Genomic DNA, 72,089 nt, shown 5'->3' with positions numbered 1-72,089 from the left:
ATCTGGGGCGGAGGGGTTAACACAGCAGTAGTGATAGGGACAGGCAATTCAGGAAGCACAAAGTACGATTTCTTTTCAGAGACCGTATTACAAGTAATAGGCCACATGGGATCCTTCTTTTTAGCAGGTTGGGCAAAAATGATAGAATGTTTCCCAACTTTGAAGGTCAAAGTTCCAGAGCCTACGTCAATAATCGCACCAGCAGTGTGCGTAAAAACGCCCACCTAGGATGATCGGTATATGGGCATCCTCGGCATGTCCAGACAACAAAGTCAACAGGGAAGAAAAACTTCCCTATTTGGACGGGTATGTCCTCTAGGACTCCTATAGGCTCGACCGCAGATCGGTCAGCCATCTGAACTGTCATGTCTGTGATAGCAAACCGGGTCAACTTAAGCCTCCTAGCTAAACTCAAGGGCATGACGCTTATGCTAGCCCCTAGGTCACACAATGCCTTCTCAATTGAGAAGGTACCTATTTTGCAAGGAAATGAAAAGCTACCCGGTCCCGTAACTTATGGGCGCGATGTGAGACAGATAGGAGCAAGACTCCTTGGTGAGTGCGACAGTGTGCACTGTTTCAAGTGACCGCTTTTTGGACAACAGTTGTTTCATAAATTTAGTATAAGCGGGCACTTGGTTAACTAACTCAAGGAAGGGGACTTGTACATTCAGACTACGGATAACTTTCTCAAACTTACTAAAAGATACCTGTTCCTTCGTCGGCACGAGTCTCTCCGGATATGGGGTCAGAGGAGTACCTTAGCCCTCTCCTCCAATTCACGCGCGCTGGCGTCCTTGGACTTAGGCTGAAAGTCCGTCACCTTCTCTTTGTTGAAGCTAGACCCCTCCTCGGACCGTCTCAAATGAGAACCATTAACCGTCATTGGGTCGAACTGGACCGGGATCGACCCATCAAAGACTCGGGTCTTGTCCTAAAATCTTCGGGACCGTGGTACCCCGAAACAAGTGGTCTCGTAGGTTATTTGGCATTAAAGGACGAAATTCTTTAGCATCAGCCCGATCTCGCCGATCGACCACTCTCCTCGATCGATCGACCGAGATGTCTGATTCTAGAAGCTCCTGTAACCCGTGCTTGATCGATCGACTAGGTATATCGATCGATCGATAAAATACCCGTGACGTCTTTTCCTTTGATTTGTTCGTTGAAGCTTTCTCTTGACTTGTTTCCGGGTCATCTTTTTCAACAGCGTCCTCGACCAGGGCAGGACCATCAAGGGTGGACCCGCTCCTCAAAGTGATGGCATTTAGGGTCTCCTTTTGTTCCGGTTGAGTAGGTAAGTGTCCGGGAGCTCGAGTGTTACTTTTGCTAGCCAGTTGAGCAATTTGGCTCTCTAGTAACTTCATCCCGGCCTCTCTTGCTTGGGACTCCTTTAGCAACAGATTCTTGAGCTCGGAAAATTCAGAATTCTGTGATTGTTGCTGCTGCGGCACATAAGGAAGTTTCTGATATTGTTGTTGCTTTTGATGAGGGGGTATATAGGGTTGTTGCTGCGGCGGAGCTTGAGTTGGATTTAGGACATTTTGGCTTCTCCAACTCAAGTTTGGGTGGGTTGGCTCGTAGTAGGTGTTGGTCTGCCTATAGTGTTGAAAGGCAGCACAAGATTCGAAGGGACTAGGGCAGTTTTTCGAGACATGGCCCTCACCTCCACACCTTTCATAGACGGAGGGACCGTCTGACACAGCATTGACTTGGTACATCCCACCCTTGGAAGCTCCTCCTAGCTCATACTTGTCAAATCTCGCGGTAAGAGCCTCAAGCGCAGCGACAGAGGAAGATTCAGCAGCTCTCCTCTGGTTTCCTCTAGAATTCCCATACTCGGCCTTGTGGGTAGCTAGATCGTCAATGATCTTCCACCCCTTGGTTGCTCCCAAATTTTCAGCAAATCTCCCGTTGGTGCAAGATCCAAAATGGCCCTCTGATCGTCGTACAACCCATTGTAGAAATGATTGCACAAACTCCATTTTTCGAACCCATGGTGCGGTATGGTTCGCACCAACTTCTTAAATCGGACCCATGCTTCGTGGAAATTCTCATCTGGCCCTTGTTTAAAGCCCGTGATTTGAGCTCTAATAGCGATCGTCCTTGAAGCAGAGAAGTACTTCTTGTAGAACGCCAATGCCAATGTATTCCAATCAGTGATCCCTTGAACGGCTCGGTCCAGATCTCTATAACACTCCCTTGCAACATCGCGAAGGAGAAGATGAACATAGTCTCCTTGATCGGTCTTGGGTCACGCCCGGTGGTGGGGGTATGGAACAATGATGAGTCAATAAATATCTCCATATGCTTAGCCGCATCTTCATTTGCAGCTCCCAAACAGTTTCTCTCAACCATAGTGATGTAGGCAGGCTTTGGTTCGAACTTCCTAGCATCACCTGGTAGCTCGAACCCCTTATATAAGTTATCGGTCACGTCGGCTCAGAATAACTAGCTATACTTGCTTCCTCGACCATGACCGGAATTTCCTGAGAAGTAATGGCGTGTCTCGGTGAAGAAGTAGAAACGGGCGAAGATGGTGGATTATCTTCGAACGATTCGTTCTAGTGATAGCTTGACAGAGTACTCACTCTTCCTCTCGTCGGTAGTATCCTTTGTGTTCGTCTCAACTCGCGCAAGGATCTTTCAAGCTCGGGTTCAACGGTACTAATTCTCCACCCCGTGACTGCGCATAAGAAGAAACTACAAAAAGAATATAAGAAAAGTTTAAGGAACGGATGTCCCTTAAACTAAGAAAGACTAAAAATAAAAACAACTAAAATTAGGACTATTGCCTCCCCAAAACGGCGCCAAAATTTGATAACCGTCGTTGTGAGTACCAAAGATAAAATTTATAATTCCTATTAAGACTAACCTAGGCTAGTGGTAACAGGGTCGAACCACAAGGAGGCAGATGTAAATTTTAGTTGATTTAAGTTCAGTCTGAGGTAACTATTGTGGGGGTTGAATTGAATTGGTCTACAGCTAAAAGTGAACAAAGATAATAAACTAAATAAACGATTTAAACAGATAAAAGAAGGGTACTAGGATGGTCGGTTCATTATAGCTTCTACGGCAAAGAAACTAAGTCGGTCTGAATCAAACACAGGTAAGGCGGGAGATAAAGAGGTCCTCTCGGTCCACTCTTAGCAAATAGCATCTTTCGATCTCGCTATAGGTCCCTAATATCACTAATACTAACTTTCGTCCTGAAAAGTGACTAACGGTCTAAACTATACCTACCTTTCGATCTTAGCACAGTTTAGTCGATTTAATTGATGGTCAAATAACTTTCCCTATCTTTCGATCTAATGGGTCGGTCACAAAATAGGTATCTAACTGGTCGCATGCATTCGATTCATTAAACACAAGATTAAATTCAATTAAAACGAAAATAAAACCCTACGAGGTCAGTCGATCGACTGACAATGTCAGTCGATCGACCAACACGCGAGACAGTCCGTGTAAAATCTATTGCCGCCTATGACATAAATCGCCTACATCCTAGCACTAAAGAATTAGCTACTCATGATGAAAGTGATAACAACAATAAAACTAATAACGATTACTGAATTCATGCTTAAAGTAAATAACAAACGGCGATAATACGATAATTGGCTTTCGGGATACTAACTAGCAAATCTATACTAATGATGAAAGTAAAACAATAAACTGGAATTAGGGCAGAAGGAATACCGAGATTTCAGAGGAAAGATTAAGAACAAGAACAAAATTCCAATGCTAAAACGATGATCCAAACCCTAATTACTCGAATGAATAAAACTGAAAGTTACTGTGTGAAATTGTGATAAAAACTTCGATCCTCAACTGAATGTTTTATGTTACGTTATATAGCAAAAAACGTAACATCTTATTTCCTAAACCTAGCATCATGGGCTTGCGCTTTCTCGGTCTTCTAATTCTCGTCTGGAATAGCAATCTGTCGATCGATCGATAAGGTGGTCGATCGATCGCTCCTCGGCAAACAAGTAGCTTCCGAACCCGAACATTGGTCGATCGACTGAGGGTGATGGTCGATCGACTAATGGAGCTGCTACTTGACTTCTTGGAACTCGTGGACTTGTCTTTTGGGCCTTGGATTGCGCACCAAGCTCGTTCCTTAAGTGATTCCTTTACGTCATTTGCAATGCAGTTTACTCGGGGACGGATTTAGCTTGATTTCCCGTTGAATTCTTCACATTTCTGCAATAATGTACGAAATACGGAAGTAGACAGAAATAGGGAGAAATGTAGCATAAACTACAAGAATGAGCTCTGAAATGCGTGTAAAATGGGATGTAAAACATCATATAAATAACACGCATCACATTTCTTGCCAAGATTTGATCAAAAGCTTGCATTTGCTATGACTAATCGAGGTATGTGTATTATTTTTGCATTAATCTTCCGTATTTGATCAAATTGGAGCGACAAATTAGGGTTTCCAACCCTAAAAATGTCAAAAATTTGGGGATTTTTCCCCAAATGATTTTGCCTTGCAAAATCGACTTGGTAAATGGCTAATTGGTAGTATAAGGATCATAACCATGTATTTGCTTCGAATTTTCGTTGAGTTTTGAGCATTTGAGCAAAATTTGACGGTCCTACAGCTGAACCGTATATTGCTTCGAAAATAGCCTTAGGATTGCCCATTTGTGATGAAACTTGGTATTTGGAATCCTTGTATGATGGGTAAACTTCCTACCATTTCGGAATTTGATTTGTGACGGCTTTTTCGGGACACCTTTCTAGGGCATAATCGCCGTAATAACGAAATGCTGTTAAAATTTCGACTCGAACCCATGACTACGCTTCAACTTTGGCTTGACTTGACCCAAATTACCACATGAGCGGACGCGTTTGTGGGAAAAAGGCCAAAGATGGCGAAAAAAGAGCGATTTCGGAGCTTTGAAAACTCGAAAATCCCCTAACTAAAGCTTGTCGTCACTTGACGCGGCCTAAATTCACTTTAATTTTGCAGGTGACGAGGCTTCTTCGTCAGGGAGTTATCCCATAGACGTGGATACTGCGCTTGACTCTTCTCGTTCGCTTGAGGAGGCGTTAGAGCCGGCTTTTACTGCTGCGGTAGCAGCTGCCGAGGACGAGGTCGTCGAGGAGGAGGCTGTTGAGGAGGAGGCCCCGAGGCGGGCCAATGTCGGACGAGGTGGTCGTCAGCTGAGGGGAGAACTGGAGTGGGCCGAGAGCTGGGACAGTAGACACCTCATCTGGGCTGCAGAGGGTCACTTGTCCTATAGGACGGTGAAGAGCTTGGTAGTTTGAACTCAACGCTCTTTCATTTATCTTCTTTCATTTCTATTTGCTATTCCTTTTCTCTTTCATTCGAGCTTAAGATAGCTCTTGCTTCGAATCAAAATAGGAGGCCGGGAACAACAGATCTTTCTCGGGCTATACGGAGATGATGGGGTCCTACGAGAGGTCATCAGCGGAGGAGCGGACCATCATCGAGCGGGGAGCGTTCGGTGCTTTGGTATAGGCTTGGAGGCACATCACGAGGAGGAAGATTCGGGTTAACCTTAGCCTGGTTCGAGCCTTCCTTGACCGGTTTTGGGACACGACCTCTACCTTTCACATGCCTTTTTGGTGAGGTTGGAGTCACGTTGGAGGACTACGGCATGATTTCTGGCTTGCCGTACGAGACTGAGGTGGTGGAGTGTCCAGAGACAGCCATGAGGGTGGACTCGGCTGAGGCCAGGAGATTGATCGGCTGGAACCTGATGCCGAAGGCTGCTGCGGTACCCGGGTTGGCGCCTAGTACCTATGTTCGGGATTATTTTTCTGGGAAGACACCGACGTCGTTGGTGATCGATGGGAGGGAGATGGCTCCTCCTCCCTGTACTGCAGAGCAGAGAGTCCGTTTGTGGCTCTAGTGGTTCTTGTCTTCGATCTACCTCGGAGACAAGGGAGAGAGGCTGTCGACGAAGCTTCTTCCCTTCCTTTCTGACTTGGGTGACATAAGCCGTTGGGACAGGGTCACTGCAGGCTTTGCGGTCCTCATTCGCTATATGAGGGCCATGGTTCGTCCGGAGCTGATGGAGAAGGGGACTACTTCTACCACCGGTGGTCCTGGACTGTTGCTGGAGGTATGAACCTCCGTTTCATGTCATGAAAGATCATTTTCCTTTTTATCGAATCACGAAAGATCGTTATTGGTTATCTTGCTTTACAGGCGTGGGTGTACTCCAATTTTCCGAGCCTCGCGCCCAAGAGGACGGAGCCAGTGGAGAGAGCTTATCCCGCCATGAGGGACAGGGTGATGTGTTGTGGGATTTTTATCTGTATACATCCCTTTAACTTTAAGGATTATAACGAATTTATCGTGATGATAACTAGTCATAAAATAAATTATATAAACAAAATCATAGATGAATAAGAAATAACCTTCGGTCCTAGCAAAATTGGCCTAAGAACAATATCGCAATGATATTCGCCTATCAGTTGCACCCAAGACGATATGAGATATGCCTTTGTGTTCTTGCTAGAATCGATCCCCAATTTCTGTAAATTCTTTTAGGGTTTTTATTTTGTGTTTTTGATGAGAGAATATTAGGTTAAGCAAAACAAGTAGTCAAACAATCAATCCACCCTTTGGCATCTTAAACCGTGTAGGTTTTCGAAAAATAGGGAAAGATTTTTTTTCTTTTATTTGCTCCCTCTTACTCGGTTTAAACCAAGTCATCACAACAACCGAAATAAGGATAAAATCTCCTTATTTACGGTTATTCCAAAAATATATAAAATGTGTATAAGTATAAATTGTCATTAATTCATTCCGTATTAATCAGTCCACACACAACAACTTATGAAATCAACTTATTAATCTTTGTTCGTAGTAATTTATAATGATAATATCGTATAATATATACCTTAATTATAAATATCGCATATTTATAATTAGCTAATTAAATATAACCGATTACATTTAATTACGAATTAACATATTAATTCGTCCAAGCTTAACATTATATACATTAATTAAATATAACATATTATATTCAATTTACGAATTGACAGTTAATTCGTCTCAGCTAATATTATTTAATCGGCATTAAATTATAGTCTCATCAACACGTTGACTAACTGTTTAGTCATATAAGGCATCAATGTGATTACATTTCCATAACCACATCTCTCAAACACATCCTTTAGGTGTGACTTTTAGGGACCAGTTGATCACCGCCATCTGTATGATAATAACGTCAAACTTTCTAGCAAGCCAACCGTTATTAGATAATCGTTAATCAACTGATAAAATACGAAGTATACCCTTGTGAACCTGTAAGAGATTTACAAATGTTATCACACTAATTTGTGGAGGACACAAGCTCCAACAAACTCCCACTTGTCCTCACAAGTGTATGTGCGATAACCGATTCTCATATCCTAAAATTTTTCCCACTTAATGTAAAACAATTTGCAAAATCTGTATTCACAAAGGTTGTATTTTACAAGTGATCTGTATCAAGAGTGGTTTCCCCGACTAGAGAGTAACTTAACTGATAAACGAATCATCATTCGAGCATGGCCATGCATTTCAGTTACAACTCCTCGAGTGGCCCTGAGAAATAACTATACCTGATAAAGGTTGGATATTTTCCTCAACTCGAATCCTGCAGATGTAAGCACAGTATGAAATGACCCGAAAAAATCTACTTAGCCTCCAGATTCACGGACGGCCGTGTGAGAAAGAAACCAAAGTCACCCAAAAACTGCCTAAATCTCAAGAGACAGTCGATAGTCAAAAGAATCGACTCTAGGAACACAATGGATGTCCTATCCACGACCTGGCACCGAATGTTTTTAAACATTTAGGAATCCATTACGTTGTCACAAAAATTTGTCCTACGAGGTATCGTTATAATCTCGCATTTGTGATCGATCAGTCAACCGTTTGACTTATGGCTCGTTGAACCCACCATCAATCGACTGCACAATATAATAGCCAGAGTTATCAGCTCATATGGGCGATTACGGACCAAACAAAATATAATGTAATTCAGTTCACTTTGTGGCGTTCAATGTTGTCAGTACAATCCACATGAAAAACGAAATATTATATTAAAACGATGAAGTTATAAATAGTATATGAAAAAGATAATGTATCAAATCCATAATCAACTACTACAACTCAGGAACATGTTTAATTCCCATGGAAATAACGTGCCCTTCATGCTTATCAAAATTCAATGGTTTAGTGAGAGGGTCCGCGATGTTATCATCCAAAGCTATCTTGTCAATCACTATCTCTTCTTGCTCCACGTAATCACGGATCAGGTGAGCTTTCCGATGTACATGTCTAGATTTGTTGCTAGACTTTGGCTCCTTAGCCTGGAAGATGGCACCTCTATTGTCACAATAGATGGTGATCGGGTCATTCGAACTAGGAACTATCGTAAGTCCTTGTAAGAATTAACGCATCCATATAGCTTCCTTAGCTGCTTCCGAAGCGGCATAGTACTCGGATTCAGTGGTAGAATCTCTTACAACACTCTGTTTGGAACTCTTCCAGCTGACCGCAGCACCATTAAGAGTGAAGACGAACCCGGACTGAGATTTTGAATCATCTCGATCCGTTTGGAAGCTAGCATCTGCATAACCGATTGCGCATGCTTAGTATCGCCTCCATAAGTCAATACCCTATCCTTAGTCCTCCGTAGGTACTTGAGGATATTTTTAACAGCTATCCAGTGTGTTTCACCTGGATTCTTTTGGTACCGACTCGTCATACTCAATGCATATGCCACGTCTGGACGTGTGCATATCATGGCATACATGATTGATCCTATTGCAGATGCATAAGGAACACGACTCATGCGCTCAATCCCTTCAGGCGTCGTGGGTGACTGAGACTTGCTCAACTGCATCCCAGGCGTCATTGGAAGGTTCCCCTTCTTGGAGTTGGTCAGGCTGAACTTCTCAAGAATCTTATCCAAATAAGACTCCTGACTAAGTGATAACGTCCGTCGTGATCTATCTCGGTAGATACGGATTCCCAATATGCGTTGTGCCTCACCCAGATCTTTCATCTGGAAATGGTTTTTCAACTATTCTTTAACCGAAGATAGGAGAGGAATGTCATTCCCAATCAAGAGTATGTCATCGACATACAATATCAAGAATACAATCTTGCTCCCACTCGACTTGATATATAAGCATGGTTCCTCGACCGATCTAGTGAAACCATACTCTTTTATCACCTGGTCGAAACGATGATTCCAACTCCGAGAAGCTTGCTTAAGTCCATAAATGGAACGCTTAAGCTTGCATACTTTCTTAGGATGTTCAGGATCTATGAAACCTTCGGGTTGCACCATGTACAACTCTTCCTCCAAATAACCTTTTAAGAAGGCGGTTTTCACATCCATTTGCCAAATTTCATAGTCATGAAATGCGGCAATCACTGAGATTATCCGAAAGGAACGTAGCATGACTACAGGTTCAAAAATCTCATCATAATGCTATCCGTGCACTTGAGTGAAACCTTTTGCCACTAGTCGTGCCTTATAGGTATCTGGTTGCGCGTTTACAGAACGCTTTATTTTGTAAAGCCATTTGCACTGTAGAGGTTTTACCTCATTAGGTAAATCAACTAGATCTCATACGTCATTCTCATAAATAGAGTCCATCTCGTATTGCATGGCTTCAAGCCATAACTTTGAGTCGGAACAGGTTATAGCACCTTTATAGGTAGCAGGTTCATTACTCTCTAGGAGTAAAACGTCATTCTCCTCGACCATACCAATGTATCTGTCCGGAGGATGAGAGACTCTACCCGACCTCCTAGGTTCCTCAGGAATATTAACCATATCATCAGTTGGAGGAACAACTTCCTCCATCCTTCCTCGATTGTTGGTTCGGAATCTCCGACACTCGAAGGTTCTATTACTTGTCTTGTTCTCGAGAAATTCTTTCTCTAAGAACGTCACACTAGCCGCAACAAAAACTCGATGTTCGGTAGGCGAATAGAAGTAATGACCAAATGTTCCTTTTGGATAACCTATAAAGTATGTCTTGACCGATCGCGGGCCAAGCTTATCCTCGTGTCTCCACTTGACATAAGCCTCGCAGCCCCAAACCCGAATAAAGGACAAGTTAGGGACCGTTCCCTTCCACATTTCATATGGAGTCTTGTCGATAACTTTAGTCGGACTTCGGTTAAGTATAAGAGCAGCTGACAAAAGAGCAAAACCCCATAATGAATCAGGCACTACCGTGTGACTCATCATGGATCAAACCATATCAAGTAAGGTTTAATTTCTCCATTCGGACACACCATTTAATTGAGGTGTTCCAGGTGGAGTTAACTGTAAAACGATTCCACAGTCTTTAAGGTGTTGATCAAACTCATTTGAAAGATATTCGCCTCCCCGATCTGAACGGAGTGCTTTAACCTTTCTACCCAGTTGGTTCTCAACCCTGTTCTGGTATTCCTTGAATTTTTCAAAGGACTCACTTTTATGCTTCATTAAGTAGACATATCTGTATCTACTCAAATCGTCCGTGAAAGTGATAAAATATCTATAGCCATCTCTAGCGGTAATTGACCACAAACATCAGTATGTATGAGTCCTAATAGGTCACTAGCGCGCATTCCAACACCTTTGAAGGAAATTCGAGTCATTTTGCCAATGAGACATGATTCACACGTGCCATATGTAGAAAATTCGAATGCGGGAATAGTCCCATTATTGACGAGTTTCTTCACGCGTTTCTCATTTATGTGTCCCATTCGACAATGCCATAGATAGGTTTGATCTTTGTCACCAACCTTTAATTTCTTATTATTCATGTGTAATACTTCCGTGGTTTGATCTAAGATGTAAATTCCATTCATGGAAACTGCTTTGCCATTAATCATTTCATTTAAAGAGAAAATACAACTATTATCTTTTATTAAAAATGAAAAACCGTCCTTATCAAGTACGGAAACTGAAATAATGTTCTTAGACAAACTGGGTACATAGTAACAGTTATTTAAAAATAACTCAAAACCACTAGGGAGTTGGATTACATATGTTCCCTTCGAGACAGCAGCAACTCTAGCTCCATTCCCGACTCGCGGGTCCACATCACCCTTTCCGAGAGGTATGATGTTTCTTAGGCCCTGCAAATGATTACACAGATGAGAACCACAACCAGTATCAAGTACCCAAGTTCCGAAACTTGCATGGTTAATCTCAATCATATTAATATAAGATGACATACCAACAGGAACAACGCGGCCTGATTTAATGTCCTCACGGTACACGGAACAGTTCCTCCTCTAATGTCCAGTCTTGTGACAATGGTGGCACTCAATGTCACCGCCCTTGCTCTTTGCCTTGCCATGTGAGCCACTACTCTCACCAGGCCCACTCTTACCGTTTCCTGGCTTCTTGAATTTTGGCTTACCTACAGTTAGGTCGCCTGGAGCTTTGCCCTTACCTTTACCCTTGTTGGAAATCGTGAGAACATCCTGCTTCATGCTCCCACTCAATTTCATATCCTTCTCGGTCTGTACGAGAAGGGAGTGTAGCTCATGAGGACTCTTTTTCAACTCATTCATGTAGTAGTTCGCCCTGAAAAGGGCAAAACCATCATGAAGAGAATGAAGCATTCGGTCAATGACAATGCTCTCACTGATTTTGCAATCAAGTGCCTCCAATTTCTCGACATTCTCTATCATGTTGAGAATGTATGGGCTAACCGGTTGGCCCTTTTGGAGTTTCGCATCAAAGAAGCGACAGGTATGCTCACAAGTAACGATCCTCGGTGCTTTTGAGAATTCGTTAGTGAGCGTGGTTAAAATCTTGTTTGCACCCTGGGCAATGAAGTGTCTCTGCAAATTGGTTTCCATTGCAAAGATGAGTACGTTCTTTATCGTACCCGCTTCCATAACGAAATCACTATAAGCAAGTGACTCGTTAACTCCCGCATTGGGGGCTGGTTTGACCGGTATTGGCTCAGTTAAGTCCTTGAGCTTACCGTCAGCAATAGCGATTCCGTAGTCTTTGCCTCCCGTCCGCAAAGTTGGACCCATCATTCTTGATCGCGTGTCTTGATTCATGTTGTCCATAAAAACTTTCAGCCAGGACTCGCGTCCAAGTGTGGCACTTGGCATTGGGATTTCGTTATTTCCAGCCATTTGTTGTAACAGTATTATCAAAAATAATCGTGTTCTACACTGCGAAAAGAAGATTAAAAATAATAAGCATGTGCATCATTTTGATTTTAAGTCTAATGATCTAATGTCATAACGTGAAGACTCAAGCATTTATACAATTGACCTTCCTCAAGAATTATATAAATGATCCCAAAACTCAATTATCTGTAAATTGATAAGCCAACCTTTTGGCTAATTCTACTGTTAGAATTCTTGGTCGATAAATTTCTGTAAATTCTCTTTAGTCCATCATAATCACGAGAAACTCTTCGGACTATAATGTTGAGATAAACTAAGTCAACACAAACTATTTACCCAACGTAGAAGGGGTCATATTATACCTACCGACGAAGAAGGGATTCATAGTTGTTTGCCCTTATAAAGACTAATCTCAATTTCCGTTTTAGAGGAAGATCCCATCAACTTTATTTTAATTCATTTTAAGTGAACAATTGTCTAGCATGCGTGAATGAATAAACTAAGGTGATGGCTTAATAAACATGTGACATCTGTATGTCTATGAAAACTAACATACAACCTATATGTGTCAATTTTCATGCATTTTAGTAGGTGGTTTAGTTTTAGGCGGAATATGATGCATTAACTAGCATATGAATGAAAAGTAATAAGAACGGTAAAACGTAAAACAAAATAAAGTCCTAGTGTGGCCTATCCTATCAAAATGAACATAAATACAACTTTGGAATCCATCCATGGACCCGAAAAGCTTGTCTTGATGTTCCATCTTGATCCATGTAGCGGGAGTGAGCTCCAATCTCCATCTTTAGTCTTCTCAAAAATTACAATTTAAAAATTACATAATAAACCTATTTACATTCTAATTTCAAAACCGTAATAAATAAAGAAAACCAAAACGGAGATACGAGATCTCAAATTACATTAAAAATTATGTTCCCATCATTACGAAAACATAATTTGACTAAGGTCACACTAGGTATTACAAATTACAACCGATTGCAAAAATACGTAAATAAAACCATTCAAACGATTCATTCAACAACAAAAAACGCATCAACTAAAAAAAATTAAACATGCAAGACATAATACTTTAATTATGTAGATTAATTTTATCCAAATCATCTATTTAATTGATCAAATTAAGTGACAATTCCTCAATTAATCACATTAAATTTAATCTTAATTCATATTAAACTTGTAATATGAATTTAATCCATCAATATTTTAAACTTCTTTAAAATAATTAGGTATCTTAAAATTGTGAACCGTTTCACAACAATTAATCATACATGGTAAATGTAATGTATAATTAATATTGGCCAAAAATAACAAAGAAAAAAAAAACAGGAAAAAAAATTTCTTCAAAAAAAAACTCTCGGCATAAACAAAACAGTCGCTTCCTTTTTTTTTCTTTCTTTTTCGTATTTCAAGAAAAACCGAATCAAAATAAATTTTTATATATATATATATATATATATATATATATATATATATATATATATATATATATATATATATATATATATATATATATATTCTCGGCAAAAAAAAAAAAAAAAAACAAAATAAAAAAAACAAAATTTTTTTTTATTTTCTTCTCGGCATAAATGCCCTAACAAAAAAAACAGAATTTTGTTTTCTATTTGTGCATTCGGCACAAACCCTAAAACAAAAATAGATGAACAAATCGTTTATGCTTGCTATTAGAACTAGATTAGCATATGAATTAATAAAAACATGATTAACCGTATATGCAAAAAAAACTATATAGCAAAAACAATTTTAACATCATCAACAAGACGATTCCATTTACATTTTAACTTAATCTGCATTAAATCAAAACATCTACCAATTCTTCATATAATCATTCTAACTGATTAAAGCAACAATATGAAAAATCAAAATGGAAATTAAATCATCAAAAACAAGAACAAAAAAAAACCGGCTGCACAAAAAACAATTTATTGGCATAAAAAAAAAAAATTCCAGCCGTGGGAATTTTTTTTTCTCATTTTTTCGATTCAACAAACTTTTGTTTAAAATCGTTTTATGAAAATCATCAAAATAAAATTCGTGGCCTTGGTTCTGATACCACTTGTGGGATTTTTATCTGTATGCATCCCTTTAACTTTAAGGATTATAACGAATTTATCGTGATGATAACTAGTCATAAAATAAATTGCATAAACAAAATCATAGATGAATAAGAAATAACCTTCGGTCCTAGCAAAATTGGCCTAAGAACAATATCGCAATGATATTTGCCTATCAGTTGCACCCAAGACGATATGAGATATGCCTTTGTGTTCTTGCTAGAATCGATCCCCAATTTCTGTAAATTCTTTTAGGGTTTTTGTTTTGTGTTTTTGATGAGAGAATATTAGGTTAAGCAAAACAAGTAGTCAAAAAATCAATCCACCCTTTGGCCTCTTAAACCGTGTAGGTTTTCGAAAAATAGGGAAAGATTTTTTTTCTTTTATTTGCTCCCTCTTACTCGGTTTAGACCGAGTCATCACAACAACCGAAATAAGGATAAAATCTCCTTATTTTCGGTTATTCCAAAAATATATAAAATGTGTATGTATAAATTGTCATTAATTCATTCCGTATTAATCAGTCCACACACAACAGCTTGCAGTCTACTTATTAATGCTGGTCCGTAATAATTTATAATGACAATATCGTATAATATATACTTTAATTATAAATATCGTATATTTATAATTAGCTAATTAAATATAACCGATTACATTTAATTATGAATTAACATATTAATTCGTCCAAGCTTAACATTATATACATTAATTAAATATAACATATTATATTCAATTTACGAATTGACAATTAATTTGTCTCAGCTAATATTATTTAATCGGCATTAAATAATAGTCTCATCAACACGTTGACTAACTGTTTAGTCATATAAGGCATCAATGTGATTACATTTCCATAACCACATCTCTCAAACACATCCTTTAGGTGTGACTTTTATGGATCAGTTGATCACCGCCATCTGTATGATAATAACGTCAAACTTTCTAGCAAGCCAACCGTTATTAGGTAATCGTTAATCAACTGATAAAATACGAAGTATACCCTTGTGAACCTGTAAGAGATTTACAAATGTTATCACACTAATTTGTGGAGGACACAAGCTCCAACAAACTCCCACTTGTCCTCACAAGTGTATGTGCGATAACCGAGTAAGAGGGAGCAAATAAAAGAAAAAAAATCTGCAGTTGGATGGCGTGAGTACCTTTGACTCACCTTTCTTTGTTTGCTTTCTTCATTGCTTTCTTTTAGAACCGGTCATAAGAATGACCTCTTGTTTGCTTTTCATAGTGGGTGCCCAGGCCATGGGTGGACTACGCTGGCGCTCCTCCTTTTGTGGCTGAGGTCCTTCGACCCAGGAGCTCGAGCCGGTTGCTGTTGAGGACGTTGATGGGTCCCGTGTGGTACTTAGGCGAGCGTTTGGCTCGTTAGTGCTCTCGAGATGTCTTGACGGTTCCCATCGATCCTCCTCGGACGATGTTTAGGGAGCCTTTCGATGCTGAGAGGGAGGCTGACTTGGCTGACGTCGGTGGCGACGCCCTCCTTCTACCTGGCGAGGACTACTCGGCGTTCCTCTACGGGAGGTTGGCGTACTGGCCAGTCGTGGTAAGCGTTTTACTCTTCTTTTGATTATCTTGAAAACATGATGAATGATCACCGATTAATGGAAACCATTTGACTTTGAAGGAGGTCGAGGTGGCGGGCATCGAGCCCCCAGAGTACCCCGAGACCCTCGAGTACACTGACGCGACGGGGATGACGACGACCTCCGAGCTGCGCGACTTTGGCATGGCGGTGACAGATGCTGGCCTGGACGAGTGGCAGCATCTGATTCGGAGGGTAAGTTCCCCCACTTTGTACGATTTTGTGTAAGAACACATTTGTTTGAATTTGTCCAATTATTGAGAATCCTTGTTTATTGAAATGCAGGTTGCGCCATCCCGGTTTGTGGCCTTGTGGAGGGTAGCCAACCGGCTGCGGGTTAGTGCCATCGAGGCACTTGTTGGTGGTCTAGGACGTCAGGTATGAACCTTCCGTTTACTTTATTTTTGAATTTTCGAACTTCTTGCTTGAAATAATTGACATGAGCCAATTGTTGCGTTTGCAGGGGGAGAGCAACGTAGAGCGAGAGCTGGTCTAGTCCTGGGAGGAGACGGCTCGCCTGTTGAGGGAGCTAGAGGTTCGCGACGCCGAGATTACTGCTCTCGAGGCGAGAGTTACTGAGCTAGGCAGCGACCAGCAGTAGTCTGTTGTTTTCTTGTTGTCGGCTGTACTTCATACATTTTGTACATTTTTGGACCTTCATTTTGGTCTTTTGGACTTTGTTATCGGGCTCGAGCCCCCAGTTTGGTGTACATATTCCCTTTTTGGGTTGTATATATGACGGCCTGAGTGCCTTTGCTGCTGGGTTGCTTTGTTTGTACCTGCAGGTTAGCTTTGAACATGTTTGGTAGATGACGGTTTACGCCGTCATGCTGCCGAAATTTACACAGAAATTCACATAGAAAATACATTTGTACACATGGCCTAAATTAGCGCAAGACAACGACTTGAAAATGCAGAAATACAAAAAATTTACCGAAAATGACCGGACGGTAGGGAGGGTTACCCCCTAAAAAAAGAAAAAAAATAGAAACATATGAGTTTGAAATGTAATATGGAATTGGAGTGAAATGATTCCACCAAAAAAGAAAATTAAAAAAAGAAATGTATAAGTTTGAAAATGAATATTTAAATTGGTGAAATGATTCCCCAAAAAAGAAAATTAAAAAAACAAATGGGTAAGTGTGCTGAAATGACGAAAATGTCGATATCGTCTCGAAATACGTGCCCGTGGAATTAGGAAACGCGAAAGATGGTAATTTGACGGATTTACCAAAATAATAGCCCGTATGAATAGAAATTATTCTTTGAGGAATTAGGAAAGATCCAATGCGGAAAATCACAGAAAGAAGGCTGAGGATGAGGCGCAGCAGGTGCTGCGTCCCTTTGAAGAGGCGCAGCAAGTGCTGCGCCTGTTCCCCAATGTATCGGTCCTGACAGATTTTAGGAAACAGCTTTTAGTATAAATACAGACGTCGATGGAGGTTTTTATTCACACAATTCTTCCATCTTTCTTCCGTCTATTACATAACAGCTCTCTAATTAAGCATACACCATGAATACTCTTGAAATCAGTCTCAAAGAATGGACAAATGAGTTCTCTAATGTGGAGAAACACGACATGGGTGCTTATAATTTTGGATCAATTTTTAGTTTGAAGCTGATCAAGGTAGTCAAACCGTTCCTAGATGCTTGTCTTGAGTATTGGGACCCGAATTATCATGTATTTGCCTTTCCTGGAGGCGATATCTGTCCATTTCCTGAAGAAATTGCTGCAATCGGCGGTTGGGACCCGGAATATTTACTTGCCATACCCTCCACTTCTCAAGGGTATAAGAACAAGTTCAGAGATTTGCTTGGGTTGACAAGAGCTGAGGTAGACCGTCTTGTGACCTCCAAAGGAGTGCAGATGTTGGATTTCATCGATCGATTCATAAATAGGTCAGATCCCACTATCTCTTATGTCGCGAGGTGAAGGGCATTCGGGTTTTGCCTATTGCATGTATATGTCCTTCAAAGGCATGTTGATGGGGATTTGAGAGGTGATCCTCGTTACTTGAGCTTAATTGAGCAAATGGAGCTGCGCAGGAGCCCAACTTGCCAGTGTTTAGGAGAGATCGTGTTGGGGTTAGATAACAGGAAAGCCAACCGTAATCTTCCTTATTTAGGAAGTCCTATAGTTCTGCAGGTAAAAGAACGAAGCCTTTTTTTCTTTCTTTTTTTTGTGTTTTTTATTTTTTTTTAATACCTGTTTTTGGTAGGTCTGGCTTATGGAGCGCTTGCGATTGATCGAGCCCCCACTTCATATTCCTACTTATCATGCTCGCTCAATTGCGATGAGGACTAGGCTCTACATGGTGGACTTTACTCGAGTCTCCAACTATTGGGAGAACAAGCTGAAGAGTGAGGATGGTCCCTTGATTAGATGAATCGTACCATGGTGGTATCTTAAATCTGTCACTGGAGTATCGTCCTTGGATCCTACCCGATCGGCGCGCATTCCTGGCTTAGAATTCATGATATGCATCTTCCCAGAGAGGCTGATGAGGCGAGTTGGATTGAAGCAGATGATTCTGAAACTTGATACTGTCCCGCAGACTGCTATGGCGCTTACCATTGAGAACCGAAGAGAATGGGCCATCAAATGGGCTCAAAGAAACATGTGGTTCTTGAATTCTTCTGTTAGTGCTCTATGGGTATCGGATTCCTACTTGCGGTGGAGGAAAGCTACTACTCCGGAGGAGCGTGAAAGATTGAGGAAGGGCGAGCCTGTTGACTACAAGGTTCGTGATGGAGAAAAGGAGAAAGAGAAGCATTTGACTGAGGGAGAGGAAGAAGCCGGGTTTTGAGTTGTTCATCCTTCGAAGAAACCGAAGACTTCTCCTGTCGTGGAAAACGTGGTTGATAAGAATGGCAAAGCTAGACCACGAGAGAGACCGTTGGTGATTAGGTCTGAGGTGGCGCAAGAGCGCCCAGCTCGAGGTCGAGACAAGAAATATGATAAAAATGACAAAGGCAAAGGGAAAATGGAAGAATAGCCTAAGTCTTAGATATTATTTATTATTATTATTATTATTATTATTATTATTATAATAAAAAGGTGGTGTTTTTAGAATCCTAGCCTATTTTTTTTTTAGCATTTTTATTATGTAGTGTATTATTATTATTAAAAGAAATGAAGATAAAAAGGTTAATTGGTTATGAAACCGTCGTGATTTTCTATTATTATTCTTGTCGAATTCCAAATGCATATGCAAATGTCCTTCTATATACATTTAAAATAATGGGTTGTATCCCGTGAAGGATTGCCTACGTATTCATTTAAAAAAATAAAATCAAACCCTTGCGCGTAGTTCGAGTAAATGTAAAATAATAATTGTTCTAAGCAAGAGCTTCTAATGAACTAGAAAATAAGCATGAGCTTTTTACTTACTCCTAAGGTGCAATTCAGTTTATCTCGTGCCACAGGAGCGACACGTGAGGTTACGCGAGGTGCGTTTTTGTTCTTATTCTAAGCATAGTAACGTTTTAATTGGTCGAGGTTTGTCGGGTTGGCAAATTCATTCCCATCTAAGTCTGTTATTCTAACCGGACCCCCTGGAAGTATGGACTTGACTAGAAATGGTCCGGCCCAGTTGGATTTTAATTTTCCTCGTGGATCGACAGGTAAAAGAGCTCTAACTGATTTGAGGACCAAGTCTCATTATTTGATGTTCCTTTGCTTAACCCTTTTGTTGAAGGCTCGTTTGATACGTGCCTGATATGTTTGCACATTATGTAATGCACGCAATCTACGTTCATCCAGGAGGATGAGTCCTTCATATCTATCCCTCTTCCAATCGGCTTCTGGGATTTGTCTTTCGAGTAAAATACGGAAGGATGGTATTTCTAGCTCGACTTGGTTGAACGGCTTCCATGCCATAGGTCAAATAGAAAGGGGTGGCCCCAGTGGGCATCCTAACAGATGTACGGTATCCCCATAAAGCAAAAGGTATCTTGCTTGGCCAATCTCTATAGTTGTCTATCATTTTCTCGAGGATCGTGACAACGTTTTTGTTTGCCGCCTCTACCGCGCCATTAGTTTGTGGTCTATATGGCGAGGAATGGTGATGCTTGATTTTGTACTTGGCTAGAAATTGTTCAGTCTCGGCCTGGAAAGGTGACCCATTGTCACTAATGATCTCATGTGGGCAACCATATCGACAAATGATATTTGTTTGTATGAACTTTAACACGTTCTTGTCTGTAAGACTAGTGTAGAAAGCCGCTTCTACCCACTTGGTGAAATAATCGATTGCTACCAGAATGAAACAGTGACCTCCTGTTCCGGCTGGGGTGATCTTTCCGATGATATCAATTCCCCAAGCAGAAAATGGCCAAGGAGATGTCATGGTGTAGAGCAATGAAGGAGGGACGTGTTGCACATTCCCGAAGATTTGGCAGTTGTGGCAATGTCTTACATATTTGATGCAATCGGATCCCATTTTGGTCCAATAATACCCCAAACGTGTGACTTTCTTTGCCATCATGGGTCCACTCATGTGAGTGCCACATTATTCATCATGGACTTCTTCCATCACTTTTCGTGCCTGTGAATGATCAAGGCAACGCAGGATTACACCAAGAGGTGTTCTTTTGTATACCTCTCCTTGCATGAGGATGTATTAGGAAGCTAGTAGGCGTATAGCGCGTTGTCCCCTTTTGTCCATATCGGGTGGATAGGTGCCGTTGAGTTTGAAGTTCAGGATCGCTTGGAACCAAGGTTCCTTTCTAATTTCTTCTTCATCTGTGATTTGGTGCACATAAGCCGGTTCTGACCGTCGTTCGATGTCTAAAGGCATTTCTACCACATTATCCGGCATAATAATCAAAGATGCAAGTTTTGCAAGAGCATCTGCAAATTGATTTTCCTCTCGAGGTAGGTGTAGGTATGTTACTTGATCGAAGAATTGGGCAACTTGGTCTATTCTGGATTGATAAGGTGCTAGGCTTTCACTCCGAATTTTCCAAGATCCCGTAATTTGGTTGATGATCAAAGATGAATCTCCATGTATGCGGAGATTTTTGATGCCTAAACCTACTGCTGCTTGTAATCCAATGAGGCAAGCTTCGTATTCTGCCACGTTATTTGTCTCCTCGAAGTCGAGTTTAACAGAGATTGGTGTATGCTCGCCTTCAGGAGAAATGAGCAACACTCCTATTCCAAATCCTCTTAAGTTCGATGCCCCATCAAAATAAAGGTCCCAGGAGTCTACATCCGTTTGGAGTATATCCTCATCCGGAAATGACCAAGTGTCTATTGCTTGTGCATCATTGATGGGATTTTCTACGAAGAACTCGGCAACGGCGCGCCCTTTTATAACTTTCAGAGGTACATACTTGAGGTCGAACTCTGAGAGCATCAAAGTCCATCTTGCTAGGCGTCCATTGAGAACGGGTTTCTCGAAGAGGTATTTGACAGGATCCATTTTGGAGTATATTTTTACGAAGTAGCTAAGCATATAATGGCGTAGCTTCTTCATTGCCCACACAAGAGCGAGGCATGTCTTTTCGAGTGGTGTGTATTTGCACTCGTACTCCAGGAACTTCTTACTAAGGTAGTAGATAACTCTCTCTTTTTTTCCTACGGTTTGGGCTAGCTTGGCGCCCATGGCTGTTTCAGTTACTGTGAGATATAAACTAAGATGTTGATCTCATTGAGGTGGCATGAGCACTGGCGGTTTGGCTAGTATCTCCTTGATTCGGTCGAATGCCTTCTGACAATCATCATCCCACATGGTGTGATCTGTTTTCTTTAGCTTTTTGAAGATAGGTTCACAGATCGTGGTGAGTTTCGATATGAATCGACTTATGTATTGCACCTTACCTAGGAATCCTCTAACTTCTTTCTCTGTTTGAGGTTGCGGCATTTCGATTAGAGCCTTGATCTTGGAACGGTCTATTTATATCCCTCGTTGGCTAACAACGTATCCCAGGAGTTTACCAGATGTTACCCCGAATGCGCATTTTTGAGGATTGAGCCTCATGTTGTATTTTCGTAACCTTGAGAAGAATTTGCGAAGGTTCGCAATGTGCCCCTCTCTGTCCTTGGACTTGACAATCATATCATCTACGTATACCTCCACTTCCTTATGCATCATGTCGTGTAATAGCGTAGTTGCGGTGCTTTGATATGTAGCTCCGGCATTGATTAACCCAAACGGCATAACCGTGTAGCAATAGGTGCCCCATTGAGTGACGAAGGCGGTTTTATGCATATCTTTTACGGCCATCTTGATCTGGTTATATCCAGCGTATCCATCCATGAAGGATAATAACGCGTGATCTGCTGTATTGTCAACCAATATGTCGATATGGGGTAGAGGAAAGTCATCCTTGGGACTTGCTTTGTTTAAGTCTCTGAAATCAACACAAACACGGATTCTCCCATCCTTTTTGGGTACAGGTACTATGTTAGCTACCCAGTCTGAGTACTCGGAAATTTTGATGAACCCGGGTTTGAATTGCTTATCGACTTCTTCTTTGATCTTAAGAGCCCATTCTGTCCTCATTCGACGAAGTTTCTGTTTTACGGGTTTGAAACCTGGTTTAATCGGGATTCTATGCTCTGCAATGTCCCTGTCGATCCCTGGCATGTCTTTGTAGGACTAAGCGAAAACGTCTTTGAACTCGTGCAGGAGGTCTATGAAACTGGCCCTTTCGGCGAGGTTCAAGGTTGTCCCTATCCTAAGTTCTTGGGGTTCTAGTTCGGTTCCTACATTGACGGGTTCAGTGTTTTCTATTACTAGTCCCCCTTCCCCCTCTTGTAGTATTTCCTTGGCTATGTAGGGAGGTATTTCGATCGAGTCTGGGTCTGGGTCATCCTCATTATCATCGTAAACAGAATTGCATTCAGAATAACACGAAGAGTAAGCAGAACCTGATTTATTCATAGTAATATTTGAGAAAAGTTGAAACAATGAAGCCATCTGTTCAGTAGTTAGTGGCGGTAAAGGGACAGCCGTTGGGACATTTCCCGAACTACTGTTACTACTTGATGCTAAGCTAGGAGAAACAAGGGGAATGGGAGTGACGACAGGAGGAGACTCTCTAGGGACTTCTCTAGACTCCGACTCTGACTCTGACTCAAATTCATCGTCTTCTGGTTCTCCTTTAAACATCTCTCCTTCTCCAGTGGTGAGCTTGAAGAGTCTTCCTTGGTTGTTTGTCCATTTGATCGATTTTCTCAATCCTTTCTGTTGATTCGAATTGGTTTCTGTGCCCAGTGTTGCAATGATTTCATCTATGATGCTTTTGACGCTTTTGATTAAGGGAAGATCTTGGAGGTAGACATCTTCCTCGCTATCCGTCCATATCCCGTTGATTACTTCCTCTTTTGGGGAGATAAGATGTGAGCAATCTAGGGTAGATTCGTCACTTGTGATCATCAGAACTCCAAGAGGATTCTGAGTATTGTTGGGCTTGCCTCCAGGCGGTATTGGTAGGCGACCGTCTTCAATCATGTATTGAAGTACATGTCTTAGCTTGTAGCATTTTTCTGTATCATGTCCCTTACTTCTATGATCGTGTTATGCATGTTTTAGCATGTTATATTCATAAAACAAGTAAAGACATGATAAAAGAAGGATTTTTACACCCTCATACTTACATGTTTTGGTTATGGCGAGAAACCGACGTAAGTGTAGCAACTCGTTTGGTCGGAAAAGACTCAGTTTAAAACCGTTTTGGTAAGTAAAAAGAGTGTTTTATTAAGTTTAGTGACGGTTTAGTGGTCGAAGTGGTCGGTCTAGTGATTTAATGCACGATGACGGTACCAAATAATGTGTAAGGCTTGTATTTACGATCGGTAGGTCGTAAATACGCGTCGAATTGTGACTTAAGAAGTCGAGTCGAGAATTTTAAGGGAGAAAAGAGGGGGCGGACACTCGCGTAAGTTCTCCAATGGGGGCCTTTGAGGGGTATTTCTAGGAAAATGAGTGGTTGTGTGAGTTTTGAGCGACGTGGCCACCTGGGCTGCTCAAAGAGGCGCGAGCCATGTCGCGGTTCTTCGAGTTGTCCTGTCACTTTCACACAAGTGCAATCATGATTTGTTCTATCCTAAGATTTGTAGTCACATGTTTGGTACTTGACCATTCATGAATCCGGGAAATCTTAGTATAGAAGACTTTGAATGTTTTGTTTTTGGTGGTTGACTCGGTTTGACTCGTTGTTGGAGTCGGGATTTGAATTTTGAGTCGGTTTTTGGTCCGGTGTCGGTTTTGATTCTAGTTAGTGTCATTGCGACCCCGTCGTCGTGCATTAAACACTCCAGGTACTTTTGAAAAGTTTTGAAATGTTTTATTTTCGAAATCGTTTTAAGTTTTCCGACGTAAAGGGCTCGCCATGGGGCGTATCTGAGCAGGGCTCGCCAGCTGCGATGCGTAGTAAGGCTCGCCAGCCATGGTGCGTATATGAGGAAGGCTCGCCAGCCACGATGCCTAGTAAGGCTCGCCAGCCATGGTGCGTATCTGAGGAGGGCTCGCCAACTGCGATGCGTAGTAAGGCTCGCCAGCCATGGTGCGTATATGAGGAGGGCTCGCCAGCCGCGATGCGTAGTAAGGCTCGCCAGCCATGGAGGGTCGGTTAATTGACCGTGAGAATAGCCGCATCGGATGGGCTTGTTTTGAAAGTAGCGGGCTCGTGATGCCGCCGTGGAAATAGTGAATTTTGAATTTCACTATTGTTGTTTTTTAAATGAGCGGGTTCCGCGAGGAAGCCCCCTGTTCACATTTGAAGGAATAGCGAATTTTGAATATTTACTATTCGTTTCTGAATTTGAAGTGCCGTTTTAATCGCCGTCTGTTTGATTTTTGAATGAAATAGCAAATTTTAAATTTCGCTATTACGACTGAGGTGTGACGGTTTATGTGCCGCCAATGACATGTGAAGGAAATAATGAATTTGGAATCTTCACTATTACGTTTGAAGTGACGGTTTATGTTGCCGCCGTTGACATGTGTGGTGAAAATACTGGAATTTAATTTCCGACTATTATTTTGAAAATGACGGTTTTAATTGCCGTCGTTTGAAATTTGAAGAAATAGTGAACTTTGAATCTTGACTATTATTTTGAGAATGACGGTTTTTAATGTCGTCATTGAAATTTGAAAGAAAATAGTGAATTTTGATTTTCACTATTATTTTGTTTTTGAAATTGACGGTTTTAATCGCCGTCATTGTAATTTGAAGAAATAGTGAATTTTGAATTTTTCACTATTATTTGTGTTTGAAATTGACGGTTTTAATCGTCGTCATTGTAATTTGAAGAAATAGTGAATTTTTCACTATTTTTTGAAGGGAAAATGGCGGTTTTGATCGCCGTTTGTTTGAAATTTTTGAAGGAAAATAGGGAATTTTGATTTCACTATTTGTTTTTGTATTTGAAAAATGACGGTCCTTAATATCGTCATTGAAAGCTTGAAGTTTATTACGGGAAATTGGGCCAAAGCCCAAAATTCGCTGAAAGAGCAGGGGAACGCCTGATTAAGGCGCGAGCTACCTGGCGAACCAAGGGAGCTTCCCTCTTTTTTTGTAAAAGACGCGAGGTTGGTCCGCATATCATCCTCACTTCATCTTCAACCTTCGACACAAATAAACCACAAAAATCGCCATTGTCGGACCTTTGCTTGCTTTCATTCGTGCCATTATCAACAATGTCATCTCAAGGTATGTATTTCCTCTTGAATCCATTTGAATTTGTTGGTCTTTTAGATAAATTGAATTAGGGCAAAAATTTTACCTTAGAAAATCGATTTGGGCGTTTCTGATTGAGCCCATTTCAAGTGAAATTGATGATTGCATTAGGTTAGAAACCTGTTTAGAAGTATAGGGGTGCTTTTAGTTTGCATTTTGGTCCCCGTTCTCGCTCCTTATGTTCAAAAAACGTGAGTGAGGTGGAGAAACCGTCTCATCTCACCATGCCAAGTTGATTTGCTTGGGTACTGGGCCCCACTAGGTTGCATTGTAGTCGGGAAAGACCGTATTTGCCATTATGGACCTTTGTTGGGTACTGTGGGTGAAATTGGAATTTTCGCCTTTTGTGACGGTCTTATGTCTGACAAAATAAGCGTCTGTTTGAGCTTGAATTGAGTCAGTTTGCCTTGAAATGGACCTTATTGGTAATTTAGGTCGCTTTGAGGCGTGATAAAATCACGTTGCCTTGTCTTAGTCGTATTTTGAATTTTCAACCGGTTTGTGCTCAAATTGGCGTATAAATGTGGACATGGGCCCACGGGGGCGCTTGGGAAACAAGCGTTTGCATTTGTGGAGTCGCCACCAATTTATTGTGGAAAATTGGAAACCGTTCGAATACCTCGTGCCATGTCAAGACACAAATTAGTGACATGAACACCAAGAACTCGTTACCCTTAGCATTCTATGTCTAGAATGACTCTCGTGGATGCCAATGAACACGGATGTTCACAGAGATCTGGAATAAGGGGTGAGGGTACGTATTAGGAAGCTCTTTTGATCGAACACCTAATCCCGCCCACCTCGATAGCGGCCTCTACTAATGATTAGGGAAAATCGTCTATACTCGATATATTGTCGATTATATGCATGCAATGCAACATCCATTGTTTTAATCCTAACATGTGAGAATTAACTAAGTCGGTAGACACGTAATTTAACATACAATAAATGTCAAAGTAGGAATTTAGGTTCAATTGCTTGTGAAGGCATATAAGTGATATGATAGAAGAAAATTACAATAATTACATTGGATTTAATGATTTATGTCGAAAATACCTTTAAAATGGATAATTTGAGAAAAAGAATAAATAAACAAATTAACGAACGGGAATTAGGGTGATAATACGACTAATAGTTAATTAATACGTAAACTAATAAACTAGGTCAAGGCAAAACGGGAGTTTAGAGACAGAAATCAACCAGGAACAGGCGCAGCAGAGCTGCGTCCTTTGGAAGAGGCGCGCGATTCTTCGTCATTCCTTTTGGCTCGGTCTACGTCGTGTAAGCGGAATTGCAAGTCGTTAATGTTCGTTGGTTAATTTAAGGCTTGATTGTATTATTTACTCAGATGGAAGTGATTAATAGGTTATTTTCATATGATTGACGGTCATGAAAGCGATAAACATGGATGAAACGAGTTAAAACGAATTACTACAAGGTTAATGAGATTAATTAACAAATTAATGAACTAACTAATTAATTAGGTTAAATATGATGGATTAATGATGGACTAATGATGAACATGATAATAAACAGGTGGAAATATATCAAAGATCGAATTCCAGAAACCCAACATGAATGAATCGAATCTCTACAACCCGGTTTGACTTTAATGACGAAAACCCGCAAATATTGGTTACTTGGGATTTGAGTCGAGAATTAATGATGAATTATATGTTTAAAGATGACGAACAATGTGTTAAATTATCATGTGAATGAAACAAGAACAAACAAAGACGAGGGAAAACAAGAAAGACGAAACCAACAGAGGACGAAGGAAGAAGAAGAGAAGCAGGAACGGCGGCAACCTCAGGAAGAGGCGCAGCAAGTGTTGCGTCCTTTCCAAGAGACGCAGCAGTTGCTGCGTCCCTTCTCGACGTCTGTCTCCTGTTAATCCGTAAAAAGGGTTTAAACAAAGGGTTTTAGAAATCGGTTTTAATTGTATTTTCGACATAAACCTTACAATATGATTACAACAATAAATTACAATAAATAAAAGAGAGATTTACACCCTAAGACTTACATGTTTGACAAAACGAGATGAATTAAGTTTATGATTAGTGATGCTCGACTCCAATGTAACGAAAGTGCCCTCGTAAGAGGAAAACGATTAAGATTGATTATAGTCGATTATGGTGGAGTTGGTCAAATTGGTCGGTCATGCAAAACGAGGCTGGTACTCAGAAGGATCCGAGCTTACGTGGTCGAAAGTTCAAGCACGTAGACGCCAAAAGGTAATAACGTGGTCTAGAATGCAAAGGGAGAAGTGAAGGCCGGACACTTGCGTGAGAAATATGAGAGACCGAAGGTCTCTATTTATACTAATCACACGGAGGAAATAGAGTTTTCGGAGAAACTTTGGAAGTGAATCTCGAAAAGATATGAAAAAGATACGAAAAATACGTAGAAAAGGACTTGGTAAGAGGCGCAGCAAGCATTGTGTCTCTTGGAAGAGGCGTAGCACCTGCTGCGTCCTTTCCCAAGTGGTTTCCTCCTGCAGAAGAAAGATTTACGTGTTCAGTTTATGGAATAACGGAATAATTTGGTATTCCTTAATATTTTGTGTGAATATTTCGGGAAATTGTTTACCAAAGATTAAAAGATTTGTAAAATATGGAATAGAAATATCCGGAACATTCCAGAACATTCCGACTCGGCATTTTAACGGTTATCAGAAAATGAAGACGGGTTTAGGCCCGGACTCCAAATGTACTCTAATTACTGCCAAAACAACCGTATCGGCACGTAGATGACAATTAAGAGATAGACATAAATGTTTGAGCGATCACTTGACGATAAACTTACGAATTGTCACAAATCGTTCCGCGTACCAAACATGCGGCCCAATCATCATCGGGTGGTTTGCGGGAGGTGCAGAAATGAGGTATCTACAGAGCCCCCACTTTGACTGAGGCTTGGACAAGGCGAAAGTCAAAGTATAGCCATCAGGTCAATCGAAGATTACAACCTGACGACTATGGCGACGCGAGGCGGCTCAAGGGGTCTGAGCCAAGGACCTGTCGTCGGGAACATTTTAGAGTCTGTCGACTCTCGGGGAGGGTCGTTTAAAGTCCATTAGACTACGTAAGGAGGCTCGCCATCCATAAGAAGAGACTATACCTGAAATTCTTTGAAATTCCAGAGGAAAACAAAATGCGATATTGGGAGAAGATAGCAGGACACAGTCTGGAACTGCTGGGAGAAATCTGCTTGTGTTCAGCTTCAAACAAACTTCGGAAGAATTTGGGGTCGATGTTGATCTCCATGTCTCGAGAGAGAATGACTGTTGGTCGTGAACTCTCGCTGGGGGAACATAGTCGGGAACTGATCTCCATGTCTCGAGAGGGAAAGTCTATCCGTGTACTCTCGCTGGGGGAACATAATCGGGAACTGATCTCCATGTTTCGAGAGGGAAAGTCTATCCGTGTACTCTCGCTGGGGGAACAGAGTAAAGGTGTGTCAAAACACCTGTCAAAGATCATTTGCTCGTTGTGGCAAGCTAGGTCTTGGATAAGAAAGGCGATAATTTTCTGTTGGCTTGGAAGATGTGGATCCGGGTGAAGAATATACGTCAAACGGACCAAATATGCGATGTAGCATCAAGGAAGAGGCGCACCAAAGATGGGCCCACAAAATAACGAACTCATAACGAATTTTTGAAAATTCGTATGAAGGGAAGTTGAGGAAAAGGCGCAGCAAGAGCTGCGTCCCCTGGAAGAGGCGCAGCACCTGCTGCGTCTATTCCTGGGTGTGGCAATTCTGCGTAAAAACCCGATGAACCAAGGGTTACATTTCATTTGTTTCGAAACATAATATCTCAATTTCTCTCTCAAATTCCAACCATTTTCGTCAAAATTTGATCCAAAAGCTTGCATTTGTCATGACTAATCGAGGTATGTTTATCAATCTTGCATTTATCTTCTGTATTTGATCAAATGGGATCGACAAAATTAGGGTTTTCGACCCTAATTAGTCGAAAATTTGGGGCTTTTCCCCCAAATGATTTTGCCTTACGAAATTGACTTTGTAAATGGCTAATTGGTAGTATAAGGATCATAACCATGTATTTGTTTCGAATTTTCGTTAAGTTTTGAGCATTTGAGTGAAATTGAGACGGTTTCACAGCTAAACCGTAAATTGCTTCGAAAATAGCCTTAGGATTGCCCACTTGCGACGAAACTTGATATTTGGAATCCTTACATGATGGGTAAACTTCCTACCATCTCGGAATTTTGGTTTGTGACGGCTTTTTCGGGACACTTTCTAGGGCATAATCGTCGTTATAACGAAATGCTGCCGAAATTCCGACTCGAACCCATGACTAGGCCTCAACTTAGGCTTGACTTGACTCAAATTACCACATGAGCGGATGGGTTTATGGGAAAATTGCCAATGATGGCGAGAAAAGAGCGATTTCGGAACTCCGAAAACTCAAAAATCCCCTAATCAAGGTTTGTCGTCACTTGACGCGGCCTAATTTTACTTTAATTTTGTAGGTGATGAGGCTTCTACGTCTGGGAGGTCTCCCATGGACGTGGACACTGCTGTTGACCCTTCTCAGGTGCTTGAGGAGGCGTTGGAGGAGGCTTTCACTACTGCGGTGACGGCTGCTGAGGACGAGGTCCGAGAGGAGGAGGCTGCTGAGGAGGAGAAGGCCCCGAGACGGGCCAACGTTGGACGAGATGGTCGCCAGCTGAGGGGAGCACCTGCGTGGGCTAAGACTTGGGACAGAAGGCACCTGCTCTGGGCTGCGGAGGGTCACCTGTCCTACAGGACGGTGAAGGGTTGGTAAATAGGATTCATAACTCTTCATTCATCTTCTTTCATTTCTGTTTGTCATTCCATTTCTTCTTCATTTGAGCTAACGATAGCTTTTGTTCCAACTCAACATAGGAGGCCGGGAACATCAGGTCGTTCTTGGGCTACACGACGGCGATGGGGTTCTATGAGAGGCTTTCGGCTGAGGAGCGAGCCATGATCGATCGGGGAGCGTTCGGCGTCTTGGTACAGGCTTGGAGGGATATTGCGAGGAAGAAGCTTCGGGCTAACCTCAGTCTCGTCCGAGCTTTCTTGGACCGGTTTTGGGACACGACCTCCACGTTTCACATGCCTTTAGGTGAGGTGGGGGTCACGTTGGAGGACTACGGCATGATTTCAGTCCGTGTGTGGGACTGAGGTGGTGGAGTGGCCGGAGACAACCATGAGGGTTGACTCGGTGGAGGCTAGGAGGCTGATCGGCTGGAACTTGGCGCCGAAGGCGGCTGCGGTACCTGGCTTGGTGCCTAGTTCTTACGTTCGAGACTACTTCGCGGGGAAGACCCCGGCGTTGGTGGTGATCGAGGGGAGGGAGACGGCTCCTCCTCCCTACACTGCAGAGTAGAGAGTCCGCTTGTGGCTCTGGTGGTTCTTGTCTTCGATTTACCTCGGAGACAAGGGAGAGAGGCTTTCGATGAAGCTTCTTCCCTGTATTTCTGACCTGAGCTCCCTAGGCCGTTGGGACTGGGTCACTGCTGGTTTTGCGGTCCTCATCAGCTTCATGAGGGCCATGGTTCGTCCGGAGTTGATGGAGAAGGGGACTTCTCCAGCTGCTGTCGGCCCTGGACTACTGTTGGAGGTATAAACCTTCACTTTATTTCAAGAAAGATCATTCCATTTTCTTACCAAATCACGAAAGATCGTTGTTGATTATCTTTGATTTACAAGTGTGGGTGTACTCCTACTTTCCGGGCCTCGCGCCCAAGAGGACGGAGCCGGTGGAGAAGGCTTATCCCGTTGTGAGGGATTGGGTGATGTGCCGCACGAGGATTCGGCGTTCCTTCCACGATGTCTGTCGGCGGGAGGTGAATGCACTTTAGCTGGACGGCGTGAGTATTTCACCTTATATTTGTCTGTATTTCTTTCTCCTACTTTTAGAACTGATCATAAGAATGACCCTTCGTTTGTTTTTTCTAGTGGGTGCCCAGGTCTTGGGAGGAGTACGCTGGCGCTCCTCCTTTCGTGGCTGAGGTCCTTCGACCTAGGAGCTCGAGCCGGCTGCTGCTGAGGACGTCGATGGGTCCTGTGTGGTACTTGGGCGAGCGCCTGACTCGGCAGTGCTCTCGGGACGTTTTGACGGTTCCCATCAATCCTCCTCGGACGATGTTTAGGGAGCCTTCTGAGGCTGATAAGGAGGCTGACTTGGCTGGCGTCGGCGGCGACGCCCTCCTTCTTCCTGGTGAGGACTACTCGGCGTTCCTTTATGGGAGGTTGGCGTACTGGTCGATCTGTGCTTAGGAGAGATCCTATTGGGCTTGGATAACAGGAAAGCCAATCGCGACCTACCTTACTTGGGAAGTCCCATTATTTTGCAGGTAAAAGAAGCTTTTTCTTTCTTTTTTTTTTTTCGTTCTTTTTTTTTCGTTTTTTTTTTTATTTGCTTCTAATATCCGCTTTTGCTAGGTCTGGCTTATGGAGCGTCTTCGATTGATCGAGCCTCCAGCTTATGCTCCTGTTTATCATGCTCGTTCGATTGCAATGAGGACCAGACTTTACATGGTGGACTTCACTCGAGTGTGCAATTACTGGGAAAACAAATTGAAGAGTGAAGATGGCCCCTTAATTAGATGGATCGTACCATGGTGGAACCTCAAATCTGTCACTGGAGTATCTTCTCTGGATCCTACCCGATCTGTTCGCATTCCCGGCTTGGAGTTTATGATATGCATTTTTCCGGAGAGGTTGATGAGGCAGGTTGGATTGAAGCAGAGGATCCCGAAGCTTGACACTGTTCCGCAGACTGCCGTGGCGCTTACTAATGAGAGTCGAAGAGAATGGGCCATCAAATGGGCTCAGAGGAACATTTGGTTCTTAAATTCTTCTGTCAGTGCTCTGTGGGTGTCAGATTCCTATATGCGGCGGAGGAAAGCTACTACTCCGGAGGAGCCCGAGAGACTGAGGAAGCGTGAACCTGTTGACTACAAGGTTCGCGAGGTGGAAAAGGAGAAGAAGAAGCATCTGACTGAGGGAGAGGAAGAAGCCGGGTTTCGAGTTGTTCATCCTTCGAAGAAACCGAAGACTTCTCCTGCCGTCGAGATGGTGGTTGACAAGAATGGGAAAGCAAGACCACGAGAGAGACCATTGGTGATTAGGTCTAAAGTGGCGCAAGAGCGTCCGGCTCGAGGTCGTGGCAAGAAGTATGATAAGAAGGACAAAGGTAAAGGGAAAATGGAAGAATAGCCTAAGTCTTTATTATTATTTATTATTATTATTATTATTGTAATAAGAATGTGGGGTTTCTAGAATCCTAGCCTATTTATTTTTATTATGTAACGTACTATTATTAGGAATGAAATAAAAGAGGTTGATTGGTTATGAAACCGTTGTGATTTTCTATTCATTATTCTTGTCGAATTTCAAATGCATTTGTAAATATCCTTCTATTTATATTTAGAGTGATTAAGTGGGTTGTATCCCGTGAAGGATTGCCTACGTATTCATTAAAAAAATGAAATCAAACCCTTGCGCGTAGTTCGAGTAAATATAAAAGAATAATTGTTCTAAGCAAGAGCTTGTAATGAACTTTAGAAAATAAGCATGTGCTTTACTTACTCCGAAAATGCAATTTAGTTTATTTGATGATATGAGAATGACAAATTGTCAAAATGCAAGAGCAAGATGACATTAGCTTGATTCAGCTTGGCCAAGGGCCGTTTATTTCGTGCCACAAGAGCGACACGTGAGGTCACGCGAGGCGCGTTTTTGCTCCTATTCTATACATAATAACGTTTTAATTGGTCAAGGTTTGTTGGGTTGGCAAATTCGTTCCCATCTAGGTCTGTGATCCTAACCGCACCCCCTGGAAGTATGGACTTGACTAGGAATGTCCCGGCCCAATTGGGTTTGAATTTTCCTCGTGGATCGACAGGTAAAAGAGCCCTAATTGATTTGAGGACCAAGTCTCCTTCTTTGATGTTCCTTGGCTTAACCCTTTTGTTGAAGGCTCGTTTGATACGCGCCTGATATTTTTGCACATTATGTAATGCACGTAACCTTCGTTCATCCAGGAGGATGAGTTCTTCATATCTATCCCTCTTCCACTCGGCTTCTGGGATTTGACTTTCGAGTAAAATACGCAAGGATGGTATTTCTAGCTCGACTGGTTGTACGGCTTCCATGCCGTAGGTCAAATAGAAAGGAGTAGCCCCAGCGGGCGTCCTAACGGATGTACGGTATCCCCATAAAGCGAAGGGTATCTTGCTTGGTCAATCTCTATAGTTGTCAATCATTTTCTTGAGAATCGTGACAACGTTTTTGTTTGCCGCCTCTACCGCGCCATTGGTTTGTGGTCTATATGGCGATGAGTGATGATGCTTGATTTTGTACTTGGCTAGCAATTGTTCAGTCTCAGCTTGAAAATGTGACCCATTGTCACTGATGATCTCATGTGGGCAACCATATCGACAGATGATATTGGTTTGTATGAACTTTGCCACGTTCTTGGCCGTGAGACTGGTGTAGGAAGCCGCTTCTACCCATTTGGTGAAATAATCGATTGCTACTAGGATGAAACAGTGACCTCCTGTTCCGGCTGGAGTGATCTTGCCGATGATGTCAATTCCCCAAGCAGAAAATGGCCAGGGAGATGTCATGGTGTAAAGCAATGAGGGAGGAACATGTTTCACATTCCCGAAGATCTGACAATTATGGCAATGTCTCACATATTTGATGCAATCAGATTCTATCATGGTCCAATAATATCCTAAACGTGTGATTTTCTTTGCCATCATGGCTCCACTCATGCGAGGGCCACATTCTCCATCATGGACTTCTTCCATCACTTTTCGTGCCTGTGAATGATCAAGACAACGTAGGATGACACCAAGAGGTGTTCTGTTGTATAACTCTCCTTGAATGAGGACGTATTGGGAAGCTAGCAAACGGATAGCGCGTTGTCCCCTTTTGTCCATATCTGGTGGATAGGTGTCGTTGAGTTTGATGTTTAGGATTGCTTGGAACCAAGGCTCTTCTGCAATTTCCTCTTCATCGGTGATTTGGTGCACATAAGCTGGCTCTGATCGTCGTTCGATGCATAAAGGCATTTCTACCATACTATCCGGCATGTTAATCAAAGATGCGAGTTTTGCAAGATCATCCGCAAATTGATTTTCTTCTCGAGGTAGATGTAAGTAGGTTACTTGATCGAAGAATTGGGCTACTTGGTCTATCCTGGCTTGATAAGGCGCCAAGCTTTCGCTTCGGATTTTCCAAGACCCTGTGATTTGATTGATGATCAAAGATGAATCCCCATGTACTCGAAGATTCTTGATGCCTAAACTTACTGCCGCTTGCAATCCAATGAGACAGGCTTCGTATTCTGCAGCGTTATTTGTCACCTCGAAGTCGAGTTTGACAGAGATTGGTGTATGCTCGCCTTCAGGAGAAATGAGCAACACTCCTATTCTAAATCCTCTTAAGTTCGATGCTCCATCAAAATAGAGGTCCCAGGAGTCTACATCTGTTTGGAGTATATCCTCATCCGGAAATGACCAGGTGTCTATCGTTTGTGTGTCATTGATGGGATTTTCTGTGAAGAATTCGGCAACGGCGCGCCCTTTTATGACTTTTAAAGGTACATATTTGAGATCAAACTCAGAGAGCATCAAAGTCCATCTCGCTAGACGTCCATTAAGAACGGGTTTCTCGAAGAGGTATTTGACAGGATCCATTTTGGAGAATATTTTGACGGAGTAGCTAAGCATGTAATGGCGTAGCTTCTTCGTTACCCACACAAGAGCGAGGCATGTCTTCTCGAGTGGCGTGTATTTGCACTCGTACTCCAAGAACTTCTTACTAAGGTAGTAGATGGCTCTTTCTTCTTTTCCTACAGTTTGAGCTAGCATGGCTCCCATGGCCATTTTAGTTACCGTGAGATATAAACCAAGAGGTTGATCTCGTTGGGGTGGCATGAGCACTGGCGGTTTGGCTAGTATTTCCTTGATTCGGTCGAAAGCCTTCTGACAGTCATCATCCCAAATGGTGTGATCTATTTTCTTTAACTTCTTGAATATGGGTTCGCAGATCATGGTGAGTTTCGATATGAATCGACTTATGTATTGTACCTTGCCTAGGAATCCCCTAACTTCTTTCTCCGTTTGAGGTTTCGGCATTTCGATTAAAGCTTTGATCTTTGAAGGGTCTATATTCTATACCTCATTGGCTAACCACGTATCCCAAGAGTTTGCCAGATGTTACTCCGAATGCGCATTTCTGAGGATTGAGCCTCATGTTGTACTTCCGTAGCCTCGAGAAGAATTTGCGAAGGTTTGCAATATGTCCTTCTCTTTCCTTGGACTTGACAATCATGTCATCTACGTATACCTCAACTTCTTTATGCATCATGTCATGTAAGAGTGTAGTTGCGGTGCGTTGGTATGTAGCTCCGGCGTTGATTAACCCAAACGGCATAACCATATAGCAGTAGGTTCCCCATTGTGTGACGAAGGCAGTCTTATGCATGTCCTCTAAGGCCATGTTGATCTGGTTATATCTTGCGTATCCATCCATGAAGGATAGTAATGCGTGATCCGCCGTATTGTCCACTTATAAAATGTCGATATGTGGTAGAGGAAAGTCGTCCTTAGGGCTTGCTTTGTTTAAGTCTCTAAAGTCAACACAAACACGGATTCTCCCATCCTTTTTGGGTACAGGTACTATGTTAGCTACCCAGTCTGAGTACTCGGAAACTTTGATGAACCCAGCTTTGAATTGTTTATCGACTTCTTCTTTGATCTTGAGAGCCCATTATGTCCTCATTCGACGAAGCTTCTGTTTCACGGGTTTGAAACCTGGTTTGATTGGGATTCTATGCTCTGCAATGTCCATGTCGAAACCTGGCATATCTTTGTAGGACCAAGCAAAAACGTCTTTGAGCTCGTGTAGGAGGTCTATGAAATTGGCCCTTTCGGTGGGGCTCAGGGTTGTCCCTATCCTAAGTTCTTGGGGTTCTAGTTCAGTTCCTACGTTGATGGGTTCATTATCTTCTATCACTGGCCCCCCTTACCCCTCTTGTAGTATTTCTTCGGCTATGTAGGGAGGTATTTCGATTGAGTCAGGGTCTGGGTCATTCTCATTATCATCGTAAACAGAATTGCATTCAAGATAACACGAAGAGTAAGCAGAACTTGATTTATTCATATTAAGATTTGAGAAAAGTTGAAACAAAGAAGCCATATGATCTGTGGTCAGTGGCGGTAAAGGGACAGCGGTTGGGACATTTCCCGAACTACTGTTGCTATTAGACACTAGGCTAGGAGAAACGAGGGGAGTGGGAATGACGACAGGAGGAGACTCTCTAGGAACTTCTCTAGACTCCGACTCTTACTCTGACTCGAATTCATCGTCTTCTGGTTCTCCTTTGAATATCTCTCCTTCTCCAGTAGTGAGCTTGAAGAGTCTTCCTTGATTGTTTGTCCATTTGATCGATTTTCTCCATCCTTTCTGCTGATTGGTGTTGATTTCTGTGTCCAGCGTGGTAATGATCTCATCTATGATGCTTTCGGCGCTCTTGATTAAGGGAAGATCCTGGAGGTAGACATCCTCCTCGTTATCCGTCCATATCCCGTTGATCACCTCTTCTTTTGGGGAGATAAGATGTGAGCAATCTAAGATAGATTCGTCACTTGTGATCATCAGAACTCCAAGAGGATTCTGAGTGTTGCTAGGCTTACCTCCAGGTGGTATTGGTAATCGACCGTCTTCAATCATATCTTGAAGTACATTTTTCAGTTTGTAGCATTTCTCTGTATCGTGCCCCTTACCTCTATGGTATTCGTAGTACGAATTCTCATCCCAGAACTTGGATTTCTTTTCTGGTTCGGGTGTAGGGCCTATGGGTTGAAGTTTCCCAAGTTTCATCAATCTTTTCAGAGCGTTGGAGTACGTGTCCCCTAGATTTGTGAATTGCCTTGGAGGGGTACTCTTCTTAGATGGCTCGAGGAGGTTAACTTCATCAGTCTTACTAGTAGAGCTGTAAGAACGACTTGTTGAGCCTTGATATCCACGACCTATCGTTTTGGACAAGAGCCCTTTACGAATATCATCTTCGATCCTTGTCCCTAGTACGGTCAAATCTCTGAAAGTCTTGATGTTTTGATACCTCAAATGATTTGCGTAGATGGGCTTTAGGTTGTCCACGAATTTCTCCACAAGGGTAGCCTCATCCGGGCGTTCAACAAGTTGAGTACTAGTCTTCCTCCACCGACTTAGGAAATCGGTGAAACCTTCTTTGTCATTTTGGGTAAGAACCTCTAAAGTGCGCATGTTGACTTGGATTTCAGCATTATCCGCATATTGTTTAGCAAACTCGATTGCGGCATCGTCCCAAGTAGCGATTTTCTTGTGCTCTAGCGAATAGAACCATTGTTTTGGGATGGTGTCAAGAGATGAAGGAAAGATCCTTAAGAACATCTCGGGTTTAATGCCTTTGATAGACATATAATCCTTGAAGGCACGGATATGGTTCAAAGGGTTTTCATGCCCCTTGAATTTCGGGATATCCGTCATGTTGAAGTTGGTTGGCAACTTGGAACTCACAGCCTCATATTTGCGATTAGTCTCCCTATAAATGTCATCCCCTTTGAGATACATCAATTGCTCCTCTAAGTATTGGAGTCGTTTATCAGCTGCAGTCATACCCATGGGAGGGTTTTCATCCTTGAAGTTGTTCACGAAGTCATCGACGATCTCACTTTCTCGAGGAGGCATCCTCGTTTCCACGGCATATATTTTGCCCTCAATGGTGTCAAGGCGATCATACACTTGGTCTTGAGTAACTTGGATACAAGCTAGCGCGGCTAGGATTTGATCATTACCATTCTGAAGTTGGTTGAAGTTCACGTCGCTTGTTTCAGGCATCATGGAAACTGAATAAGAGATCGACGACGAATCAAAACACGATCGACCACTCTAGCACACTTACTCGAAAAGAAATGTTTTGACTCGTGAAGTGGGAGTGTGCCACTTGTGTCAAGTGAGTTTTGAGGAAATGACAAAGTTTGAAAAATGTTGGTCCTAGTCAACTTTAGTGTAGTTGTAGGAGTGGACTCGAAGTGAGGCTTTGAAATGGGTTTCGAGGCACGAATTTTGACTTGACAATTGGACAGAGTTTCGGCTTGTTTTGCGCTAATGTTAGGCCCAATTTTTCGAAATTTTACATTTTAAAGAAGGATTTTGAATTTACAAAAATCGTCATGGTTTTGTTTAGAAAAGGGTGATCACGTATGGTACAAACAATATACAAGCATTATAACGGGATGCTGAGTGCATTTAAATGGGTTTTGGTTTAAAGGGTGGGTTGTCATACCGAACAATCAAACTCGAAGTCTGTGGAGAGGCTCGTACCAAACAAGAGTAAGGCCGATTCCTAGTCCATTTCCTCAAGTAGTGAAAGTCCTTGATACAAACAAGAGTAAGTACCATGGTATGGATGACGTTAATCGCTATCCATCCTTAGGCCCAAATAAGAATTAGGACCGTTTAGACGGGACGATTGGTCAAATGGGTTGGTTAGGGCCTAGGAAGGCCGAATAAACGATCTAGGAAGACCGGGTTATGAAAACCGACAATTGTCTCGTACAAACTATTCCCTAACCTTGTTCAAGTTTCACTCTTTTGGCTACACGTAAGTGTATTATCACCAGCGGAGTCGCCAAACTGTGGACATGGGCCTACGGGGGCGCTTGGGAAACAAGCGTTTGCATTTGTGGAGTCGCCACCAATTTATTGTGGGAAATTGGAAACCGTTCGAATACCTCGTGCCATGTCAAGACACAAAGTAGTGACATGAACACCAAGAACTCGTTACCCTTAGCATTCTATGTCTAGAATGACTCTCGTGGATGCCAATGAACAGGGATGTTCACAGAGATCTGGAGTAAGGGGTGAGGGTACGTATTAGGAAGCTCTTTTGATCGAACACCTAATCCCGCCCGCCTCGATAGCGGCCTCTACTAATGATTAGGGAAAATCGTCTATACTCGATATATTGTCGATTATATGCATGCAATGCAACATCCATTGTTTTAATCCTAACATGTGAGAATTAACTAAGTCGGTAGACACATAATTTAACATACAATAAATGTCAAAGTAGGAATTTAGGTTCAATTGCATGTGAAGGCATATAAGTGATATGATAGAAGAAAATTACAATAATTACATTGGATTTAATGATTTATGTCGAAAATACCTTTAAAACGGATAATTTAAGAAAAAGAATAAATAAACAAATTAACGAACGGGAATTAGGGTGATAATACGACTAATAGTTAATTAATAAGTAAACTAATAAACTAGGTCAAGGCAAAATGGGAGTTCAGAGACAGAAATCAACCAGGAACAGGCGTAGCAGAGCTCCGTCCTTTGGAAGAGGCGCAGCAGTTGCTGCGTCTGTTCCTTGGCTCAGTTCTGGCTGTGAAGCCGGAATTGCAAGTCGTTAATGTTCGTTGGTTAATTTAAGGCTTGATTATATTATTTACTCGGATGGAAGTGATTAATAGGTTATTTACATATGATTGATGGTCATGAAAGCGATAAACATGGATGAAACGAGTTAAAACGAATTACTACAAAGTTAATGAGATTAATTAACAAATTACTGAACTAACTAATTAATTAGGTTAAATATGATGGATTAATGATGGACTAATGATGAACATGATAATAAACAGGTGGAAATATATCAAAGATCGAATTCCAGAAACCCAACATGAATAATCGAATCTCTACAACCCGGTTTGACTTTAATGACGAAAACCCGCAAATATTGGTTACTTGGGATTTGAGTCTAGAATTAATGATGAATTATATGTTTAAAGATGACGAACAATGTGTTAAATTATTATGTGAATGAAACAAGAACAAACAAAGACGAGAGAAAACAAGAAAGACGAAATCAACAGAGGACGAAGGAAGAAGAAAACAAACAGGAACGGCGGCAACCTCGGGAAGAGGCGCAGCAAGTGTTGCGTCCTTTCCAAGAGGCACAGCAGTTGCTGCGTCCCTTCTCGACGTCTGTCTCCTGTTAATCCGTAAAAAGGGTTTAAACAAAGGGTTTTAGAAATCGGTTTTAATTGTATTTTCGACATAAACCTTACAATATGATTAGAACAATAAATTACAACAAATAAAAGAGAGATTTACACCCTCAGACTTACATGTTTGACGAAACGAGATGAACTAAGTTTATGATTAGTGATGCTCGACTCGAATGTAATGAAAGTGCCCTCGTAAGAGGAAAACGATTAAGATTGATTAAAGTTGATTATGGTGGAGTTGGTCAAATTGGTCGGTCATGCAAAACGAGGCTGGTACTCAGAAGGATCCGAGCTTACGTGGTCAAAAGTTCAAGCACGTAGATGCCAAAAAGTAAGAACGTGGTCTAGAATGAAAAGGGAGAAGAGAAGGGCGGAAACTCGCGTGAGAAATATGAGAGACCAAAGGTCTCTATTTATACTAATCACACGGAGGAAATAGGGTTTTCGGAGAAACTTTGGAAGTGAATCTCGAAAAGATATGAAAAAGATACGAAAAATACGCAGAAAAGGACTTGGGAAGAGGCATAGCAAGCACTGCGTCTCTTGGAAGAGGCGCAGCACCTGCTGCGTCCTTTCCCAAATGGTTTCCTCCTGCGGAAGAAAGATTTACGTGTTCAGTTTATGGAATAACGGAATAATTTGGTTTTCCTTAATATTTTGTGTGAATATTTCGGGAAATTGTCTACCAAAGATTAAAAGATTTGTAAAATATGGAATAGAAATATCCGGAACATTCCAGAACGTTCTGACTCGGCATTTTAACGGTTATCAGAAAATGAAGACGGGTTTAGGCCCGGACTCCAAATGTACTCTAATTACTGCCAAAACGACCGTATCGGCACGTAGATGACAATTAAGAGGTAGACATAAATGTTTGAGTGATAACTTGACGATAAACTTACGAATTGTCACAAATCGTTCCGCATACCAAACATGCGGTCCAATCATCACCGGGTGGTTTGCGGGAGGTGCAGAAATGAGGTATCTACAATAAATTGCCTTTTTGAGCCGTAGAAAAATTCCCCATTGCAATGGGAATGTATTTTAGTTTGTTGGTGGACCTTGTGTGGGTCTTGGGGTGCCGTTTTCTGTTGTGGTTGTTTTGACTCGTCTTTTGCTTGAAAAGAAGGGCGAGTCGTTGTTTGTGTTTTTTTTGTGCGTTTTTTTGTGATTTTTTTTTGTTTGGGCGGGTTTAGGCAGGATTGCCCTTGTTTTGCTTTGCATGATTTTTGGATTTGCCCATTTTATGCCGTCGTAATGCCGAAATTTCGGCTGACGTTCTTTGTTTGCAAGAGAGTGTTCGGGACAGGCTGGGTCCCTTGCAGCGACCTTTAAGGAGTTGTTCGGGAAGAGGTCGGTTAGCACTCCGGTTAGTGCACCCGCCGCGGTAGTGGAGGACGCTTCTGATGAGGAGGGGCCCCTGCGGAGACTGTTGGGGCCGAGAGGGCCATTGTGGAACGTGAGGAGCCCGTTGTTGGGGCTACCGGCGCTAGGAGAGCTCAGACTGGGTCTGATGCTGGTAGCTCCGGGAGGAGGGTTTCAACGAGGAGACGGACTCCTCGGCCGACCAGACGGACGTTACAGAACGTCGTTAGGGTCATTGAGAGGCCTTCCATCCGTCACGTTGAGTCTCGTGGTCGAAGAGACGAGGGGGAGACGATTGAGGATGACGCCGACGCCGCGAGTTGGGGCGCTTGACGGGATTCTGGCCGCCGGGGGCCGAACCTACGGTGGCGCCCGTCAGGCCGAGGGTTTTGACGGTAGCCAGTTGTTGCTTCGACTGGACAGGCACATCTCCTACCGTTCTTACGAGGGCTTGGTGAGTCGTGTCCCTTGATTGAACTTTCGCCACTTTTGAAGTGTCAGACCTGGATTGGCGTTCTGACGTTATTTGTTTTTAATTTCAGGAGATCGGCACCATGAGGACTTTCTCGGGCTTTACTACCTGATTGGGCCTTTACGACGTTCTCTGAGCCGGGACGAGGGCGTTGATAGAGAGGTCGGCTTTTGGGCCGTTGGTGGCCGCTTGGCGGGATATTCACAGGTCTTCGATTAGGTCAAACCTGTGTCTGATCCGTGCCATGTTGGATCGATTTTCGTATACGACGTCGTCGTTCCACATGGAGTTCGGGGAGGTCGGTGTGACCTTAGAGGATTTTGCCATGATATCCGGCCTCCATCTTGGCGAGACGCCCGTTGAGTTTACCGAGACGCCGAAGAGAGTGTCTTCTCCTGCGGTTACTCATCTGATCAGTACTGCTTTGCCGGAGCCTTCTGACATTACTCCGTACCTGATCGCGAGTTCGTATGTGAGAGACCACTTCAGAGAGAGAGTGGCGGGTGTTGCTCCGGCGCCGTTGGAGAGTCCGGAGGCAGAGGCTAGAGCTGACGCGCAGGAGGCACGGTTGTGGTTGTGGTACTTCTTGGGTGCCACGTACTTTGGTGACAAGGGCGAGCGCTTGTCGACCAAGGTGCTTCCCTCCTCGCTAACCTTGACACTTTGGGTCAGTTCGACTGGGTTACGCCGGCCTTGGTGAGTTTTACCCGGTACATGCACGCAGCGGTGCATCCGGAGGCAGTGGGGGATGGTAGTGCCCCTGCTTTGGTTGGTCCCGGCCTCATCTTGGAGGTACGAGCATTTTTTGTAATTTTTTTTAGTTTGATTTTGATTTTGATTTTGGCAATTTTTGAGAAATTGGCTGATTTCTATTTGCTGTGTTTCATTACAGGCTTGGTTGTACGCTTACTTCACCCCTCTGCGCCCGGGGACTACAGGCAGTGTCCCCTTGATCTACCCTGCTGTGAGGGGTTGGACGGTGGCTCGGAAGAAGTCGATTAAGTCGACTTACGAGGACTGCAGGCGTCGCGTGAACAAGCTTCGAGTTGCTGACGTAAGTCGTTGTTCCTTACTCCTTCTTTGTAGAATTAGATAGAGATAGGATGACTAGGTAGCTTAGGAAGCCCCCAGTCGGCTGAGTAGCTTTGTCTTGAAAGCAGTTTGTCGGGTGGCCTTGGGAGTACTACACGGACGTGCCGGCCGCTGTCAGGGAGCGTCTGCGGCCTCGCAGCTCCCAGCGTTTGTACTTGGAGACGGCGATCGAGCCGGTTTGGTACCTGGGCGAGCGTTTAGCTCGTCGGTGCCTTTCTGAGATCTTCGTGGCACCGGTCGACCCGCCTAGTGTGTTGTTCCAGGAGTCGACCCCTGACGAGGTTGAGGAGCACCTTCACGGTCAGGGAGATGAGGCGTTGTTGCTGCGGGACGTCGACTACGACACCTTTCGGTTGTCGAGGCTTGCCTGGTACCCGATCGAGGTATATTTTCCTCTGTTCTTTTGTTTCCATTGCCTCTTTTGATGGGAGGATTTGTTATTTTTGATGCGGATCCAAATTGCAGGGAGTCGACCTGCTGATGAGGACTCAGCCCCCAGTTTTCCCGGCGGAGACCACCTTTTAGGGGCCGGGTGGTGAGGAGCTACAGTTGCGCTTACCAGAGCCTACGGTCGCTAGACCGACGTTGGCATGGAGTGGAGGCTGATCGTTCTGAGGGTGAGTTCCTGACTTGAACATTTTTCCTCATTCGTGTTTTGCCTTGCATTGTATTGAAGGACATTTTTTAATGTAGGTGACGACACGTTAGTCATCGAGCTTTGTGGCGGATGGCTAACCGGAGGGCGCTTTGCTTTGGTGACCCTACTGCGAGGGAGGCTCGGCTTTCTCGGGTATTTTTGTGTCTTTGTTTTTGTGTATTTTGTGTTGCATTTCACGTTTTTAGATCTTGATGACCAGACATTATGTTTTGTAGGGTACTGCGGATCCAGCGGAGCTTGCTCGGGTCCGCGCTGAGTTGGATGCAGCCAGGTCGATGATCGAGGCCCAGGGGTTGGGGATCACCCGTCGAGACCAGGAGTTGAGGCGTCGTGAGGACGAGTTACGGAGCCGAGATGCGGAGATTGCCTCTCTGAGGGCTCAGTTGGCTGCAGCGGAAGAGCTTCACGTCGAGATGGAGCGTGAGACGCTGGAGAGTTCTCCGGAGAGAGAGTCTGAGCAGGTGGTAGTGTCTGCGTTGGCGGCGGCTTCTCCTGAGACCGGGACTGGTCCGACAGGAGGGGCTGAGTAGTTGTAGTAGCTTGTCCGAGTCTTGGACTCTTGTTTGTACATATTAACATTTTGCGTGAGGCGGTTTGTATATATGTGTTTTTGGATTGTAGCTCATTTTGTGATTTTTGGCTTTTTTTGTGTTGTGTTTCGGAGGAGCATTGGCGGCTGTCAATTCCCCTTTTGCTTCGCACTAGTTCATGCATAGTTAGTGTAGAAAAATAGGCAACAGGTAGCACGTATGCATAAACATAAACACATAAGAGCATTTGATCGGAAACAAAATTAACCAAGATGACTCGAAGTTAAAAATTGATTTTTGAAAATTCGAAACGAATTTTGAAAATTTTTGCGACAAGTCGTCACGTTGGACTCCTCAAAAGGAAATGATTTGAAAATTGAGCAATTAACTCGTGTCTTGAATTAAATTGCGTTGAAATTGTTGAAATTGATTTGTGACTCGAAAAATTCAAACTCAAGCCGTCAGGGATGAATTTTAGGAAGGATTTTTTGCGAGTGTACTTGATTTGATTTTTGTGATGTCAAGACTCGAATTTGTGAGTGCTTGAATTTTTGAGGAAAACTGACGTCGTGTTATCAATTTTCAATTTTTATTTTGATGGAAAATTGTGAAAAAGCGAAAAAATTTCGGAATTTCGACTAACATGGAAACGATCCGTCGCGGATCGGGGTGACTAGCCCTTCCCCCCTTTAAAAAAAAAGAAAGAAAAATCCGTATGTTTAAAGCCGCGTCGTGGAAACCGTGTCGGATTTCGTAAAACGCGAAAACAAGAAAATGTGAGTGTGAGGAAACACAAAATGTCCTGGATCATCCCAAATAGGCGCGAGCGTTCTGGCGGGAGGTTTGAGCTGTCAGGAGAAAACACAAGTTGAAAGACACAAGTCAAAGAGGGAATCCTGGGAGAGGGCCTAAAGAGGCGCGAGCAGCCTGGCGATGGGAGCCAGCTCTCCCCTTTTTCTGAAAAACGCGCTGATCATTTTTTATAAATAGTGATGTTTGCGCTTCATTGTTTCATCATCTGAAATACAAAAACATCTCTACAAAACTTCTTCTGCTTCTTCCACAAAAATATTTCATGGATGCCTTTGAGAATACGTTGCGACAATGTTGCCGGGATTTGTCGCCTCCCGAAAAGTATCAACTCATTTGTATGGGAGTTGGTCAATTGTTGGTGCTCCATCAAGTCAAGGTGCAATCCTCATTTCTCGAAGCATGTTCTCGGTTTTGGGATTCGAAACACCATGTTTTCGTCTTCCCGAAAGGTGAAATTTGTCCTCTTGCCGAAGAAGTTGGAGCCATTGGTGGGTGGTCGGGTTGTGTTCCGGTGCTTCCTCCGACTCCGTTGTGCTACAAGGAGAAATTCCGTTCAATATTGGGCTTGTCGACAAGTCAAGTCAACTTCCTTCTTTCTCCACATGGTGTGGATATGTTGGCTCTTATCAACATCTTTTCAAACCAATTAGATGCCAATGTCTCGGAGGTGGCTAGGAGAAGGGCTCTTGCCTTTTGCCTTGTCCATGTGTACCTCTTTGTTGATGTTTTGAAGAAGGAGGGGCCAAGATGCTATGGTAGCATATACATGTGGTTGAGCAAATGGAGCATGGTAGAGATCCATCATGGTTGGTGCTTGGCGAGATCATCCAAGCTTTGGACAAGGAAGGCTCTTGTGGAGAAGCTCCTTCATTTGGGTCCCCAAGGATCCTCCAAGTGTGGCTATTGGAGAGGCTAAGGTATGTAGAGCCTTCAGTTGATTCTTCTTCTTATTCCTTTCGTCACCTTACCATGAGGAAGAAGTTGTACTCGGATAGTTTTGCTTCCACCGAGGCTTTTTGGGTCGCAAGATTGGCGGAGGAGGGTGGACCTCACATCCGTTGGGTGGTGCCATGGTGGCACTTGAGGTCCTTCACGGGGTTGCCCGCTTCGGGTGCTAGTCCTCGTTCTTCGATGGTGGTGGGTTTGAAGGTTGCCTCCTTCATTTATCCCGAAAGGCTCATGAGGCAAATGGGGTGTCAACAAAAGGTGCCCGCTCAAGATACCCTTGTCCAAGAGAATGTTTTCCGAAACTTTGAGCTCGTGGAGGTCTTCGAAAGATGGTGGGCTAATCGGCCGCTTTAGGAGGTACCAAACCCCGTTGCCACGACATGGGTGACTCCCGCTTATGTCAAGTGGTCACGTGCTCCGTCCTGGGAAGAGAGGTCCAAATTTCGTAAGGATGAGGTTGTCGACTTGAAGTATCGAGAGGTTGGCAAGGCCAACCGTGCCTTCTTTGAGGAGTATGTTGATGGAGCTAGCCTCGATGTGATGAGACCAACAAAGAGGAGAAGCTCGGGTACCAAGAATATGGTGGGTCGTGTATTGGCTCGTTTCGGGTCGAACATGGGGTCTTGTGCTAGACCGGAGGCCGTCGCCGTCTTAGATCCGTTGAGGATCCGTCCCGAGGAGGAAATCCATGCTAGGCGGGCCAACAAGAAGAACAAGGAAAAGATGTACCCCGAGGGAAAAGGTAAGGGTAGAATGGAAGAGTGAAGACCTCCATTACCCACTTTATTATTATGTTGTATTATTGTTGTGAGTTTTTTTATTATGTTGTACTAGCTAGTTTTGTGTGTTTTGTGCTAGTTTTATTATGTGAGGTGTTTTAGTTGACACGTTAGCTTTGACAAGTTGTAGACTCGTCAAGCTTTATTTGTTGTTAAAATTGTAATCCCTCCCATTATTAATTAAATAAGAGGGTTGCCCGTGGCAAGAAGAGTGAACGCTTGTTTCTTCCATCCATTTTGTAAAGGCAATTCGGTTTGAATCGTCCTAAACATTTGCACTTAGGAAGTGGGATTTTTTGTGGGAAGGGAGAAAGGCTTATTTTTGTATTTTGTGGGAAAGGGGAATGCCTTTCCCTTTCGGTTTTTGATGGGGATGTTTTTTGTATGTGGGGTTTTTTTTTCGTATGGGGATGGTTGTTTTTGATTATGGGGATGATTGTTTTTTTATTATGGGGATGGTTGTATCCTTCTTGTGTAAGAAAGGACTGCCTACGTATTCACCTGAAGAGGTGAAATCAAACCATGATCGTAGTTCAAAATGTTTTGTAATTTTGATTGAGTTTTGTGGTTGTATCCCTCATGCATAAGAGGGACTGCCTACGTATCCACCTGAAGAGGTGAAATCAAACCATGCTCGTAGTTCAGGGGTTTTTTTGTTTTTTTTAGTGCAAACGGATGTTGCCTTTGACAGATCAAAGGACCTTTGAAATGGGCAAGGTGCCGCAACTTAGACTCGATAAAACATGCAATTTCAAATTAGAACGTGATGAGGAACTTGACTTGAAAAGGGTTGATGTGGTTCCTAGTTGTAGAACTAGGCTTGGGTTGTTGGTTGCTACGGTTCAAGTGTAGTATTTCTTGAGTTGGTCTAGGTTGGTCGGGTTTGTAAACTCCTCCCCATCTAGGTCACTCAGTCTCACTGCGCCCCCTAAAGTATTTTCTTGACCAGGTATGGCCCGACCCAATTGGGTTTGAATTTTCCCCTCAGATCGACGGGTAGCGGTGCTCGAACTGACTTGAGGACCAAGTCGCCTTCCTGGATGTTCCTGGGTTTGACCCTCTTGTTGAATGCCCGTTGTATACGTTGTTGGTATAGCTGGCCGTTGTGCAAGGCGTTGAGTCGCCGTTCGTCTAGAAGAGTGAGTTGCTCGTACCTTCGACGGGTCCATTCCGCCTCAGGGACTTGACTCTCCAATAGGATGCGTAGAGAAGGGACCTCTAACTCTACCGGTTGAACCGCCTCCATACCATATGCTAGGTAGAAGGGTGTGGCGCTTGTCGGTGTTCGAATGGAGGTTCGGTATCCCCAGAGTGCGAATTGGAGTTTGCTCGGCCAATCGCGGTAGTTGTCTTTCATTTTCTTGATAATGGTGACAAGAGTTTTGTTTGTTGCCTCCACCGCTCCGTTGGTTTGGGGACGGTAGGGGGATGATCGATGTCGTTTGATCTTGTATTTGTCCAGCAAGGCTTGAGTTTCCGCCCGGAAGTGAGAGCCTTGATCGCTGATGATTTCATGGGGTACCCCATATCGATAGATGATGTTGTTTTGGATGAACTTGGCCACTTGTTTGGCGGTCAAGACTGCATATGACTGCGCTTCCACCCATTTGGTGAAATAGTCGATGGCGACGAGGACGAAGCAATGCCCCTTGGTGCCTACCGGGTTGACCTTCCCGATGATGTCGATGCCCCAGGTTGAGAAAGGCCAGGGTGATGTCATGGTGTATAAAAGGGATGGTGGCATGTGTTGTATGTTGGCGAAGATTTGGCAATTGTGGCAATGTTTGACGTGGTTACGGCAATCGGCTTCTATGGTGGTCTAGTAGTAACCTAGCCGCATGATATTCCGGGTAAGCATCATTGCGCTCATGTGAGGGCCACATTCTCCGTCGTGGACCTCTCCCATGACTTTTTTGGCTTTGTGATGGTCAATGCAAAGGAGGATAATTCCTTGGGGTGTTCTTTTGTATAGTTGATTTTGGTTTATCACGAATTGTGACGCAAGTAAACGGATGGCTCTTTGTCCTCTTGGGTCAGAGTTAGGAGGGAATTCATTTTTGGTTTTGTAGTTGAGGATGGCTTGGTACCAGGGTTCATCATGGCTTTCCTCGTCGTTGTTGATGGCACAAATGTGAGCTGGCTCGCTCCTTCTTTCGACACATAGGGGCATCGATGTCATGTCGTCAGGTATGTTGACGAGTGCGGCAAGTTTTGCTAGGGCATCAGCAAATTGATTTTCCTCTCGTGGCAAGTGGAAGTAGTCAACTTGGTCGAAGAACTTAGCCTCTTTATTGATCTTTGCTCGGTAGGGAGCTAAGCTGTCACTTCAGATTTTCCATGATCCGGACACCTGATTGATGATGAGCGAGGAATCGCCGTGGACCCTCAGACTTTTGATGTCAAGTGTGATGGCTGCTTGTAGGCCGATGAGACATGCTTCATATTCAGCGGCGTTGTTGGTGACGGCGAAGTCTAGCTTGACCGAGATCGGAACATGTTCTCCTTCCGGTGATATTAGAAGGATTCCTACCCCGAAGCCTCTCAGGTTAGATGCACCGTCGAAGTATAGATCCCATGCGTCAACGTCGGCATAAAGGATGTCTTCGTCAGGAAGTGACCATGTGTCAATCGTTAGATCCTTGTTGACGGGATTCTCTGCTAGGAAATCGGCAACTACTCTTCCCTTGATAACCTTGAGGGGTATAAACTTGAGATCAAACTCGGACAGCATGAGTGTCCACCTAGACAGCCTTCCGTTTAGTACGGGTTTTTCGAAGATATATTTGACCGGGTCCATCTTGGAGTAGATGTGGACCGTGTAGCTGAGCATGTAATGCCGCGGCTTCTTTGTTGACCATACTAGGGCAAGGCATGTCTTTTCCAACTGGGTGTACCTTTTCTTGTACTCAATGAACTTTTTGCTGATGTAGTAGATGGCTCGTTCTTCGCCGTCGACTGTTTGTGCTAGCATTGCTCCCATGGCTGTGTCTGTAACAGTCAGGTACAGGGATAAGGGAATCCCCGGTTGAGGTTGCATGAGGACAGGAGGTTTGGATAGGATTTCCTTTATCCTGTCGAAGGCCTTTTGACAGTCGTCGTCCCAATTGGTGTGATCGGAGGCGAGAAGTTTCTTGAAGATTGGTTCACAAATCATGGTGAGCTTGGCAATGAAGCGGCCGTTGTATTGGACCTGACCGAGAAATCCCGAATCTCCTTCTCGTTCCTAGGCTGAGGCATTTGTTGAAGGGATTTGATTTTGGTTGGATCAATCTCAATGCCTCTTTTGCTGACGACATGTCCCAAGAGTTTTCCGGAGGTGACCCCGAATGCACACTTCTAAGGATTTAGTCTCATGTTATATTTCCGCAGACGAGCGAAGAATTTTCGAAGGGCATTGATGTGGCCGTCCCGTTCTCTTGATTTGACGATCATGTCATCGACATACACCTCTACCTCCTTGTGCATCATATCATGTAGGAGAGTGGTAGCGGTTCTTTGATAGGTTTCCCCGGCGTTGATGAGGCCGAAGGGCATGACCGTGTAGCAATATGTACCCCACTTTATAGTGAATACGGTCTTGTGCATGTCTTCCTCAGCCATTTTAATCTGGTTGTACCCAGCATACCCGTCGATGAATGATAGGAGAGCATGTTCGGCACTATTGTCTACCAGAATGTCGACATGTGGCAAAGGGAATTCGTCCTTTGGACTCGCCTTATTCAGATCCCTGAAGTCGACGCAAACCCGAATTCTCCCGTCTTTCTTCGGTACCGGAACAATGTTGGCCACCCAATCAGAGTATTCAGACACTTTGATGAACCCAGCCTTGAACTGTTTGTCTACTTCTTCCTTGATTTTCAGGGCCCATTCAGGACGCATCCGGCGTAGCTTTTGTTTCACGGGTTTAGCTCCGGGCTTAATGGGTATCCGGTGCTCTGCAATTTCCCGGTCAATCCCAGGCATATCTCTGTAGGACCAGGCGAACACGTCCTTGTATTCGTGGAGGAGGTTAATGAACTCTTGTCTTTCCGAGGGGTCCAGGGTTGTCCCTATCCTAAGTTCTTGAGGTGTGTTGTTGGTTCCTACGTTAAGAGGTTCGGTCTCCTCAATGATGGGGGTTCTGGTTTCCCGTTTGGCAAGTTCTTTGGCTAGGTGAGGTGGGTAGTCACTCAAGTCAAATTCCGCATAGTCATTCAGAATTGCATTGCAGTTAAATTGAGACGAGTCATAAGCAAACTTAGCGTTCATTAAGTTAACACGAGCGAAAAGCTCGGAGAGGACAGACATCTCATGGTCAGTCAGAGGCGACACAGCAGAGGAGGTGGCCCCTGGAACAGGCTCCAGGTTGTCATCTTTCATGGGAGTGGGGATGACCCTAATAGACTCAGCCTCTAAATCAGCCACGACTTTGTGATAAAATAGTGGGAAGGGGACCTTGACTGGGACATCAGGAGTGTTAGGAGCTATGACAGACTCTGACTCCGACTCAGACTCAGATTCAGATTCCTCTTCACTTCCCTCTTTGAACATAGGGCCTTCCCCAGTTGTGATCTTGAGAATGCGGCCTCGGCGATCGGTCCACTTGACGGTCTTCCTCCACCCTTGTGTAGCTTTCTCCGGGTCAGTATCGGAGATCAAGGCGGTAGGGTCAAATTGGTTATCCTTCAAGGCGATGTTGATGATGTCCTCATAGCCGAGGTGCTTGATGTTATCTTCCCCAAAGAGGAGGGTGACAACTTGTCCATCGAGGCATGACGACGGCTTAGACTCGGTTAATGCAGCTTCGGTTTTGTCGGGGATGAAGTAACAGTCCTGGAAGACTTCCACCCGGGTACCTGGCCATCGCCACAGAGTCATAGATCGGCTCCGAAAAGCCTTGATAGAGCTCGGACTCTCCCTCGGGGACAAAGTATCCGTTGAGGGTCAGATGATAGGGATGGAGGATAACTCCGTGCTTATTGCGTTTTCGAACTAGGAGGTTCATCTCCTGGATATCTTCATTGGCAGGCTCATATCCCAGTCCGAAGGGAATGTTGGGGACCTTAGCCTGTTTCAAGGGAGGTAAGGTGCTCTTCAGTGGATTGAGGGGTAAACCCGGGAAGTAACCCTGGCGCATCATGATGCGGTTGACTGTGAGGTTGGCAAATGGGTCACAATCAAAGAGTGTTGATTCATCAGTTATGGCGTTCACAACTTGGAAACCCCACATTTCATTATCATCCTCCTCAATGGCTTGGGAGGCTATTCCCTTTCTCATGACAGCTTTGATCGGGGAAGCAGGAATCGTGATCATTTTCCCGTTGAAGGGGACCCTGATTTTCTGGTGGAGAGTTGAGGTAACTGTCTTGACGGCGTGAATCCAAGGGCGTCCCAGGAGCATATTGAAGGAGGCGTCGATGTCGGCCTGTGGACAATGGGGGCCACAGGAGCGCTTGGGAAACAAGCGTTTGCATTTTGTGGAGTCGCCACCAATTTATTGTGGAAAATTGGAAACCGTTCGAATACCTCGTGCCATGTCAAGACACAAAGTAGTGACATGAACACCAAGAACTCGTTACCCTTAGCATTCTATGTCTAGAATGACTCTCGTGGATGCCAATGAACACGGATGTTCACAGAGATCTGGAGTAAGGGGTGAGGGTACGTATTAGGAAGCTCTTTTGATCGAACACCTAATCCCGCCCGCCTCGATAGCGGCCTCTACTAATGATTAGGAAATATCGTCTATACTTGATATATTGTCGATTATATGCATGCAATGCAACATCCAAGTTTTAATCCTAACATGTGAAGAATTAGACTAAGTCGGTTAACACGTAATTTATCATACAATTGATGTCAAAGTAGGGATTTAAGCTCAATTATATGTGAAGGCATACAAATGATACAATAAATACATTAATGAATTTACACTAATGAAAAATATTACAATAATTACATTGGATTCAATTGATTTATGTCGAAAATACTTCCAAAACGGATAATTTGGGAAAAAAGAATAAATAAATGAACGAACAGATTAATAGCGATAATACAAATAACAGTTAATTAAATACGTAACTAAATAAACTAGGTCAAGGCAGAACGGAAGTTTAGAGACAGAAATCATCCTGGAACAAAGCGCAGCTGAGCTGCGCCCTGAAGAGGCGCAGCAGATGTCTTTGCGTCTGTTCAAGGGTGAGTTCGGCCGTAGTTTTAACGCAAATTGTTAATATTCGTTAGTGAATTTAAGGATCAATTAATGATATTCGACTCGGATGGAAGTGATTTAATGTGTTAATTACATGCGAATGGGTCATAAAAGCAATAAAACATGGATGAGATGAACGTAAACGAATTAATTATATGAACGAAGGATTGATTAGTGACATAGGTGAACTAAATAGGTTAAAAAAGATGAATTAATGACGAATAGGACGGATAGACAGATGGAAATATACCAAAGATCGAATTCCAGAGACTCAATATGAAAGAATCGAATCTCTACAACCCGGATTGATTTTAATGACGAAAACCCACAAATATTGGATTACTTGGGATTTAAGTCGGGATTAACGATGAATTATACGCATTAATGATGATAAACAATATACATGTGAAATTATTGTGCTTGTATGTCAAAGAATTGAAGAACAAACGAAAGTAAATAATGAAAGACGAATTAACAGAGGACGAAGGAAGAAGAAAGGAAGCGAGAATCTGCGACGGCCCACCTCGAGAAGAGGCGCGGCAGTGCTGCGTCCCTTCAAGAGGCGTAGCGATTCTTTGCGTCCTTTCTCGACGGTCATCTTCTGGTAATCCGTAAAAAGGGTTTTAAAGCATGGTTTTATAAATCGGTTTTAAGAAGTATTTTCGACATAAACCTTACATTAATGATACAAAAGGTAAATAACAATAATAAAAGAGAGATTTACACCCTCAGACTTACATGTTTGACGAAACGAGATGAACTAAGTTTACGATTAGTGATGCTCGACTCGAATGTAAAGAAAGTGCCCTCGTAAGAGGAAAACGATTAAGATTAAGTAAGTTGATTGATGTGGAGTTGGTCAAATTGGTCGGTCATGCAAACGAGGCTGGTACCCAGAAGGATCCAAGCTTACGTGGTCGAATGTTCAAGCACGTAGACGCAAAAAAGTAAGAACGTGGTCTAGAATGCAAAGGGAGAAGAGAAGGGCGGACACTCGCGTGAGAAATATGAGGAGCGAAGGCTCCTATTTATACTAATCACACGGAGGAATAGGGTTTTCGGAGAAACTTTGGAAGTGAATCTCGAAAAGATATGAAAAGATATGAAAAATACGCAGAAAAGGACATGGCAAGAGGTGCAGCAGTCACTGCGTCTCTTGGAAGAGGCGCAGCACCTGCTGCGTCTGTTCCCAAGTGGTTTCCTCCTGCGGAAGAAAGATTTCCGTGTTTGGTTTATGGAATAACGGAATAATCTTATTTTCCTTAATATTTTGTATGAATATTACGGGAAATACTTTACCAAAGAATAAAAGATTGTGAAAGATTTATAAAATATGGAATAAAAATATCCAGAACATTCCAGAACATTCTGACTCGGGATTTAGCAGTTATCAGAAAATGAAGACGGTTTTAGGCCCGGACTCCAAATGTACTCTAATTACTTTCAAAACGACTGTATCGACGCGTAGATGACAATTAAGAGGTAGACATCAGTGTTTGAGCAATCACTTGACAATAAACTTACGAACTGTCACAAATCGTTCCGCGTACCAAACATGCGGCCCAATCATCACCGGGTGGTTTGCGGGAGGTGCAGAAATGAGGTATCTATAGAGCCCCCCCTTTGACTGAGGCTTGGACAAGGCGAAAGTCAAAGTATAGCCATCAGGTCAATCGAAGATTACAACCTGAAGACTATGGCGACGCGAGGCAGTTCAAGGGGTCCGAGCCAAGGACCTGTCGTCGGGAACATTTTAGACTACGTAAGGAGGCTCGCCAGCCATAAGAAGAGATCATACCTGAAACTTCTTGAGAGACGTTTCCAGAGGTGCATAGGAGCTAAGGGTAAGCGTAGGAGCTAAAGGATAAGTGTAGGAGCTAAAGGATAAGCGTAGGAGCTAAACGATAAGCGTAGGAACTAAAGGATAAGACCTAAAGGATAAGTAAGGATTGTGCTAGGGTGTGGGATCCCAAAGGAAAGCATCAATGGGAAGGAGGCCCAAAATATAATTCAAACTGAGGGGTAAGTAAGGCTCGAGTGTAAGAACTCTGCTGGTCTGGGAACCTCTGGAGAACGACACCTTTATCGCACTCCGTGGGAAAATAGGAAATATTGTGGGTAGCAGGACACAGGCGGGAACTGCTGGGAGAAATCTGCTTGGGTAGTCTTCAAACAAACGTCAGAAGAAATCGAGAAGAAAGATTGTATGTCGTGAACTCTCGTTGGGGAAAACCTTATCAGGAACTTATCTCCATGTCTCGAGAGGGATTGTCTATCCGCTTACTCTCGCTGGGGGAATATAAAGGAGGTGCGTCGAAACACCTGTCGGGGAATACTTGCTCGTTGTGACAAGAAAGGTCATGGAAGCAATAAATAATGTATAACAGTCTGCAGTTATCTTAGAAATGCGGGTCTGAACGAAGAATAATCGTCAAACGGACCAAAAAAGATAAAATGGCAACGGGGAAGAGGCGCACCAAAGATGGGCCCACAAATAACGAACTCATAACGAATTTTTGAAAATTCGTATGAAGGAATCTAAGGAAGAGGCGCAAAGAAGAGCTGCGTCTCTTGGAATAGGCGCAGACCGCTGCCGCGTCTGTTCCTTAGTGTGTCTTTTCTGCGTAAAAACGCGATGAAACAGAGGGTTTCATTCATTTGTTTCGAAACATAAACCATCAATTTCTCTCTCAAACTTCAACCATTTCCGTCAAAATTTGATCCAAAAGCTTGCATTGGCCATGACTAATCGAGGTATGTATATCATTCTTGCATTAATCTTTTATAACGGACGAATTCGATCGACAAAATTTAGGGTTTTCAACCCTAAAATGTCGAAAATTTAGGGCTTTTCCCCCAAATGATCTTGCCTTGTAAAATTGACCATGTAAATGGCTAATTGGTAGTATAAGGATCATAACCATGTATTTGTTTCGAATTTTCGTTGAGTTTTGAGCATTTGAGTGAAATTGAGACGGTTTCACAGCTAAATCGTAAATCGCTTCGAAAATGGCCTTAGGCTTGCCCATTTGTGATGAAACTTGACATTTGGAATCCTTGAATGATGGGTAAACTTCCTACCATCTCGGAATTTTGGTTTGTGATGGCTTTTTCAGGGCACTTTTCTAGGGCATAATCGCCGTTATAACGAAATGCTGCCGAAATTTCGACTCGAACCCATGACTAAGCTTCAACTTAGGATTGACTTAACCCAAATTATCACATGAGTGATTGGCTTTGTGGGAATATGGCCAAAGATGGCGAGAAAAGAGCGATTTCGGGGCTTCTAAAACTCGAAAATCCCCTAATCAAGGCTCGTCGCAACTTGACACGGCCTAAAATTACTTTAATTTTGCAGGTGACGAGGCTTCTACTTCTGGGAGAGCTCCCATGGAGATAGACACTGCTGTTGACCCTTCTCGTGCTCTCGAGGAGGCTTTTGCTGTGGCTAAGGCAGCCGAGGAGGTTTCTGAGGACGAGATCCTCGAGGAGCAGGTTGCTGAGGAGGAGGAGGCCCCGAGACGGGCCAACATGGACGAGGAGGTCGCCGGCTGAGGAGAGCACCTGCGTGGGCTGAGACCTGGGACAGCAGGCACTGCTTTGGGCTGCGGAGGGTCACCTGTCCTATAGGACGGTGAAGAGCTTGGTAATCCTGAATTCATTACTCATCACTCATATTCTTTCGTTTTATTCGCTCCAATTTCTTTCCCAACTTCATTCAAACTAAAGATAGCTTTTGTTTCAAATCACAATAGGAGGCCGGGAACATCAGATCGTTCTCGGGCTACACGACGGCTATGGAGTGCTACGAGAGGCTGTCGACGGAGGAGCGGGCCATGATCGAGCGTGGGGCGTTCGACGCCCTGGTGCAGGCTTAGAGGGATATCGCGAAGAGGAAGATGCGGGCTAACCTCAGCCTGGTCCGCGCTTTCTTAGACCGATTCTGGGATACGACTTCCACTTTTCACATGCCTTTTGGTGAGGTGGGAGTCACGTTGGAGGACTACGGCATGATCTCTGGGCTGTCGTGTGGTACCGAGGAGGTGGAGTGGCCGGAGATTGCCATGAGGGTGGACTCGGCCGAGGCTAGGAGGTTGATCGGCTGGAACTTGGCGCCGAAAGCTGCTACAGTGCCTGGTTTGTTGCCTAATTCTTATGTCCGAGACTACTTTGCGGGGAAGACCCCGGCGCTGGTGGTGATCGACGGGAGAGAGACGGCTCCTCCTCCCTGTACAGCTGAGCAGAGAGTCCGCTTGTGGCTCTGGTGGTTCTTGTCTTCGATCTACTTTGGAGACAAGGGAGAGAGGCTGTCGACGAAGCTTCTTCCCTTCCATTCTGACCTGAGCTCCCTAGGGCGTTGGGACTGGGTCACTGCTGGTTTTGTGGTCCTCATCCGCTTCATGAGGGCCATGGTTCGTCCAGAGTTGATGGAGAAGGGAACTTCTCCTAGTGTTGTCGGCCCTGGACTACTGTTAGAGGTATGAACCTTCATTTGGACTAATAATCACTTTTTTTCCTTATTGAATCACGAAAGATTGTTATTGACTATCTTGCTTCACAGGCGTGGGTGTACTCCTACTTTCTGAGCCTCTCGCCCAAGAGGACGGAGCCCCTGGAGAAGGCTTATCCCGTTGTGAGGGATTGGGTGATGTGTCGGACGAGGAGCAAGCGCTCCTCTCACGGTGTCTATCGGCGGGACGTGAACGCTCTTCAGCTGGACAGCGTGAGCATCTCACTTATATTCGTTTTGCTTCTTTATTACTTTTACTGATCATAAGAATGATTTCTTGCTTGTCTTTTCCCAGTGGGTGCCCAGGCCTTGGGCGGAGTACGCTGGCGCTCCTCCTTTCGTGGCTGAGGTCCTTCGACCTAGGAGCTCGAGTCGGCTGCTTTTGAGGACGTCGATGGGTCCTGTGTGGTACTTGGGCGAGCGCTTGGCTCGTCAGTGCTCTCGGGATGTCTTGACGGTTCCCATTGATCCTCCTAGGACGATGTTCGAGGAGCCTTCGAGGCCGAGAGGGAGGCTGACTTGGCTGGCGTTGGTGGTGAAACCCTCCTTCTTCCAGGTGAGGACTACTCGGCGTTCCTCTACGGAAGGTTGGCGTACTGGCCGGTTATGGTAAGTGCTTTTACCCTTCTTTACTTTCGATTTTTGAGAACGCGATGAAAGATCATCGATTAATGGGAATCATTTGACTTTGCAGGAGGTCGAGGCGGCGGGCATCGAGCCCCCAGAGTACCCCGAGACCCTCGAGTACACTGACGCGACCGGGAGGACGACGATCTCCGAGCTGCGTGACTTTGACGTAGCTGTGACGGATGCTGGCCTGGACGACTGGCAGCATCTAATTCGGAGGGTGAGCCTCTAACTTGTATGATTTTCTTGTGTAAGAACACGTTTGATTGTATTTATCCCATTATTAAGAACTTTCTTATTTGAAAATGCACGTTGCGCCGTCCCAGTTTGTGGCGTTATGGAGGGTGACCAACCGGCTGAGAGCTACTGCCATCGAGGCACTTGTCGGCGGTCGAGGTCGTCAGGTATGAACCTTTCTTCATTTTTGAATTTTCTTATTTTCTTATGATTGAAATGAAGTGATTGACATGAGCCAATTTTGTTGCTTGCAGAGGGAGCGTGAGCTGGAGCGAGAGTTTCCCCAGTCTCGGGAGGAGACAGCTCGTCTGCTGAGAGAGCTCGAGGTCCGTGACGCCGAGGTTGCTGCTCTCGAGGCGAGAGTTGCTGAGCTAGACGGCGACCAGCAGCAGCTTTGTTGTTTGTTGTTGTTTGTTTTTGTTGGCTGTATTTTGCACATTTGTACATTTAGGACCTACATTTTGGATATTTGGACTTTGCTTGGGGCTCGAGCCCCCAGTTTGTTGTACATATCCCCTTTTTTGTTGTATATGATGGCCTGAGTGCCTTTGCTGCTGGGTTGTGTTGCTTATACCTGCAGGTTAGTTTTGAACAGGTTTGGTAGATGACGGTTTACGCCGTCATGCTGCCGAAATTTACATAAAAAACACATAGAACATGTATGCATACATATGGCCTAAATTAGCGCAAAATAAATGACTTGAAAATGCAAAAAATGCAAAAATGCAAAAAATTGGTCGGAAATGACCGGACGGTAGGGAGGGTTATCCCCTAAAAAAAGAAAACAATAAAAACGTATAAGTTTATAATGGAACGTGAAATGATTTCCTGAAAAGAAAATTAAAAGAAATGTACAAGTGTGCTAAAATGACGAAAATGTCGATATTGTCTCGAAATGCGCATCCGCGAAATTAGGAAACGCGAAATATGGCAATTTTGACGTATTTACCAAAATAATAACCCGTATGAATAGGAAATTATTCGCTAAGGAATTTAGGAAAGATCCAACGCGGAAAATCACAGAAACAATGCTGAGGAAGAGGCGCAGCAGGAGCTGCGTCCCTTTGAAGAGGCGCAGCAGGTGCTGCGCCTGTTCCCAGGTGTTTCCGTCCTGGCGGATTTTAGGAAACAGATTTTAGTATAAATAGAGACGTCGATAGAGGTTTTATTCACACAATTCTTCCGTCTCTTCCTCGTCTTATTACATAAAGTCCTCAAAACAAACATTCATCATGAATACTTTAGAGATTCGCCTAAAAGAGTGGACCAACGAGTTTTCCAACATGGAGAAACACGACATGGGTGCTTATAATCTTGGATCATTGTTGAGTTTGAAGCTCATCAAGGTGGTCAAACCATTCCTAGATGCTTGTCTTGATTATTGGGACCCGAATTATCATGTCTTTGCTTTCCCCGGAGGTGACATTTGCCCATTTCCTGAAGAAATTGCTGCGATCGGTGGATGGGACCCAGAACACTTGCCTGCTATTCCTTCTACTTCACAAGGGTATAAGAACAAATTTAGAGACTTGCTCGGATTGACAAGAATTGAGGTGGACCGTCTAGTGACCTCGAAAGGAGTGCGAATGTTGGACTTTATTGACCGATTCATTAACAAGGCCGGCCCCACCGTCTCTTATGTTGCTAGGCGAAGGGCATTCGGATTTTGCTTGTTGCATGTGTATGTCCTTCAAGGGCATGTTGATGAAGATTTGAGAGGTGATCCCCGTCTTCTGGGCCTAGTTGAGCAAATGGAACTGCGCAGGAGCCCAGCTTGTTTATGCTTAGGAGAGATCTTATTGGGTTTAGATAACAGAAAAGCCAATCGCGACCTACCTTATTTGGGGAGTCCCATTATTCTGCAGGTAAAAGAACACTTTTCTTTTTTTTTTCTCTTTCTTTTTTTTTGTTTCGTCTTTTTTTTTCGTTCGTTTTTTTTTTTTTTTTTTTTTGTCTAATACCCTCTTTTGGTAGGTCTGGCTTATGGAGCGCCTTCGATTGATCGAGCCCCCAGTTCATGTTCCTTCTTATCATGCTCGCTCGATTGCTATGAGGACTAGGCTTTACATGGTGGACTTCACTCGGTCCGCAATTAATCGGGAAAACAAACTGAAGAGTGATTATGGCCCTTTGATTAGATGGGTTGTACCGTGGTGGCATCTCAAATCTGTCACTGGAGTATCTTCCTTGGATCCTACCCGATCTGTGCGCATTCCTGGCTTGAAATTCATGATATACATCTTCCCGGAGAGGTTGATGAGACAAGTTGGACTGAAACAGATGATCCCGAAGCTTGACACTGTCCCGCAGACTGCCGTGGCGCTTACTACTGAGAGCCGAAGAGAGTGGGCCATTAAATGGGCTCAAAGAAACGTGTGGTTCTTGAACTCTTCTGTTAGTGCCTTATGGGTGTCGGACTCCTATCTGCGGTGGAAGAAAGCTACTACTCCAGAGGAGCGTGAGAGACTGAGGAAGCACAAGCCCGTTGACTACAAGGTGCGCGAAGTGGAAAAGGAGAAAGAGAAGCATCTGACTGAGGGAGAGGAGAAAGCCGGGTTTCGAGTTATTCGTCCTTCGAAGAAACCGAAGACCTCTCCTGTCGTGGACAAAGTGATTGACAAGAATAGGAAGGCTAGGCCTCGAGAAAGACCGTTGGTAATTAGGTCCGAAGTGGCGCAAGAGCGTTCGGCTCGAGGTATAGGAAAGATGGAGAAATAGCCCGAGTTTGACAAAAATGACAAGGGCAAAGGAAAGATGGAGGAATAGCCCAAGTCTTTATTATTATTTATTATTATTATTATTGTAATAAGAAGGTGGGGTTTTTAGAATCCTAGCCTATTTTTATTTTTGTTTTAGCATTATTATTATTATTATGTAACGTATTATTATTATTATTATTATTATTATTATTATTATTATTATTATTATTATTATTATTATTATTATTATTATTATTATTATTATTATTATTATTAGAAATGAATGAAATAAAAGAGGTTATTTGGTTATGAAACCGTTGTGACTTTCTATTTATTATTGTTGTCGAATTCCAAATGCAATTGCAGATGTCCTTCTATTTACATTTTGAAATTAATGGGTTGTATCCTGTGAAGGATTGCCTACGTATTCATTTAAAAATGAAATCAAACCCTTGCGCGTAGTTTGAGTAAATGAAAAAGAAAAATTGTTCTAAGCAAGAGCTTGTAATGAACTTAGAAGATAAGCATGAGCTTTTTACTTACTCTTAAGGTGCAATTTAGTTTATTTGATGATATGAGGATGACAAATTGTCAAAATGCAAGAGCAGAGTGACATTTGCTTATTTCAACTTGGCCAGGGGCCGTTTATTTAGTGCCACAAGAGCGACACGTGAGGTTACGCGAGGCGCGTTTTTGTTCCTATTCTAGGCATAATACCACTTTAGTTGGTCAAGGTTTGTCGGGTTGGCGAATTCATTCCCATCTAGGTCTGTGATCCTAACCGCCCCCCTGGAAGTATGGACTTGATTAGAAATGGCCCGGCCCAATTAGGTTTGAATTTTCCCCGTGGATCGACAGGTAAAAGAGCTCTAACCGACTTGAGTACTAAGTCTCCTTCCTTGATGTTCCTTGGCTTGACCCTTTTGTTGAAGGCTCGTTTGATACGTGCTTGATATGTTTGGACATTATGTAATGCGTGTAGCCTACGTTCATCCAAGAGGATGAGTTCTTCATATCTATTCCTCTTCCAATCGGCTTCCGGGATTTGACTTTCGAGTAAGATACGCAGGGATGGTATTTCTAACTCGACTGGCTGTACAGCTTCCATGCCATAGGTCAAATAGAAAGGGTGGCCCCAGTGGGCATCCTAACTGATGTGCGATATCCCTACAAAGCAAAGGGTATTTTGCTTGGCCAATCTCGATAGTTGTCAATCATTTTCTTCAGAATTGTGACAACGTTCTTGTTTGCCGCCTCTACCGCGCCATTAGTCTGTGGTCCATACGGCGCAGAGTGGTGATGCCTAATTTTATACTTGGCTAGCAATTGCTCAGTCTCGGCTTGGAAATGTGATCCATTATCACTAATGATCTCATGTGGGCAACCGTATCGACAGATGATGTTGTTCTGTATGAACTTTGCCACGTTTTTAGCTGTGAGACTAGTGTAGGAAGCCGCTTCTACCCATTTGGTGAAATAGTCGATTGCCACTAGGATGAAACAGTGACCTCCTGTTCCGGCTGGAGTTATCTTCCCGATTATATCAATTCCCCAGGCATAAAATGGCCAAGGAGATGTCATCGTATAGAGCAATGGAGGAGGGACATGCTGTACGTTCCCGAATATTTGGCAGTTGTGGCAATGCCTCACGTATTTGATGCAATCGGATTCCATTGTGGTCCAATAGTACCCCAAACGTGTGATTTTCTTTGCCATCATGGGCCCACTCATGTGAGGACCGCATTCTCCATCGTGAACTTCTTCCATTACTTTTCGCGCCTATGAATGATCAAGGCAACGTAGGATTACACCAAGAGGTGTTATTTTGTATAGTTCTCCTTGCATGAGAACGTATTGGGAAGCTAGTAGACGTATAGCACGTTGTCCCCTTTTGTCCATATCCGGTGGATAGGTACCGTTGAGCTTGAAATTTAGGATTGCTTGAAACCAAGGTTCCTCTGTGGCTTCCTCTTCATTGGTGATTTGGTGGACATAAGCTGGCTCTGATCGTCGTTCGATGCACAAAGGCATTTCCACCATGTCATCTGGCATATTAATCAAAGATGCGAGTTTTGTAAGAGCATCCGCAAATTGATTTTCTTCCCGAGGTAGGTGTAGATAGGTCACGTGACCAAAGAATTGGGAAACTTGATCTATTCTGGCTTGATAAGATGCTAAGCTTTCGCTTCGGATTTTCCAGGATCCCGTAACTTGATTGATGATCAGGGACAAATCCCCATGCACTCGGAGGTTTTTAATCCCTAAGCTTACTGCCGCCTGTAGTCCAATGAGACAAGCTTCGTATTCCGCAGCATTATTTGTCACCTCGAAGTCGAGTTTGACAGAGATCAGTGTATGCTCGCCTTCAGGAGAAATGAGCAACACTCATATTCCAAATCCTCTTAAGTTTGACGCTCCATCGAAGTAAAGGTCCCAGGAGTCTACATCAGTTTGGAGTATATCCTCGTCTGGAAATGACCAAGTATCTATTGTTTGTGCAATGGGATTTTCTGCAAAGAATTCGGCAACGGCGCGCCCTTTTATAACTTTCAGGGGCACGTATTTGAGATCGAACTCCGAGAGCATCAAAGTACATCTTGCTAATCGTCCGTTGAGAACGGGTTTCTCGAAGAGGTATTTGACTGGATCCATTTTAGAGTATATTTTGACGGAGTAGCTAAGCATGTAATGTCGTAGCTTCTTCGTTGCCCACACAAGAGCGAGGCATGTCTTTTCGAGTTGTGAGTATTTGCACTCGTACTCCAAGAACTTCTTACTAAGGTAGTAGATAGCCCTTTCCTTTTTTCCTATGGTTTGAGCTAGCATGGCGCCCATGGCTGTTTCAGTCACTGTAAGATACAAACCAAGAGGTTGATCTCGTTGAGGTGGCATGAGCACGGGTGGTTTAGCTAATATCTCCTTGATTCGGTCAAATGCCTTCTGACAGTCATCATCCCACATGGTGTGATCTGTTTTCTTGAGCTTTTTGAAGATAGGTTCACAGATCATGGTGAGTTTCGATATGAATCGACTTATATATTGCACTTTCCCCAGAAATCCTCTGACTTCTTTATCCGTTTGAGGTTGTGGCATTTCGATCAGAGTTTTTATTTTGGAAGGGCCTATTTCTATACCTCGTTGGCTAACGACGTATCCCAGGAGCTTGCCAGATGTTACTCCGAATGTGCACTTCTGAGGATTGAGCCTCATGTTGTACTTTCGTAGCCTTAAGAAGAATTTGCGAAGGTTCGCAATATGCCCCTCTCTATCTTTGGACTTGACAATCATGTCGTCTACGTATACCTCAACTTCTTTGTGCATCATATCATGTAGGAGTGTAGTTGCGGTGCGTTGATATGTAGCTCCGGCGTTGATTAACACAAACGGCATAACCGTATAGCAATAGGTTCCCCATTGAGTGACAAAGGCGGTCTTGTGCATGTCTTCTATGGCCATCTTGATTTGGTTATAACCCGCGTATCCATCCATGAAGGATAGTAGCGCGTGATCTGCGGTATTGTCCACCAATATGTCGATATGTGGTAGAGGAAAGTCATCTTTAGGACTTGCTTTGTTTAAGTCTCTAAAATCAACACAAACACGGATTCTCCCATCCTTTTGGGTACGGGTACTATGTTGACTGCCCAGTCAGAGTACTCGGAAACTTTGATGAACCCGGCTTTGAATTGTTTATCGACTTCTTCTTTGATCTTGAGAGCTCATTTTGTCCTCATTCGACGAAGCTTCTGTTTTACGGGCTTGAAACCTGGCTTAATTGGGATTCTATGTTCGGCGATATCCCTGTCGATCCCTGGCATGTCGTTGTAGGACCAAGCGAAAACGTCTTTGAACTCGTTTAGGAGGTCTATGAAACTGGCCCTTTCGGTGGAGCTCAAGGTAGTCCCTATCCTAAGTTCTTGGGGTTCTAGTTCGGTTCCTACATTGATGGGTTCAGTGTTCTCTATTACTGGTTCCCCTTCCCCTTCTTGTAGTATTTCCTTGGCTACGTAGGGAGGTATCTCAATTAAGTCTAGGTCTGGGTCATCCTCAGTATCATCGTAAACAGAATTGCATTCAAGATAACACATAGAGTAAGCAGAACCTGATTTATTCATATTAAAGTTTGAGAAAAGTTGAAACAAGGAAGCCATCTGATCTTTGGTCAGCGGCGGTAAAGGGATAGTTGTTGGGACATTTCCCAAACTACTGTTACTATTTGAGACTAAGCTAGGAGAAACAAAGGGAGTGGGGATGACGACAGGAGAAGACTCCTTAGTGACTTCTCTAGACTCCGACTCTGACTCTGACTCGAATTCATCGTCTTCTGGTTCTCCTTTGAACATCTCTCCTTCTCCAGTGGTGAGCTTGAAGAGTCTTCCTTGATTGTTGGTCCACTTGATTGATTTTCTCCATCCTTTCTGTTGATTCGCGTTTGTTTCTGTGATTAATGCGGTAGGGTTGAAGTGGTTGTCTTGAAGTATCATAGTAATGATCTCATCCTGCGCGGCTCTAACAAATCGATCTTATCCAAATAGTAGACTAACAGCTTGTTCGTCTAAGCAAGGTGCTTGACGTGGTTTGACGGTAGGAACCGTTTCTGGAGGAATGAAGTAACAATCGTGAAAGATCTCGATTCCGGCTAGCTTCCTTTCGAGATAATGCCAAGGTTCGGGAAAACCGTGAAAGAGTTCTTGACTTCCTTCCTTAACGAAGTATCCATTTAGGGTAGGGAGATAGGGTCGCATTTGGACTCCTACGTGCTTACGGTTTTGAACTTGAGCGAGCATCTCGAGAACTTCCTCTTTAGTGGGTTTGTATCCTAGGCCAAGTGGTATCCTTTTTTAGTTGCCTTCTTTGTAGGGTGCGAAGGTGTTTCTTCGGATAGGGTTCAAAGGCATTCCAGGGAAGTATCCCTAGGATTTGAGTACGTGGTTGACCACCAAGTTGGAGTAGGGATCGTAGTATAGGGGTGCCAATTCGCTTTCTATGACACTTATGCTTTGAAAGCCCTCAAGTTCATGTACTGGATCCGCAAGGACTTGATTATTTGACTTCTTTTCGATTATTGCCTTAATGGGCGACGAAGTGATCGTCACCACTTTGCCATTTAGTGGAATTTTGATCTTTTGGTGAAGGGTGGATGTTACCGCTTTCGAAGCGTGAATCCAAGGTCTTCCCAGAAGTATGTTGAAGGAAGCTTCGATGTCCACTATTTGGAAGTTAACCTTTCGCTCAATTGGCCCTGTGGCTATGGTTAGGTTAACGAGTCCTACAACCTTTTGTCGTGTACCATCATATGCACGGACACCTTGATTGGTAGGGGTCCAATCCGACTCTTTCATGCCTAGTTTGTATGCCGTTTTCAGGGGTATGACGTTGACCGCGGAGCCATCATCTACCAAGGTCATTGGCACATTCTTCTTTAAGCAAATGACGGTGATGTAAAGAGCCAAGTTGTGACTAGCGCCAAAGGGTGGCAAATCTTCGTCTGAGAAAGTAATAGGATTACTTAGCTTCGGTGATTCTTGGAAGACCAAGTTGACTACATCGTCGGGTGTGGAGTTATGCGCTACATTTAGCTTGGCCAAAGCTTGCAGTAAAGCTTGGCGATGTGGGAACGAGCTTGCTACTAATTGCCGAGACGAAAGATCACCTTTGTCTTCTGTAATTGCTTGAGCAAATGATCAGTAGAGTCATCTTCATTATCATTTGGTGTGATAACGTTGGTTGGACCATTTTGAGTAGTGCTTTGATATGGACGCCCCGAACGAGTTAGGTGGTCCACATCTTGGTCTTCACCATTTTGTACTATTTCCTTGACTAGGGAGTGTTCAATGAGATACTCGTCCTCATCATCATCGGCCCATACTCCATTGATTGTAGCTAATTCCCTCATTCTCATGATCTCGTCCTCTAATTGTGTGACTTGGTCGACTAGTTTATCAACCACGGCGACTATTTCTTGCATAGTGGCATTTTGGGAAAAGATTAATGGCGCATGTTCTTTGGGTGTTGCATTGGGGTCATGTAAAGTTGTCACCACATTTTCCAATTCCCAAACTTGCCTATCCACACTTCTTGCCCATGCGACGAAGTCGGCAATGGTAGGGGAAATGGTAGAGTAGAACCCTTCATTTTCGATCGCGTGGATCTTGTCTTCGACTGGAGAAATGAGGTGTGAACAATCTAAGGTAGATTCTTCACTCGTGATCACTAGAATTCCAAGAGGATTCTGAGTGTTGTTGGGCTTTCCTCCCGGCGGTATTGGTAGTCGACCATCCCCTATCATGTCTTGAAGCACATTTTTCAATTTGTAGCATTTCTCTGTGTCATGTCCCTTACCCCTATGATATTCGCAGTATGAGTTCTCGTCCCAGAACTTGGACTTCTTTTCAGGTTCGGGCGTAGGTCATATGGGTTGGAGTTTGCCTTGTTTCATTAGCCTTTTTAGAGAATTGGAGTAAGTGTCCCCAAGATTTGTAAATTTCCTTGGTGGGGCACTCTTCTTGGATGGTTCGAGGAGGTTAACTTCATCGGTCTTGCTAGTGGAGCCGTAAGAACGACTTCTTGAACCTTGATATCCTCGACCTACCGTTTTGGACAAGAGCCCTTTACGGATGTCATCTTCGATCCTTGTTCCTAGTACGGTTAAGTCCTTGAAAGTTTTAATGTTTTGGTACCTCAAATGATTGGCATAGATGGGCTTTAAGTTGTCCACGAATTTCTCCACAAGGGTAGCCTCATCCGGGCGTTCAACTAGTTGGGTACTAGTCTTCCTCCACCTACTTAGGAAGTCGGTGAAACCTTCTTTGTCATTTTGGGTAAGAACCTCTAAAGTGCGCATGTTAACTTGGATCTCGGCATTATCCGCATATTGTTTAGCAAACTCGACCGCGGCGTCTTCCCAAGTAGCGATTTTCTTGTGTTCTAGAGAGTAGAACCATTGCTTTGGGATGGTGTCAAGAGATGAAGGAAAGATCCTTAAGAACATCTCGGGTTTGATGCCTTTGATAGACATATAGTCCTTGAAAGCACGAATGTGGTTCAAAGGGTTTTCATGCCCCTTGAACTTAGGGATATCCGTCATGTTGAAGTTGGTTGGCAATTTGGAACTCACGGCCTCTTACTTGCGATTATTCTCCCTGTAAATGTCATCCCCTTTAAGATACATCAATTGCTCCTCTAAGTATTGGAGTCGTTTTTCAGCTGCAGTCACACCCATGGGAGGGCTTTCTTCCCTGAAGTCATTCACGAAGTCATCAACGACTTCACTTTCTCGAGGAGGAATCCTTGTTTCTACGGTATAGATCCGGCCCTCAATGGTGTCAAGGCGATCATGCACTTGGTCTTGAGTAACTTGGATTTGAGCCAGCGCGGCTAGGATTCGATCATTACTATCTTGGAGTTGATTGAAGTTCGCGTCGCTTGTTTCAGGCATCTTGGAAACTGGATAAGAGATCGACGACGAATCAAAACACGATCGACCACTCTAACACACTTACTAGGAAAGAAATGTTTTGACTTGTAAAGTGGGTGTGTGCCACTTGTGTCAGTGAGCTTTTGAAGAAATGACAAGGTTTGAAAAAATGTTGGTCCTAGTCAACTTTAGTGTAGTTGTAGGAGTGGACTCGAAGTGAGGTTTTGAAATGGGCTTGGGCCCGAAATTTGACTCGATAAATGGACAGAAATTTGACTCGGTTTTGCGCTAATCATTGGCCTTTTCGAAATTTACATTTTAAAAGGGATATGATTTTACAAAAATCGTCATGGTTTCGTTTAGAAATGGTGATCACGTAAGGTACAAACATTTATACAAGCATTATAACGGGATGCTGAGTGCATTTAAAAGGGTTTTGGTTTAAAGGGTGGGTTGCCATACCGAACAATCAAACCCGAAGTCTGTGGAGAGGCTCATACCAAACAAGAGTAAGGCCGATTCCTAGTCCATTTCCTCAAGTAGTGAAAGTCCTTGATACAAACAAGAGTAAGTACCATGGTATGGATGACGTCAATCGCTATCCATCCTTAGGCCCAAATAAGAATTAGGACCGTTTAGACGGGACGATTGGTCGAATGGGTTGGGTTGGGCCTAGGAAGGCCAAATGAAACGATCTAGGAAGATCGAGTTATGAAAACCGACAATTGTCTTGTACAAACGATTCCCTAACCTTGTTCAAGTTTCACCCTTTTGGCTACACGTAAGTGTATTATCCCCAGCGGAGTCGCCAAACTGTGGACAATGGAGGCCACGGGGCGCTTGGGAAACAAGCATTTGCATTTTGTGGAGTCACCACCAATTTATTGTGGAAAATTGGAAACCGTTCGAATACCTCGTGCCATGTCAAGACACAAAGTAGTGACATGAACACCAAGAACTCATTACCCTTAGCATTCTATGTCTAGAATGACTCTCGTGGATGCCAATGAACACGGATGTTCACAGAGATCTGGAGTAAGGGGTGAGGGTACGTATTAGGAAGCTCTTTTGATCGAACACCTAATCCTGCCCGCCTCGATAGCGGCCTCTACTAATGATTAGGGAAGATCGTCTATACTTGATATATTGTCGATTATATGCATGCAATGCAACATCCAAGTTTTAATCCTAACATGTGAAGAATTATACTAAGTCGGTTAACACGTAATTTATCATATAATTGATGTCAAAGTAGGGATTTAAGCTCAATTATATGTGAAGGCATACAAATGATACAATAAATACAATAATGAATTTACACTAATGAAAAATATTACAATAATTACATTGGATTCAATTGATTTATGTCGAAAATACTTCCAAAACGGATAATTTGGGAAAAAAGAAGAAATAAATGAACGAACAGATTATTAGCGATAATAATAATAATAGTTAATTAAATACGTAACTAAATAAACTAGGTCAAGGCAGAACGGAAGTTCGGAGACATAAATCATCCTGGAACAGGCGCAGGAGAGCTGCGCCCTCTGGAAGAGGCGCAGCAGATGTTGCGTCTGTTCCAAGGGTGAGTTCTGGCTGTGAAGCCGGAACTGCAAATCGTTAATATTCGTTAGTGAATTTAAGGATCAATTAATGATATTCGACTCGGATGGAAGTGATTTAATGTGTTAATTACATGCGAATGGGTCATAAAAGCAATAAAACATGGATGAGACGAACGTAAACGAATTAATTATATGAACGAAGGATTGATTAGTGACATAGGTGAACTAAATAGGTTAAACAAGGTGAATAAATGACGAATAGGACGGATAGACAGATGGAAATATACCAAAGATCGAATTCCAGAGACTCAATATGAAAGAATCGAATCTCTACAACCCGGATTGATTTTAATGACGAAAACCCGCAAATGTTGGATTACTTGGGATTTAAGTCGGGATTAACGATGAATTATACGCATTAATGATGATAAACAATATACATGTGAAATTATTGTGCTTGTATGTCAAAGAATTGAAGAACAAACGAAAACAAATAATGAAACACGAATTGACAGAGGACGAAGGAAGAAGGAAGGAAGCAGGAACTGCGACAGCCTCACGAAGAGGCGCAGCAGGTGCTGCGTCCCTTCGAAGAGGCGCAGCAGTTGCTGCGTCCTTTCTCGACGGTCATCTTCTGGTAATCCGTAAAAAGGGTTTTAAAGCATGGTTTTATAAATCGGTTTTAAGAAGTATTTTCGACATAAACCTTACATTAATGATACAAAAGGTAAATAACAATAATAAAAGAGAGATTTACACCCTCAGACTTACATGTTTGACGAAACGAGATGAACTAAGTTTATGATTAGTGATGCTCGACTCAAATGTAAAGAAAGTGCCCTCGTAAGAGGAAAACGATTAAGATTAAGTAAGTGATTGATGTGGAGTTGGTCAAATTGGTCGGTCATGCAAACGAGGCTGGTACTCAGAAGGATCCGAGCTTACGTGGTCGAATGTTCAAGCACGTAGACACCAAAAAGTAAGAACGTGGTCTAGAATGCAAAGGGAGAAGAGAAGGGCGGACACTCGCGTGAGAAATATGAGGAGCGAAGGCTCCTATTTATACTAATCACACGGAGGAATAGGGTTTTCGGAGAAACTTTGGAAGTGAATCTCGAAAAGATATGAAAAGATACGAAAAATACGCAGAAAAGGACCTGGGAAAAGGCGCGGCGATCATCGCTGCGTCTCTTGGAAGAGGCGCAGACTGCTGCGCGTCTGTTCCCAAGTGGTTTCCTCCTGCGGAAGAAAGATTTCCGTGTTTGGTTTATGGAATAACGGAATAATCTTATTTTCCTTAATATTTTGTATGAATATTACGGGAAATACTTTAACAAAGAATAAAAGATTGTGAAAGATTTATAAAATATGGAATAGAAATATCCTAAACATTCCAACATTCGACTCGGGATTTAGCGGTTATCAGAAAATGAAGACGGTTTTAGGCTCGGACTCCAAATGTACTCTAATTACTTTCAAAACGACCGTATCGACGCGTAGATGACAATTAAGAGGTAGACATCAGTGTTTGAGCAATCACTTGACAATAAACTTACGAACTGTCACAAATCGTTCTGCGTACCAAACATGC

This window comes from Silene latifolia, chromosome 6, assembly GCF_048544455.1.
Source record: "Silene latifolia isolate original U9 population chromosome 6, ASM4854445v1, whole genome shotgun sequence".
NCBI classification, from domain to species: domain Eukaryota; kingdom Viridiplantae; phylum Streptophyta; class Magnoliopsida; order Caryophyllales; family Caryophyllaceae; genus Silene; species Silene latifolia.
Note: the sequence above shows the minus strand (reverse complement) of the source record.